Genomic DNA, 72089 nt, shown 5'->3' on the forward strand with positions numbered 1-72089 from the left:
AATTCGTTGGTTATGGTATGGATTGTTGGTACTCTTACTCAAGACATTGCCAATGAAGTCCTGCATAAGGAAAGTGCAAAGGATATGTGGGATTCCCTTGCAGCCACCTATTCACAAGCAAGGAATGAAACAAGAATTATGCAGCTTCATCATGATATTCATCAGATGCGCCAAGATGGTCGCCCTCTCCATACTTATTATTCTAGTCTCAAGTCCATGTTTGAGAGACTAAACAGCTACTTTCCTGCATGTAAGTGTGAACAACAGAAGGCATACAGAGATATGCTTATGGTCGGAGTATTTCTGTCTGGATTAGACTCTGTTTATGAATCAGCAAAGAATCAGATGCTCACGAGTCCCTCGATTCCTCCTATTGATGAAGCTCATAGTAGGCTAAGCAGAATTCCAATCCCTTCATCGACTGTTCTTGATACCACTTCTGCTATGCTTGCTACTCGTGGCAGAGGTGGGTCCCTCTTTGCCAGAGGACGAGGATACCGTGGCCGTGGCAATACCCCTTCGCGCCCAGTATGTCAGTTTTGTCATCGCATTGGTCACACTGTGGATAAGTGTTGGCAGAAACATGGTCGTCCAGCTGTTGCCAATCAGACTGTTTTTACTGATTCACCAGAGCAGCCTAAGACTCAGCATCATGTTTCCTCCAGTGAGTTACGTGCAGATGATATTATCTCTCAGTTGAGACACTTGATTGGAGATAGACCTCAACAAGCTCCTGATCCGACCACCTCTACTATCACTACTGCTGCCAGTGCATCTTCATCTGGTATGTATTCTGACACTACAGATTGGCTCATTGATTCGGGTGCATCGACACATCTCTGTGGAGACAAGGCACAGTTTACTTCTTATGTCCCTACTCCACCTGGTCGCTCGGTTATTCTAGCAGATGGCAAATATTCTCCCGTTGTTGGACTTGGAGAGGTCCAACTTACTTCATCATTACCATTGCAACATGTTCTTCATGCACCAGAATTCCCACATAGCCTACTATCTATCAGTCAGATTACCAGAGATTTAAATTGTCGTGCGATATTTGACTCCTCTTCTCTTGTGTTTCAGGATATACTGACGGGCAGGGTGATTGGCAGTGGCCGTGAACAGGGAGGTCTTTACAGGCTAGTGCATCCCTTTCCCTTTGCTGGGTCTACCTCTGCAGGGTCGTCCTCATCCTCGGCTTATACTTGGCATTTACGTTTTGGACATCTACCGTTTCAGAAACTGCTGCATGTTCTTCCTCAGCTGTCTCCTAAGTCTTCTTTTCAATGCGAGTCTTGTCAGTTGGGCAAACACCATCGGTCCTCCTTTCCTCCGCGGCCCAGTCGAAGTAGCCATTCTGTGTTTGAGTTACTTCATTTTGATGTTTGGGGTCCGAGTCGTACACCTGCTCTTCAAGGTCATCGATATTATCTTGTTGCTGTCGATGACTATAGTCGTGTTAGTTGGGTTTTTCTTATGAAGCATAAATCTGAAGTGGGTCATGTAATCAAAAATTTTATCAATGAAATTCTGACTCAGTTTGATACTTGTGTCAAAATTGTGCGCTCTGACAATGCTCTTGAGTTCTGTGCTTCCTCTTTGGAACAATTTTTCAGGGATAAGGGTATCATCCACCAAACTTCTTGTGCCTATACCTCCCAACAAAATGGGGTTGCTGAACGGAAACACCGTCATATTCTTGATGTTGCCAGAACCATTATCATACATAGCCATGTTCCCCATTCTTACTGGGGCGATGCTGTTCTCACAGCATGCTATCTTATTAATCGTATGCCGTCATCTGTGTTGGGAGACCTTATTCCTATCTCTGTCCTCTTTCCTGACAGAGACTTGTTTTCTGTTCCACCTCGTGTTTTTGGATGTGTTGCCTTTGTTCAGTTGCTTGGTCCTGGGCGAGATAAGTTGTCTCCTCGGGCCATCAAAACGATCTTTGTTGGTTATTCCCGCACTCAAAAGGGATATCGATGTTATGATCCTTCTACTCGTCGGTATTATGTGAGTGCTGATGTTACATTTTTTGAATCAACCTCTTTCTTCTCCCCAAATGGAACTCAATTAAGGGCGCCTGAATTAAATGATGAAGTCCAATTTCCTCTACCTCTCATGAGTTGTCCACACCCAGTTGATCCACGTTTTGGGGCTGTCTACCAACGTCGTACTAAGCCTGCTGCGCCTGTTCAATGTGCACCTGTGCCTTCACCCAGCACGCCCAAGGTAATTCCTGACACAAACTCAACTGACAATGTTTTATGTAATGATGACATAGGAGTATGTCACGAGCATGTTCCTGCTCCTCATGAACTTGATATGCCCATTGCTCAAAGGAAAGGCAAACGCAGTTGCACTTTGCATCCTATCTCTGGTCATTTATCCATGGATAGACTCACCCCTATGTACCGACAGTTTGTCAAGGGGCTGTCGGCTATTGCTCTTCCACAGAATCCCATGGATGCTCTCTCTGATCCCAAATGGGCAGCAGCTATGCAAGAAGAGATGGATGCTCTTCAGTCTAGAGGCACCTGGACACTTGTTACTCCTTCAGCTGATGCAGCCATTGTTGGTTGCAGATGGGTCTTTACTATCAAATACCGAGCAGATGGCAGTCTTGACAGATATAAGGCTCGTCTGGTTGCAAAAGGCTATACCCAAACTTATGGGGTTGATTATTATGATACCTTCTCTCCTGTGGCACGACATGCTTCCTTACGGATTCTCCTTGCTGTGGCTGTCAGCAAGAATTGGTCCCTCTCACAGCTTGATGTCAAAAATGCCTTTCTCTATGGTGACTTACATGAAGAAGTGTATATGCAGCAACCACCAGGGTTTGTTGCTGAGGGGGAGTGTCAGAAAGTGTGCAGATTGAGAAAGGCGATTTATGGTCTAAAACAGAGTCCTCGAGCTTGGTTTCAGAAATTGTCAGAGAATATTGAGAATGAGGGCTTCAGACGTTCTTCGGCCGACCATTCCCTCTTTGTCAAGAAGACTTCTACAGGTACGGTGATAGTTCTTGTCTATGTTGATGACATCATTGTTACAGGGGATGATGATCAGGGGATTTCCAACATCAAGGATGTCCTTGGACAACATTTTGTCACCAAGGACCTTGGTGAACTACGTTATTTCCTTGGTATTGAGTTTGCCAGAAATCAAAAGGGACTTATCATGTGCCAGAGGAAATACGTTACTGATGTTTTGCAAGAGACAGGGATGCTGGGGTGTCGGCCTGCATCCACGCCTATGGATATCAATACCCGCTTGTATGATGATGATACTGAAGATGTTGATGCGAGACAATATAGAGGGATTGTTGGGAAGCTCCTATACATCACTGTTACTCGACCTGACATTGCCTATGCTGTTAGCAGAGTGAGTCAATTTATGGATAAGCCCAAGAAAGTTCATTGGGATGCTGCTATGATGATTCTTAGGTATCTAAAGAATTCACCAGGAACGGGACTCTTCTTTCAGAATGGTACCTCACTCACTATATCTGTGTATGTTGATGCCGACTATGCAGGATGCCCCTCAGACAGAAAATCCACTACTGGATTTTGTGTGTTTATTGGATCCAACTTGGTTACATGGAAGAGTAAGAAGCAAACTGTGGTTGCCAGATCAAGTGCAGAATCTGAGTATAGAGCTATGGCTCAGGGTACTGCTGAAGTTATGTGGGTTAGATCCCTGATGTTGGATCTTACTGTCGAAGTGCCTCTTCCTATGCAACTGTTATGTGATAACAAAGCTGCACTGTTTATTGCTAATAATCCGGCTTTTCATGAAAGAACCAAGCATGTTGAAGTAGATTGTCACTATACTAGAGACATGATTCAAAAGGGGTTTGTAAGTACCTCACACATTTCAACTACAGGGCAAACGGCTGATATCTTTACTAAGGCTCTTGCAAGGGGACCATTCCAAAGCTGCTGTTCCAAGTTGAGCCTATTTGACATATACGCTCCAACTTGAGGGGGAGTGTTAAGATGTATTTATATTCAGTTTTAGGTTTAAGAGGGTACTTTTGTAATAACTTTTCCTTTATATGTTTCTCTTGTAACTTCTCTCTCTCCTCTAGTCTATATAAAGAGGAGTTAGGGCAAATTTCGATGTTAATCAAAGATTATTCTTTCTAATCTTATCAAACTACATTGAACCATATGTCCTCTACATGAAGACATGGGATGATCTAGAGATAACTATAATATCCAACAGAGCTTTAAAAAAAATACAAAATTGGTTCTACTTGACTACAGTGATGCTCACGTTCTTTGCAGAGATAGAAGGCCTCCTGGATGTTTATACCCTTCAGCTCTTTAGGAAAAGAGGAACTACACAAACTTCAGGTTTTTCCCTATCCATGGCAACATTAGCTTTCTCGTACCAAGGTTGTTCTAAACTCCATAGCATTGTAAGAGTAGCTTTTAAGGCATGTAGCAACACGATCTTGACACTTCAAGGTCCCATTAGGGGATGTCTTCCCAAATTTTATCTACCACTACTGCTAGTTGATTAATGAATTACTAGAGGAGGTAGCTGTTTGGGATTTTGTCAACCGACACAACAATCCACCCCACTATATCTATCGCCAGAACAAAAAATACAAGTTTCTAAGGTCATTCTTCTCAGTCAATTACAAACCAAAGAGATGCATCCATCAGTTTTCTCAAAAGCAAATAAAGAGCTATTTGTTGACCGACGGGGAGTTATTCCAGGGTTTTAATTGGAGACACCACACTGGTCAGGATCATACCACAACATTCATGAAAATTGGCAGCCGTTTGTGTACTTGTACCTTTCTTCAAGAGCAGCCATAGGCCTGACTGTGTTGAGTGGTGGAGAGTCAGTCTCGTCCTCCTTCCCTTTATCATGAAGTGATATATTTTCCCTGTCTTATCATTCGTGTTCAAATTCTGATGTCAACACTTCTATGGATGTTTCAATAAAATAAAGTTTTCTTTTATAAAATGGGTTCCTTGTTTGTAACTCCATCTTTGTCGGCAACCTAACCTAGATAACAATGTGTGTCTTATCTTCGACTCTACCAATCTGTGCAAGTTGTGTGCCATTCTGGTGGCAACCTGTCCCTTGTAACTAGGTGATCATAATTGTCAACACACATTAATCATGTCTATCTCCCACATTGCAACTCTTAGGGTTATATTGTGTGTCACTCAATTGTCTTTTATCTGCATGTGATAGCTATCCACTTTTTGAAAATGTTATCCAAGACGCATTCACAAACAAAGAAGGGAGAAAATCCTAAAATCCAGTAAATGTTGAGACTACTAAGGTTCCACAAACTACAGAAACTAAGGGCAGTATCATGGTGGATCCTCCAATCATGTTCATGTTTCAACAAATGTCCCAATAGTTCACAATAGACTTCGACTTGATCAAGCAAGATCGTAAGCCTTCCTCCAGCAAGAAAAGAAGATGAGGAACATGCAGGAGTGAACATGAGTCTAGTGAAACTGAAATTAAGGAAGGATGAACATATAAGGGTCTAAGTGGAAGAAAAAGCATCTAGAAACCGAAGAAGCCTCAGGATCAAAAGATGAGGAAACCAATGCGAAGTTGAAAGGAAAGAAAAGGCAACATGAAAACAACAGTGAGTTTGAGGCATAACCCTATTAGAAGGGACCCTATGGCAAGAGAAAAGGCCAAACGAAAACAACTCAAATTCAGAAACTGAGCTAGAAGAGAAATCTCACAACTCCAAGAAAGCCAAAAAAAAAAAGAAGTCTAAAACAGACAACTCAAATTTCAAACATGAATTCAGTCAAAAGTCTATCAAATCTAAGAATAAGAAAAGAAGTAAATCTAGTAAGGCTGGCCATGATAAGGACATGCTTATTCCTATCCTATGGCTGCTTTTGAGCCCCAACCACAATATTTCTGGTGTCATTTTTATCATTTACCACAAATGTTCCACTACGTTTGCATCTGTATAGTCTTTTCTTTTACTTATTAGAACTATTTGCTTATGCTTGTTCACCTGCAAGGGAATACCCTCCCACCGGTCTAAGTGTCACGCTTAAGGATTGCTTGTTTTGGATGTTCAGCATGAGGATCCTTCTATGAGCTCTCTGGTTGTAAGTAAAGTTGAGTCAATCTCCTTGCTTACCCTCTCTTATAATGTATTGTCTTTCCAAGTGAATGAAACAGCGCATTGCAAGTTTTTCTCCTCCTTGTCTTTATTTATGCACTCTTTGCTTTCAAGTTTTATGTCCACTTGCTTACCCTCTTTAGGCTTGTGGCGGTTGGAAGGGTCACCATGCAATATGGTTCCACAAGAACAGTCGCCCTGCGACAACTGGTATCAGAGCCATGTTCAGCTCAAGCTGGAGAAGCAGTTAAAGAGTCGGTGCAGAACAACATGTTGGCAAGTGGTGATCAAGGAGGATGTCCCGGCAACTCAATACAATTTGCAAAGTGCCAAAGGCAAGGGAGTGGCTTAGTCTAATGAGATGGGCACATCCCATGCCTAGGAAAACCTGGCCGAAGTTGTGAGTAAGCTGGTTGTGGACGTAGCCACTCATGAGGAAGCGTTGGGTAATGCATTCGAGTCCTTCGAGGAGTTGAGGGACGAAGTAAAGACCATGCGAGAACAGATTGTCGAACTTATGGCCATGAATAGGTCACTTGCTGATACAATGACCACACTGCAAGTTGAAGTTAAGAAACTTTAGGCAAAGAACCACACGCTATAGCAGTATGTTTCTGTAGGTAGCAGTGACGATCGACCATCAAAAGTCGACATTCAAAGACTAGCCAAATACAATGGGAATCAGGATAGTCGGGTTATCGACAACTTTTTGTTCCAAATGGAGTACTACCTAGATCATTAGGGAACTATGGAAGATGACATCTATGTCAAAACTGCATCCATGTTACTTGAAGGTGATGTTGTTGCCTGGTGGAAAAGAAAACGACTTGACATTCAAAAAATATCTGCAAAATAGATGTTTTTGATGATTTTCGACAAGAGTTGAAGAACTACTTCATGCCCTCGAATGCAAGACGATATGCTTATCGGATGATGGGTGAATTGAAGCACACAGGATCCTTGCAAGACTATGTAAGGACCTATCAAAAGCTTATGTTGGATGTACCTGATATGCCGAAACAATATAAACTTGATTGGTTTATTTGGGACTTCAGCTTGGGCACAATCTGAAGTGGAAAGAGGTAATCTAGAGACCTTGGAGGATGTTTATGTGACAGCAGAGCACTTGGCTGATACTTAGTGCAAGAGCTACACTAGCACATTCAAGCCTTTGAAGAAACTTGACCATAGAGGAAAGAAAGATGACCGACAGGACCATAAAGGTGGATCATCGACTCATCACCAAGTTGAGAAGAGACATTTCTTTCATAAAAAAAACAATAACCAAAATAGAATGGTAACTTGTTAGTTCTACGGAGAGAGGCACATAACCAAGCAACGTCCAAACATCTTATAAAAGACAACACATAGGTCAATGTTGTAGTTACCAAAGCCAATGTTCAAGGAGCGGAGTTGTGCATGGGAGCCATTCAGATGCTCAATGCTATCCAGAGTCGGGTAGCATCAAACACGATGGTGAATATAAAATTAATGTACTTTGATATTACTCTGAGGGGTAAGTCTATTATGGTCATGGTAAACTCTGGGGCAATGCATAACTTCGTTGCAAAAGAAGAAGCGGAGAGATTGGGATTGAAGTTTGAGCCTAGAGAAAGAACCTTGAAGATGGTGAACTCTATGGCCAAGCCTATCCTTGGAGAAACAAAGGGTGTAGCCATCCAGATTAGGTTTTGGTCTGGCACTACAAACATCTCACTTGTTTTCCTAGACAACTTCAAAGTAATTATTGGTATGAAGTTCCTTCAAGGCCAAAATGTTATGAGGTTGCTAAAGTTCAATTCATTGACATTGGGGCTAGACTGTACACACAAGTACATTGCTATTCTGCTAGTGAAAAATCTTCTTCCATGTTGTTAGCTATGCAACTAAAGAAAAGCGTGAATCATGGGGAACAGACGTTCCTTGTGTCCATTCGTGCAGTGGGAGAAGCCAAGTCCATTATTGTCCCACCAAACCTAGTTCTTTTGTTGAAAGAGTTTTAGGAAGTAATGCCACCTGAACTACCAAGGTGATTATCGTGAGGCAGGAAGTTGATTATCATATTGAACTAGTTTCTTAAGCTAGATCCCTAGTCATGGTTCCTTATCATATGGGATCAGCTGAATTGAAGGAGCTATGAAGATAGCTCGATAAGATGTTGGAGACAGCCCTTATCAGTCGTCTAAGGCACCATCCGGAGTCCTAGTGTGATTCCAAATGAAGCATGATAGCTCCAAGTGTCTATGTGTGAACTACCATGCATTGAACAAGGTAATAGTCAAGAACAAATACCCGTTGTCAGTCATTGTTAACTTGTTCGATCAATTGCGCAATGCACGAATCTTTTCAAAATTGGACCTTCAATCAAGTTATTGGCAAGTCAGAATAGTAGAAGGAGATGAACCAAAGACCACTTATGTCACTCGTTATGATGCTTATAAATTTCTAGTTATGCTATTTGGGTTGACCAATGCCCCATCGAGCTTCTCAACATTAATGGACAAGATCTTCTAGTTGTACCTTGACAAGTTCGTGGTGGTCTATCTTGATGATATCATGATCTTTAACGGCAGCATTGAGGAGAATGTCAATCATTTGCAGATGGTGTTTCAAGTATTGAAGCAAAATTATCTTTATATGAAAACAGAGAAGTGTCTCTTTGGCCAACAAAAGATCAGCTTTCTAGGTCATGTTGTTAGCCATGGCCAGTTGTAAATGGATCTAGGGAATGTGAGAGCCATCCAGGAATGGAAGCCACCAACTATAATGCCTAAATTGTTGTCCTTCCTTGGATTGGCAAATTACCATAGACGGTTCATCGAGGGGTATTTTTTGATTATTGCTCCCCTCACCGACTTGCTCAAGAAGAACCAGACCTGGGTTTGGATGCAATCTACCTAAGATGATTTTGAATGATTGAAGAGAACTCTTGTGAAAGAGTCTGTGCTTAAGTTGTCTAACTACTTGAAGCCTTTTGAGGTCCATATTGATGCTTCTGACTTTACTATTGGTAGAGTATTGATGCAAGATGGTCATTTGATTAGTTATGAAAGCCAAAAGTTGAAGGAAGCAGAAAAGCGCTATACAATGCATGAACGAGAAATAACTGCAATTGTGCATTGCCTAGCATATGGAGACATTATCTATTGGGAACTGAGTTCATCATAAAGACTGACAACGTAACCACAAGTTATTTCTAGACACAAAAGAAGCTATCTCCAAAACAAGTTCTTTGGCAAGAATTCTTGGCAGAGTTTGACTTTGCATTGGAGTATAATGCGGAAAAGACCAACGTCCTTGCTCACGCGTTGAGTCAAAAGGCTGAACTTGCATCAACTCGAGCAGAGTCTTTCGAAGTACAACTAGAGGGTGCTCTCCTCGAGTGTGTCCGTGAAGGGATGTGACAGGACACAACACAACACTTGGTGGCTTTGGCTGAAGCAGGGAAGACTCGAAGGTTCTGGCTAGGAGACGGATTCCTCCTCACCAAAGACGGACGTGTATTCATGCCAAGATGAGGCAACCTTCGACGGGAGCTTTTAAAGGAATGCCATGATGCCATATGGGCTGGTCACCCTAGTCAAGAGCACACCCTAATAATCCTTGAATGCAGCTATATTATTGGCCACAGATGTGGGATGATATTGAGACATATGTGAAGATGTGTCTCATCTGCCAACAAGATAAGGGGTCGAATCAAAAGCCTGCTGGCCTGTTAGAGCCATTGCTTGTTCTAGAGCGTCCATGAGAAAGCCTCTCCATAGACTTCATTGTGAGTCTATCAAAAGTAAATGGCTACAACTCTATCTTTGTTGTCGTGAATAGGTTTTCAAAGTTTGCTGCCTTTATCCCAATTTCAAATAAGTGTTCTGCAGAAGTCAATAGAGTTCTTTGTGAAGAAACATTAGGGTGTGCCGAAGAGTCTTATGAGTGACCCCGATGCTTGCTTCACGAATAAATTTTGGCATAAAGTATGTCATTTTCTCGGCTCAAGCTTGTTGTTTTCCACAAGTTTTCACCCACAGATAGACGGTCAGACAGAGCATCAATGCCATGTTGGAAAAATACTTACAACACTTTGTCAATGCAAACCAAAAAAACTAGGTGAAGCTTCTCGATGTTGCCCAATTCTGCTACAACTTGCAAAATGGTGAGTCTTCTGGGCACAGTCCATTTGAAATAAGTACGGGATAACAACCGCTGATGTTGCACACTCTTGCTGCTCAGGAAAAGGGAAGACCTACATTTGCCTATCAGTTTGTCAAAGACTGGCAGAAACAGATAGAACTCACCAATTCTTGCATAAGGTTGCCAAAAAGATGAAAAAGTGGGCTGACAAAGATCGATGATTGTTGAATTTCGAGTTGGAGGCCAAGTCCTCGTGAAGTTATATCATGATCACACGAGTATCTCTTTCATGGGGGGACACCATGCTTTAATTCAAAAGTATAAAGGGTCATTCACTGTGACCAAGAGAATTATGAAGTTGGCGTTCAAGCTAAGTCTGTCATCAGACTTCAAGGTGCATCAAGTGTTTTACGTATACAATTTGAAGTCATTCTATGCTGATGTTGAGGATCCAGAGCAAAACTAGCTGCAGCAGGAGTGAATCCTAAAAAGAGCCCCTACAAGTAAGCATGCAGCCAATAGACAGTTGGAGCATATTCTTCGACATAAGATCAACTATCTTGGAGAGCCAAAGAAATATTTTGTCAAGTGGGTGGAAGAAGAGCAGCTTACCTGGGAGTATGCATTTCGGTTGAAGCAGCGGTACCCACAAGAAGTCAGTGCATACAACAACACAGTTGGCACGAGGATGGCGCATGATTTGAAGGGGGGAGCATGTTCTCTCATGTCTGTGTTTGTATAGTCTTTTCTTTTGCATACTAGGACCATTTGCTTATGCTTGTTCACTTGTACGGAAGTACCCTCCCACCGATATAAGTGTCATGTTTTGAGATTCTTTGTTTTGGATGTTCGGCATGAGAATCCTTGGTTGAACCCTCTAGCACTCCTGTAACTAAAGTTGAGTCAATCTCCTTGCTTATCCTCTCTTGTGATGTATTGCTTGCCTTTCTAAGTGAATGAAACAACACCATGCAAGTTTTTGTCCTTGTTTCAATTTACGTACTCTTTGCTTTCAAGTCTTCTATGCATTTGCTTACCCCTTTTAGGCTTGCAGTGGTTGGAAGGGTTGTTGCGCCGCATGGTTCAGCAAGAACAGTCACCCCGTGACAAAAACACCCTCCACCTCTATGGTTGGAAACTTAGAAATTGCCAATGGGTTTTCTCCTAAGATGATGGGTACCTCAAATTACTTAGTAGGTGGGATAGTTCTTTCTATAATGTCATCCAACATGCTGCCATTGTACTCATCAATAATGCCTATGTCTTCCAGGTGTTTTTTTTTTTTGTATACTTCTGGGGCCAAATTTGTTCAATTTTACTAATTGAGGGTGCTTAATCATCTCCTTTACACTCCTTGTCAATACAATGGCTAGCAAGCTACCTGCTAAATCAATTCTATGGGTGAGTGGGTGAGCGATGGAAAGAAGAATCTCGCCAAGTTACCACATAAGCATTTTTAAAGTGTTCATCTAAAACTTATTCATTGTATTCACCTACAACCAGGGGCAGGCTGACAGTCCAACCTCTGGATCCGGATAGGATCAAACTGAATTCAAATCTAAAGTGCAAGTGAAAAAAAAAATATTTTTTTTAATGTAATTTTTTTTTCATTGGCCGGGATGGGCCATGGCCCCCTCCGCCCCTGCCTACAACTGAACCTTATAAGGAAACTCAAAGGGTCATCCGAGTCCGACGATTCAAGGGTTGGGGTTAGAATAGTCTTCAATTAAGGAAGAATGGCCCTTGTGGGGATTTGGCAGTAGAGCATCGGGCTTGTTGACTTTGACGCCCCCATCGTAAACTTCGTAGCGAATCCTTCAGAGCCTGGGGTTCGCCTACCTCCCTTGATATTCCCATACTCCCACGGCCCTCTCTCTCTCTCGTGTGATCGTAGGAAGGGGCGGTGGCAATGAAATGTTCATAGAGACAGGAGATCAGACGAGACAAAGATGGAGAGCACGATGGACGCGTTGAACGAGGCATTCCAGGAGTTTATTGGCTCAGCAGCGGCGGTTTTCGAAGCCAACGATCTCTCCGGTGGGCAGAAGTCGACGGCCACAGACAACGCACTCGAGCGCTTCAAGCATCAGTGGGAGATCTTCCGGGTGGCCTGCGACCGTGCCGAAGAGTTCGTCGAGTCGGCGAAGCAGCGGATCGGCTCCGAGTGCCTTGTGGACGAGGCCACAGGACCTGCACCAGCGCAGGATGCCCCTGGCCTCGCCCCCATCAGCGCCGTCCGGCTCGAGCAGATGAGCAAGGCCGTCCGTTGGCTCGTCATTGAGCTCCAGCACGGCTCTGGCAACCCCAACGCCACTGCTGCTGCTGCTGCTGCTGCCGCCTCCGCGGCCCATCCTCATGCATCTACTCCATTTGATGCTCGCTTCTCCGAAGACCCAAATCAATAGGTACCCCTCGTATGTACTGTTTCCTGTTTGGAAAATCTCCCGTCCCTTTTGTTGTATTGATGAAATAATTACTGAATTGGGCGTTCAAATTTCTGGAGAATGCGGACTTTGTACAAAAAGAAGAAAATAAGATAATGTTCTTTGCTTGCCAAAATGGGAAGAGTCTTTCTGTAAATTAGGACCGATTCTTTTTGTAGAATAGTTAGAATTATGCGCCTTTCCTTTGTCCCCTTTTCTTTCTCAGGATGGATCCGCTTAATTGCTAGGAAATTGTAAAATCTTGCGGATTTCTCTATTGATCTTTATATGGGATCGTGTTAAAATTTTGTTTTTGATGAAAAAAAAGTTCATGTTACAATTTTGTTCCTTTGAATCCTCATATGAAATGAATGCGGAGTTTTAATGGCTGCTGATGAAAGATACAGGAGATTGGTTGTAGAGAATAATGTAGCAGTGTATGTTTGAGCTGGCTTTTGCTTAAAAACGGGAAATTCAAATGTCCTTGTTCATTTTAATGGATACCACTAAATGACCAAATTTGAATTCATTGCTTCCATAGGCTTGCTCATTTTCCTTTCTTGTTTTCCAAGTACCCTAAGTTCTTCCAATAATCGGCACTGGTGGAAGAACTTTAGGGATAAATTATTCTTCTGAATTTGTGTATTTGATGAATATTGTTAATTTTCTTTTCTCTATACTTCTTTACCAACTCGTACTTTCCAAGTTTCCACATTATGGTTAAGAAGAATATTAAGGGTTTTTTCAGATGTAGCCTTTTGTCTAGTAACTGAATTGAAGTTTCTTTGGTCTATCCACTTTTTTGTAGTACACATTATAGAAGCTCCCTATGTATCTCCTTTCATGGTCAGCTACTTCTAAAATGAGCATCGACACATGATTGCATCATAATAGATGTCCATGGAGCTCTTTGAAGTTCAGTATGCGGCTCTATTATTTAAAACTGCCCTGATATTATGTTCATTTTGAAGCTATTTGATAACATTGAAATGTCCCGCATTTTCAATATTGCCAGAAATAAAAATATCTCAATGCTATCCAAAGATATTTCAAATATTTTTTTGAGTTTTCATAAAGAACTCTTTTTTCCCATTTTTACATGTGATTTTTTAAATTGTTTTTTTATTATTTCAAAAAGCTATTTTTACTTGTTTCTTTTTATTTTTTTGCAGCAAGATATTACCTCAGAAATTTTACTTTTGTTCCTTATATTTTTGAGTTCCTAAAATCCTGAGATTTGCTCAATGTTTTCGAGATAGAATTTGCATTTTGAAGGAGATTTGAAAAAAGGTTTGCTGAGAAACTGCCAAGAATGAGATTGATGATTATGATCAGAAACTCTATAGAGTCTATACACATATCATCGAGCACTTGAAGCAAGGGTAGTGGGTTCTTCATTATTTTTGCATAAGTACCATCCCTCTATTACATTGACAAAATTTTTGCCCATCTTGGCATACTACTTTGACTTGTAGCTCTTGGCAAATAATCCTTGTATCATCATATCGTGCCTTCCCCTTTCCATCCGATACTTTTATCTAATAGCATCTCATTTTCATCCCATGCACCTTCAAACAATTGGAATAGAGTCCATTCTTTACAATTTTGTGCCTTGTCGAAAAAGGCACCCATCCCAAGCAAAACTGATAAAATTTTTATATTAGTAGAGTGGAGGTTAGAGGTGTCTGTACCTATGGATCTATACACATTCCAATCCTGCATTCATCCAATTCCCAACTTTCATAGAAAGTGCCGACTCCAACTTTATTCTTAAATGGCCATTTATAGACTATAGTATTCCTTTAGGTAGTGTTTGATGGCCTGAAAATATGGAATTGGAAATATATTTCTGGAAATGGGTTCAACGGTTATTTTTTCCTTCCCTTGTTTGATAGGAAGGAAATCTTTTTAAAAATTTGAATTATTTTTCCAGTTGAACAGTAATTTCCAATGCGTCAAACGCTACCTTATTGATATAGTTGGCTTCATAAGGACTCTCTAGGCTTAAGAATTCTACCGTCTAACATTGTGAAGTTGAAAGTTTTGAGTTGTACTATTTGCATGAAAAATATTTTAAGTTATGACGTTGAAGGTTGGTTTAAAATTTCCTTTCAAATAGCAGCAGCATGCATTTTGAGCAGTCCATAAAAGACGTGGAAATATATTTCTTTTAGACATTGGTACTAGGTGATTTTTTGTTAAAGAAGGTTAAAAGTTATTGTGAAGCATTTTCTGCATTAGTTGGAAACTTAGACTCAATCATCTACTGGCAAGAACTGCTTTATCGGTAGGAAATCTTTGAAACATGCCTCGTTAACATATTCATTGTCGCAGATTTATGTCCAGGAAAAACCATTAGTCAAGAGAAAGAACTTAACATGGAATGGAGGAAAAAGCATAAGAAACACATAAACAAATAGCTATACTAAATCACATGTCATACTGTTCCTTGTAGAGGAACATATTTTTGAACTTTTCTGTTTGGTTGTCCTAATATATAGGTAATGGTTGACAATTATTCAAATGACAACATAGTAATCAAGGTGATATTCTCTACTCTCTAGGTCTGGGATAGCGGATCGGGTCCAATGGACTGATCCAAGAATGGGTATAAATAAAGTCAGAAAATTATTTGGTGGTTATCACTGAGTTTTAAGTGTAACTGATCCCTCTTGGAGGGAACCCGAATCTGCGATTAGGGTGAGGATCGTGTGAGTGTGTTGGGTTTCTGCTTGTATTGGGGAGAAACAAGGTAGCAGATGCTACCAATTGGGGATTAGGGTGAGCATCGTGTGCATGTGTTGGGTTTCTGCTTGTATTAGGGGGAACAAGGTAGCAGACGCTATCAATTGGTATCAGAGCCGATCGTCCTTCTCACCAAGCCAGACCACACTCTTCACAGTGTCTACTAGCGACGATGTCGCAACTCTTGAATCCTTCTGCAAGCAATCAGATGAAGAGCACCAAATGATGGACAATCATCTGGAGGTGATGGAAAGGAGCTTTGGGAAGATCAAGCAGTCCCTGGAATCCATTGATCGGGGGTTGGAGATGATGATGGCTGGACAAAAGGTTTTCAGAGGCTGTCGGAACAGTTTCTTAACAAGGTAGATGGTAGGAAGGACAAAACCGTGAATACCTCAAAGTTTTTGTACATGGATGGTAACGCAAACGACACAACAACGATAGCACCGGCCCCTCGAGATGAAGAGATGGTTAAGAAGGTCTTCCATAAGCTCAAGCTTCACGGTAGCAACAGCGAGCCCCCTCGTGAGGAGTTCGTTAAGCAAGCGATGACAGGCAGCAAAGAAGAGGACCTACAAGGCAATGGCCAAGAAATTGCTGATGCTGCCAACAGAGGTATGGACCAATTCTTATAGGGTGACAATGGAATCTTCGATTTCTGTCCATGTCAATTCATAGTGGAGATAGCCATAGTCGGTTTTGGTGAGCACCGATTAGGCTATGGAGCATTGTCCTATTGCCAACATTAAAAAGACAAGGTACACACCATTTTTTTTTATGCTTCTATGGAATCTTTGTGTCGAGATGGGCAAGTTGCAGGAGCAACTGCTCCCTCAAGAGAGGAGTTGTCGGCGGAGCGCCAGGGCGCTCTAGTTGCGGCCTTACATAAGGATGAAAGGCAAGTATTGCAACCAGGAAAACCCCTATGGTCGGTTCTGGCACTGTGTCAATGTGTGTAGGCAACCCTGACTGATTGGGAATTCTCTCATGGAAGGGGAGGGAGTCAAAAAATCTTTGTGCAAAGGGTATGGCACATGAGTGTGATGAACAGGGCAGAGAAAACCTGGGGATTTGGAGGGCCATCATAGATGTCTGCACTGAACTCATGAGTAAGAGCCTGGTGGAGGAATACTGCATAGCTCTTACAGTGGTAGCCTTACAAATAAGATCGAACATAAGACCACGGGCGAAACTAGGCAAACCCCCAATACTTCCTCACAAAAGTGGGAAATCAACAAGTAGCGAACAACCAACAGTAGGTGGGGCTTCGAGGGAGTTGGACAGAGGAAGATAGGGAGGATTAGGGGGTTCTGCAAATCCTTGAGATCTCTTCTGCTGGAAATGGAGGGTGTGACGGAGATTGGTAGCTCCAAGTTTGGTGTCGATGTTGGATTCTATCTGAATGCTACACAAGTGAAATGGAAAAACTGATGAATGTATGCTTATGTTGTCAATGAGCTGCCTAAGCTTTTGAGTGATAATTTTCAACAGCCATTATTAGTACAAGATATAGGTGATTTCTGTAAGAATACAACACCCTTGGTGTTTTGGAGAGGGACAAGGATTGCCACCTTGGTTCCATTCAGCTATAGAGATATGGACTTTGGATCTAATGCTCATGAGCGATGGGTTGGTGGCCAAGAGTGTGAGGAAGTGTGCCACTTGGCATTGTTGACGCACAACCAGCTTTGACCATACAACTATATTCTTTTTACACATCTCATGCAGAAAAAAAGATTTCTTTTAGGATTGATGTCATTATGGATTAATGCTCTAGCAAACAAAGTTTCAACCCAGATACAGTTTTTCTTACCCAAGGAAATTTGGTTGTGGTTTGAATTTGAAGTTGACTTTTGGATGGATGACATCTTTGTGAAGTCAAAAAATGTCTTGGTACATGTTGAAGAGTAGGGCACTGTTGGAAATGCTGAAGGAAAATTGGCAGATGTCAAAATCGTCTCCCTGTCCTCTACTTCCCAGGTTATATTGAGTTGTTATCGGAAGGCAGCTATTTTCATGTCTTCAATTCTTAACAAGATTGTTTCAATCGAGCATGAGTTGCTTGAGTATGATGATCAAGGTACTCTTATAACTTTGACTGTAGAAAAAAGCCTTCTACTATCCATTCTACTATAATCAGCATACAAGACTCTCTTGGTATTCATTCCAAGAAACTCGGGTTTGGAGACATCACTAATATATCCAATTCTACAGTTATGGCCAAGTCAGCACACATTCCACTAGAAGAGATGGATGCATTTGGAATATTGTGTATGAGAAAAAACGAGTATCACAGGGCTTGGACTTCATGGCGTTGAAGAGAATGAAAGAAATTGGGGCTAGTGGCTCCTTTCATAATGCTGGTCTTCGGCTGGGAGACTTGGGACCAAAAACAAATGCAACAGAAAATGATTGGAGATATTCATCGTTAACACCAATTATTGTGGTTGGTGATTTGGGGGCAGCTCTTGCTTTCTCGTTTACCTTGTGGCAGAGGTGCTGGAGATGGAAGAATAATCTTTTGGGATCAAACTGAAACTTTCAGGCCTCCAATTGTGGGCACTGAGACTCAAATCTAACAAGCGAACTAACAGTTGCAGAAGGAAGTCGCAAGTGCTTAGGGAATGGCAATTCAAAAACGGTGCTGAACCACAAAAGAGAACCCTTCTCACACCCAGAGGACAAGGTTTCCTTTCTTAAAGGGGGACTAATTGATAGTCTCCGGGTCTGGGATAGGTCGGGTCCAGTGGACTAATCCGGGAATGGTATAAATAAGGTTGGGAGAGTATTTGGGGGTTATCGCTGAGTTTTAGGTGGAACTGATCCCTCTGGGAGGGAACCCTAATCTGGGATTAGGGTGAGCATCGTGTGCGTGTGTCGGGTTTCTGCTTGTAATGGGCAGAAACAAGGTAGTAGACACTACCAATTGGGGATTAGGGAGAGCATCGTGTGTGTATATTGGGTTTCTACTTGTATTGGGGAGAAACAAGGTAGCACCATTGCAGACGCATCAGAAGGAATGAAACTGGCTGATGAAGGCTATGCCCTCTCATTGGGTGTTAGAAAAAGAGAAAAGACATTAATAGTGAAAGGATCTATATTCTTGGACTTTTCTCCAAGGAAAATAGCAGTCAATTCATATGGGAGAGTAGATATAGATGCAAATGTATACTATGTCACATGGGTGCAGGATGCTAGTGCAGGTACTTTTCAACAAAACTTAGGTGCCGGTGTGATGAGTGTATATATATATATATATATATATATATATAATCTATTATATGGTTAATTAACTGTTTAATAGTCTTATTTATCTATAATTATGTTTTAGTCTACGTCACATAGGTATGCCGTATGGGTACGGGTTCTAGTACGGGTATAGTGAAGCAGGTATGGTCGTATGGGTACGGTGATTTTAAATCTGGCTATGGTGGTACAGCAAAATATATATATATATATATATATATATATCCAAAATTCTACAAAAAATAAAAATAAACAAAATCCACTCAGTAAGAAATAAGAACTAAGACAAGGTTTAATAGTTCCTTTAAAAATCTCATAAAACATAACATATGTAGAATAACATTTATGTTTGGTGGTGTTTTGAAATTTTGAATATTTAATAGTTTTCAAAACAGCTCTTTATTAATAATTGTTTTAGTCTTGGACTTATTTTGTAATTTGTTAGTTTCACCCCAATTTTCTTTTAACAAGAGATTAGGGAAGATTAATGGGTATCAAATTGGTTTTTCTCTCTCTCAAAAAACCAGCCGTAACAACATAAACGAAACAGCAAATAAGTAACATAAATATTAAAAAAAACACGGCAAAAATAAATGAAGAAACCAATAAAATAGGTGAATATAAATGACATGGAAACCACTCAAACTAGCAAGCAAAACATGGCAGTTAATATAAATGAAAGCAGATAGCAAATAGGTAATGTATATAATAGAAAAGCATGGCAATATAAAATTATAAATGACACCAGCAAGACAGGTGAATACAATGAAACCAGACAAACACATGGCAGTTCAAATATCATTATATAAATGAAATCAGCAAAAAAGTAACATAAATATAAAAGCAGATGACACGACATGAGGTTGATTTCAAATCACATGGCAAACTCAAATCAGTTGCGGAGCAAGCCAAAAATGAAGAGTCTAAATAACCCTAAAAAGAGAATTAGATAAAAACATAGGAAAGACTGGTAGTCGTCATCTATTGCCGGTTGCTGCCGGCAGACATCCATCGCCGGTTACCGCAGGCGGATGTCCATCACCGGTAACCGCCGGGCGGATGTCCATTGCCGGTCAACATTGGCCGGCGAAGCTCTCCACCGCAATCCATCACCAAAGACTCATCGTTCAAAGGTAAAAAAGAAGTGGAAGAGGCGTCAAGCAAAGACGTTTGGCAGAAAACTTTTATTTAAGGTGGTTTGGATCAGTTCCAACCCGAAACCGAGGTCCAACCCATACCACACCATACCAGCGCACCCCAATCGCCGTACCGGTGTACCGGTACAGATACGTTGGGCAAAATCCATGTACCTATGTGACATAGGTTTTAGTCATTATAAACATTTGTACTATGATCAGTTTAGTAAGGTGTGTATCTAACATGGTCAGTTTTGGCTTAGTTCGGTTGATCACAGCAGATCCATGTCACATAGGTACGGATGCAGGTGCTGGTGCGGGTACGGGTATAGACCATTTTCAAAAAACTTGGATGCAGGGGTGTACGGCCGTGTGTGTGTGTGTGTGTGTGTGTTAATTTTTACTATGTTGTGGTTGGTTAACTTTGTGGGAGAAGGGCTTATGTATCAGTTGGCCAATGCTTTTCTGGCATAGCTTGTTGTGTCACAGCAATTGTAGAGTTAGAGGAATGAGCATTTATTTGTTATCTGTAATTGGGTTGGTAAAGAACACCTAGATTTTATGCGTATTTTCACTGGCCACACCTACATAAATAGTTATGGATGAGTTTGAACCTGGAACTGGTTATTTGGGGAACCTAAAATCTTCCTTTTTATGTCGTCCATCTTTTTTTAATTCATTATTTTGTTTAACTTTGACCTTGAGCATTTGTCAGGGATAACAAAATGTTCCCCAGTAAGGGAAGAGCGAAAAACTGAATCATGGAGTTAGGAAGATCTTTCCAGAAACATAGTTCACTTGTCGTGTCACAACTGTTGCAAGGAGTGCTGAGAGAAAAGATCGAATTGATTCATTAACCCTAATCCTATGAACAAATAGGATAAGGGGACGATAGAAAGATTAGATTATCAGTCCACACATTAACCAAAAATAATAAAGAAGGAACAGAAATAACAATTAACATCCACCAACCGAAACTATTTACTACAAGAGGACTCACTATCTATGAGAACTATAACTAACAACATTTGGAGGGTTAGAGGAATGAGTATTTGGTTGCTATCTGTAATGGTGTTGGCAAAGAACATCCTTGAGTGTTGGTCAAGGAGAACAAAATGTTCTCCAGTAAGACAAGAATGAATCATGGAGTTAGGAAAGATCTTTTCAGAAATATAGCAAGAATCAGTAAAAGGAATGTTCTGATCTTTGTGATCCTTTAAGTTGCAGTAACATGAAAATTTTCAAATGTAAATAGGTGGAAGACATTGGGGGACTAACATGGATAAGCTGTTGAAATAAGGGAGTGGTTGTTAAAGTTCCCAGTTGCATTAGCCTATAGGAAAATGGAGTAAAGCTTATATATATACCTTTGGCCACAAAGAAATATAGAAAATTGTTGCACTATAGTCTGTTCTGTTGTCAACAACATGAGCAGACACAAGCACTAGATGTGCACATCTTTGGAAGATATTTTCATCTTATGATGTGCTAAACATGGAGTTAACTAGCTGTTCGCTTCTCCACTTCCTTGCATACATGTTGTCCATTTGTATATGCTTCATTTACTTGTAAAGGAATACTCTCCCACCGGTCAGTGTCATCTTTTATATGTAAGGATTCCCTTGCTTTGGGTGTTTGGCAAGTGGACTCTTGTATGCGCCTTTGGGCACCCTTATAAGTTGAGTTTGAGTTTCCTCACTTACCTCTTTCGTGATATACTGTGTTCTTAAGTTAATGAAACAATGCATTGCACATTCTTCTACCCCTTTGCTTTATGCACTTCTTTTTATTTTTAAGTGAACTGCATAAACACTCTTATGCCCTAGGGTTGCGGCTGAAAGGAGGACCCTCACACTGAACAGACTGAAAGGAAGGTTGGCTCGTGGCACTGGCATTCTTTTTTATTTTCATGGTATATCTTTTGTTGAAATTCATTTTGATACCATCCTTTAGTTCAGGAATCATAGAAACTCTAAAGGACCATGTTTCCAGGAAACTGATAAGATATTGCTGTTTGTGTTCATTTCAGTTAGAACAACAGGACTATAAAGTAGGAATATACGCCACTGGGTATTTGTCTAATGTAGGCCTATTGTGTGTTATGATGATAGGGAAGCTGCCGCAATTTTCATGAACTTTTTGAAATAAGAGGATGCAATGAGAAATTCAGAACTCTTGGAGCTTTTAATTCAGTACAAGAGTTTCTTAACTTTCTTTAGGAGCATCAGGAGTTTCTTTAAAAGCGTGGGGTGCTTGATCCTGACCAAGGTAGAAGTCAATGATGTTAATGGTGTTTGTGCATAACGTTGTTCTTGTCTTGCAGAATTTGTTGTCCAACCGAGGCAAGGCCATGGAAAAATTTTGTAAATGGTTTCTTGACAGATGTAGACCTTCCAAGAAGGTGACCTCCGACTGTCTAGCATTTCAATATATTTTGGGGAATATTCTAGTACCTCATTAGGGGAAATTGAAATCAACCGGCTACTTTTATGACTAAATGGTTTTTTTTTTGTATTATTAAAAACTATTGCAAAAGGTACGTTACATTACAAGTAACTGGTCATTGCAATGTTTTTTATGATGGTTTTTAACGACATAAAATAAAAATAATATATCCATTTGGCCACAGAGATAGTGGGCTGATTTTCAATTTGCGGCCACCAAGAGCCGTGCACTGTTTTTGGTTCCTTTGTCAATTTTGACATGTTTGATCAGCTTGATATATGAATGTCCAACTGGTTTGCATAGACTTTGAAAACTCTTCCCATCCGTCACACCAAAGGAAAATCCTTAATCATGCTCCAGCATCGAACCTCGTGATCGTCAATGTCTATCTTCTATAGCTATATTATTTTCCTAACAGTTTCAGGGATCGATCCACATGGCATGGTTTGTCCTGGATGTTCCCGTGTTCACAGCAGGGTCTAACGTGCAAGCTCGAATCAGAATGCCATATGCTTAGACCATTCTCGGCACATCTAGGAACTTGTGGTACCCAAATTCTAAAGCAAAGATATTGAAACGCTGCAGATATTACAGCTACTTAGATCACCCTTTTATTTTAGTTATGTTTTTTTAGTAGGCATGCGTTTTTTATTTGGCTTAATACCTTTCTCAGCCTTTTGGCTAAGATCAAGTGTGTACTATTTCGCTTCTTGAACTCGGTTTCTGCCTTGGGCGTCTAACGAGAGAGAAACAAATTGCTAAATTAGACCATAAATAGTTTTGGGTGAACAGGAGGTTAACAATTCACCGTTCAAAAAAGAGGTTTTAAGATTCTTCTATTTTCTCGTACTTTAAGGGTTTTGGGTTATTTTGACACTAACATGACACATGACAGCAGTGCACCTTTCAACTTAGGTATTGTTCTTCATTATTTAAAATATAAAGGTGGAGCACCCATGAAATCAAAGTAGAAACCTGTCCTTTTTAGGCTCTAAACCTCTCACCTACATATGATGTCTATTTCTAAAACTAAAATTTTAGAAATCAAAGAATCATTCTGCAAGAATAACAGTTCCAGCCTTTTTTCTAATTAGTGTTTAATGAAAAGAAAATAAAGTTCGTTAAAAACCTCACATTTGTTTGATGAAGGAGAAAAATAAAGTTTAGGAATAAAAAAAGTTATCGTGAGGATGATCATGTCCAACGTTGGCAACAGCAGCTTGAGTGCAATATATGGGTCCTATTACCATATATTGTGCTGCCCTAGTCCTCACTGTAGCAGTCATTTGGCCTGGCTAACCTCCGAAGACATTACTCCTATCCGCTAGTGTTTGGGACATTAAATCTTACGCAAATTATCAATTTTTAGAGAGGGACAGGGGCGGACAATCAAAAATTTCATCTTAAATCATTTACAATCTATCCAACTTTCAATGCCATCAGGAGAATAGTGCCAGCAAATCGAAAAAAGGATGCGATCTCCTGCCCGACCAGTTAAGAAAGGGAGAGATAGATATGCCCTGCTGCGTGGTTTCATGGTGTTGAGGCGTCATGCACTTAACGCTACATCTTATGAACGGCCTTTCCTTCAAAAAATTGTATCCTAGTTATTTTGCGTCATACTTTAAGGCTTCACCCCATTAATGATGCCCTTTCCTTGAAAGAATTGTAGCCGTAATTATTTCAATTTCTTCAACCAGAAACAATGATGATTTGAAGTAGTTTCGGCTCTCTTTTCATCACGTACCACAAAATATTGGGTGAGAACAAGATTTGGCTTCTCGATTAACTCGACAAAATTAAATGAGAAAAGGAATAATTTTGATGGATTCAAATTTGACCAAGATGTCTGAACATAATGATAGGAAATTCTGCAAATAAAAACATGTATACTTTAGTTGATATTGTTCCCCCATTCCTACAAATGGCAAAAACTTTCCCAAATCCTTAAGCAGAGAATAGTAGAGTGACAAAATATAATGTCGGGAAATTAGTTTACCAACACAAACGTCAGGATGATAAACTTCATAAACCATTTCCTTTTTTTTTTCAGGAGGAAATTGTTTGAAGCCCCAAAACAAGATTGACAAGTTCATGCTACTTCAGAGAACAAACTATAGTCATAACATGATTGGCAGCAACTGAGAAAGTCATGTTAGGAGTTCGCTTTACATATTGGAGCCAAAGTTGTTTAAGTAGGGAGATATTTATGCCTAGCAAAACATTCAAAATAAGCCTGAAATATGCATGATATAGCCAAAAAATTTAAAGGATTCGAGCATAAAATTCAACTTACAACATCAAAGACCTAGCAATCATAACTAGACTAGACTGTAGCCAGAGAATAACTCCACTGGAGGTTCTCGTGCACCATTTTGGCTGTATCAGCTGCTATATGGAAAGCATCATCATCTATATCATCCTAATCATATAGGTGAACAATTAACTTAGAGGAAAATGCATATACATGATGGGAACTGTAAACAAAATCCTCAAGCGTAATAGAAAACCAAGACCAGATAACATACGATCACATGCCACGTAACAACATGCTACACACACCTAAACTTGCAGATGCTATAGATGAACTTGTACAATCCTTGTTTGTTAGGCTTCTTATTGATGCTGAGGGGTCATCTGTGGCCTAGGACAAAACATGCTGCAATAGAACAACTAGTGTGATGGACCTCAATTGTGCCCCATGTGACATGATTAGCAATCCAACAAGTGCATGATGTTGCATTATATAGACATACATATACATCTACACATAAAAGGTAGAGAGAGAGAGAGAGAGAGAGAGCTTGCCAGTTGCCAACATTCTCAACCACAAAATCTTTTTAAAATGAACCAGTTGTACAGTCAAGGAGCTTTTTTCTGAACAAGCGCCCCACATTCAGACTGTCCTAGAAAAGGCTGAGATCAGAGTCGATCTTCCAGCCTTGACGGATAGTGCAGAGGATACTCTGGTATGGCAGGATAATCTGCAGATACCTTGTTTCCAGGTAAAGCATCTGGAACAAAATCCGCAAGAATGCATTAGTGGATCCGTGCAAAGAACTCATCTGAAGGACAGCCGCTATTCCAAGGGCTTGCTGGACCGTTTACGTAGCTCTGGAAAATAAACTGCTCACAGATTCTACGTTTCAAGAGTAGAGAATGTGAAAATGAGACTCACCTGTTTCTCAAGTGTCACAAAACTGAGCTGATTTGGAGAGAAGCCGTCCGTCATTTTGGATGCAACCGATGGAGGGAAACAACTATCTTAGACGCCTTCAAATGGTGGCAAAACAGAAGATTCAAAAACCGAACCATAGAGAAGTGCTGGAAATCTTGCTTCCATGTCGCTCTGTGGTTCATTTGCAAAATGAAGAATTCGATAAAGCATGACAAGGAAAAACGGCCTTCATGAAACACACATGATATGTGGTAGATCTGTAAGGAAGAACTGGAAACAACATGAGGAAGCTCAAATTCGCACCTGGCACGTTGTGAGGGATCTGGCAAGGGAAAATCACTGCAACTATCAGCATTCACATAGCCACCTGCTGGAAGTTCAGGAGTAAAGGAGTAAGTTGTCGAAGCCAGGACCAACGAAGGGCGGTACATGTGAGGAGCAGCTGCCTGGGACAGCAAGGATGAAAGGTAGGTGGTTTCTAGATGCATTGAAGTGCTTTGTGCAAGAGGTTCTGTTGGCCAATGTGGTGATCAAGGCCAATAACAGGGATTGGATGGAGTCGATGAAAAAGGCCAACTCTGATGATCCATCAACCACAGAAGCTCATTTTGGTGGTATTGCTGATATGAACAATACATGGTTCGTTCCTGGTAGGCCAGCTTATGAGGTTGGCCAACTTTTGTATCTAAAGCTAACTGAAGGCGTCAAATTTTGGACCCTGTCATCGGATGGCTGGAAGGTTTTTTCTGGAGAATGTATATCCATGGGGTAGGATATCCCATTTTTGCTGCATATATTACCATAAGGTTTGGTGGCCTAAGCCCCTAGCAGCCGTTCTCCGGAAGAAGCTAAAATCAAATAACAGTTCTATGAGGAATGTGAACCAAATGTCAAGGAGAAATAAGGGTCAAACCACAAAATACCATCAAGCATAGATTACTCCGTTGAAACAACACATATTAAGTATAGATCCAACAGCATAAGAAGAATTCGCACACAAGCAAATGATCACAAAATGATAGACGCCCTTTTGACTATGTTTCTTCCCTTGAACGATCTTCAAATACTCCTTCAGATGGTTGTTTGATGCTTCAAGAACGGAAAATTACTTGTAGATTGCACTTTTGTCTCAACACATGAGTGGATAATCATAAATGTGATATCTTTGCTTTCAAAGGCTACATAGTGCTTTCAGCAGGGCTTCATCTTTGATGTCCTATTAATGGTGAGTTGACATCAAACATATGCATGCAATATTGAATCACAGTACCTGCAAACATTTCATAAGCCATAACATGATGTCAAACGTATGCATGCAAGTATCATGAATATTTCCAAGAAATAACCATCTTTTCTCCACTATAAAGTTATGATACTCGACAACCACACAAAAATCATGCATTACATAGCCAACAGCTCCTAAATCTATAGTCTACAAAGAACGAGGTTCTATTATAAGAGTACAACTAGAAGCAAAAGGATAAGCATTTTGTGTCTTAAAGATGTGCACCTTCTTTCTTTTGCTACATTCTGGTGCAAAATAACTTAACTTACTACAACTGAAGCATTTGGTTTTGCTCTTTTACCTTCGTCCACAATGCTTTCCATAGCATTTCTGCTTCCCATCCTGCTTTTTTATCCTACTCATTTGCACGTTTATTCTTTAATTACCTAGACCATCACACTCTTTTCCTTTTAAAACTAGGGCCCTTCCTAGAATTTCCAGCTACAAAAGTTTAACTTCTAGCTAGACTCAGCGGCTTCCAAGTGCCCATATTCTCTAGGTCAAGGTGATATGATAGGGTATCAAACATTTTGATGCCTTCATTGCATTATGTTTAGTTTTATGTTGTCTCAACTATTTGACAATGACCTTATCATTGTCTAGATTTGTTGTCCATCAAGACGCTAAGTCTAGAGTTGACTTACTAGGCACAGACATCCCAAGTCAAATAAAAAAAAACTGTATATTAAATGTGTCGCTCATGCATGTCATCAAAGTTCACAACATACCTACACTTAGTCAAGGTGACAACTAAAAGCACAATTTTTCATCAATCCTTACCAAAAAATAGCTTGCCCATAAAAATTTTAAAAAAAATTGAACAAATAAATGAAAACAATCATTATTTATTAACAAAAAATCAGTCTACTATAATCATGTCCATAGACTGATGTAAAGCTCCACACACTTGCAAACTATGTCAAGGTATGTTGACCTATAGTTGAACACACGCTCAGGTTATAGAAGACTCTGGAGTTCACTTCTTTGTCTTGCCAACGGTAGTGACCCTTCATTCCTTGAATGTTGACACCACACCTTGATTCTAGAGAATGGAGAGATCCAAGTGGTTCACGCGGGTATGGGTTTGCTAAAACTCCCGTTTGATTTGGCGCTTTCCCTCAAACTCAATGTCGACCATGCTTTGAAAATGTTAGATTATCACTGTGCCTCAATACATATTTTTTGCTTCAGTGTCCCCCATTCTTTGGTCAAGAAGGGAGCAGAACATCACGCTACCTGTTTCTACAGTGCCCACATAGACTCTCTATTTGTATACTATGATATAAAGTCTGTCATGCACACGTCAGGTATGATCGTTGATCGTATAAACTCATTCTTCATGTGTGTCTAACGGTTGCAACTCTCAGCCTTAGCATACTCCTTTAGATTGATCATTGGCCGTATAGATCCCAACGGAGTCGGGTCACATACCAAACTGCCATCACTAATGACCACCACTGACTGCTCCTTATCTCCTGAGCAGGACATGGTCACTAGTATGCATCAGTCATAGAACTAAAGTGTTACACTTGAACCGTTCATATCCAAATCCAAACAAGAGAGCGAAAGAGATCCTTGTTCTAATATCAAAATCCAATTCAAATACATTATTCATAATCAAATATTGATTGAATCTTCATTTATGCATGATGGATCTCAATGTATAGAAGAATGTGTTTCGTTACTATGGATCCAAAACATGATGTGAAATACATGTCTAAAATATAATAGAAGCAGGAATCCTATCACGGGTAGATATTATATACAATTAGATCTGAGCCAAATATATATGTTGAGATAGACAACCCAAAATTATATCTGCTCGAGCTCTCTGCATCTCTATTAACAACAGGGCAAATTTAAACCAGTAGAGCGTACGTGGGAGCAATGGCCTCCCTTTGGGTAATCCTGCAGTGGCCAATAAGAGGAGAAAACTCTCCTTGCTCTAACCACCCTCTGTTTCCCTTTTCTCTATTCCATGTAAGAGAGTTGTCAGACAGCGCCGCTGTTCATTAGAAAACCCAGAATTGGGGTTGTTTCCCACAGATGAGTCACCTGCATTGCATCCAGAAGGAGGTGATCAGACACATAAAGCCATTGTCTCCACTACACTACATTGCCACCATGGATTACCAGAAAACAAGACCACATGCCATTTAGTTTTCAACCAGCAAACGGCGAGTTGTTTTCCTTGAACCCCCTTTTATGTGTACCAGTGGCTACCCTATTATATCGTCGATAGCCCAAGGTAAAACAATGGCTGATCTCACCAGCCATTGCCGGAGGCCTACGAGCCACCAAGGCCGAGCTAGCAACCTGTTGTACTAAGACCAATGTTGATTTCACGTCCCCAATTATAAAATGCATCTCATGCTCGTGGCAAAATATCATGATGAAAATTACATACTTTAGTGTTAAAGCAGAACAGAAGAATCCTTCAAATAGCAGGAGAACCATGTTGCAGATACATCTGACAATCAGCGGCGTTGAATTTCATGCGTATGGAGACTTGACGCTACAAAAGAATTTGGCGTTCTTTTGTCTTCACCAAGAAATGTCATGCCTTAAAAAGTAAAGTTTTCAATTAATTCAACCATCCGAACTCTTCTTGTATTCATAGATTCGGGCTCATATGAGTAGGCACGCGACTATTCGGATGTGCATTGCATTTTGACACGGCTCCTATATACATCCCACTACGATGGAACAAAATGTGCATTGGGTAGTTGCTCCTGCAACTATCAACCTTATTTGTCTATCACTTGGATCCTCCCATCATGGGCTGATCCTTATTCAAATCCAACATATATATATATATATATATATATATATATATATATATATATATATATATACCAACTTATAATTTCAAATCCAAATTATGTTTATATAATTTCATGGTCGTTAAATACAACCTACCTTAAAAGCTCATAACCGAGTCCAGTTCGAGGTCAGCATGGTTAAATGAAAGTAGAGCAATTAACGGGAGAAGCCGAAAAAAGCCATGTCTCATTTCCAAATGACTCGGGCTCACCACAGCATGATCGAGTCAAGTTTGTACTACTCCAATAATACTCTAATATAGTAGGTGTTGACCCTGCATTTTTCAGCTCATTACTGGTATTGAGCACCACAATTAAAGAACAGATGCAGAAAAATTTTGGTAGAGCCATAAACCAATGAAGCTCAGAATTGTCTGAAGACGACGTGGGAAAGAGGGAAAAAAATGACCAAGAGCTCCCTTTCTGGGGCAACGGGGAGCCAAGCGAAGTGGAGAACACCCCATCACCGATAAGAGATTGGCAGGTTATTACTGGCTGTTATAATATCTTGCCATTCCCATTTTTACGGTGCAGGACAGTGAGGTTTCAAGCATGCAGGAGTAAAAGTAAAACCAAGTCAAAAGAGACCTTTCTGATGGGCAGAAGAGGACAATTTCGAGTTTACACCAAAGAACGACCACAAAACATGGCAAATTTTCCTCCTTAAAACAACCGCAAATTTTTACCTGCCCTTATTGCCGAACTGACCCAAAGTAGTTTTGCAGGACATGGTTCAGGTTCAGTTGGCCTACGCCCACCCTGAACCTGAACGATAACAGCCTACAGAAAGGACGAAACCAACACGACCATCTACTTCCAAGACACCCTCCATGTTAAACTATTTTATATGCATACTGTTTCAATCTTGTCCCAGCCGTTGCAAAATAAAAACCAAACCAGTATTATTGAAAGTGCAGCTGCAGAAGCGAAGCATACAATGATAAAGATGAATAAGCAAATATTACAAACTATTCATCATCAGGGCAGTTCAGACAAAGTATCCTTCACGACAGCAAATTCCATTGCATCACTGTCAAGCACACTAATCATCGTCTTCAAGGACATTCCGACGCCTCTGAATCTGTATGAAAACAGGAAACGTGGCTGATTAACACAAAGAGAGATCAAACAAGCAGTCTTCAGATAAACCATTTTTCCTGGTGCCAACAGCAGCAATCTGTGCCGGGCAGCAACCCATGTTGTCAAAGGCACAGCTAGAGTTGCACATACATTCCTCTAGGCACAACTTTGATTTTTCTTTTTTCTTCTCTTCCTTCTTTTGCCCTCTAAGGTAAACCTTTTCTAATCCTTCAGCTATGTAAAGTAGTTGTTTTCTTTTTCTTCTTTCATCGTTATGCATATATTTTTTTTCCCATTCTTTTATGTTGCACGTGATTTTGCATTTTGTGTCTGTGCATCTGTGCTAGCACTTATAAATATAGTTACAACCATAATTTCAATAGTATTGTCCTTTGATCAAGTGTATATTGTTTCAAGTTTAACTGCATTGCACATATAACATATATATAAACATATATACACAAAATATGTGAATTAAGTATAAGAACTATGTAGCCTGATTACAAGTTGTCTGTAAACTTAATTGATGGTTCACAATGTATCGTGTGTAATCTTACTTTTCCCAGAGAAAAAAAAAAGAAAAAAACCTTCTAGCCATATTGTCTTATAAACCATCAAGCACATTGGTCTTGAGTGAACAGTTTGTAATCAGTCTAAATAGTCGTCATATTCTACAAGTCCAATTTAATTCATAATTATGATGCTTCAACATGTTCAAGCTGTCAACTATGTAAGAATCATGTCCATCCCTTTAATTCAAAAAATAATCAAGGACACTTGGGCCCTAGCCCATAATGTTCAAATTCTGGAAGTCATTATTATGTTATTTCATCAACAGTTATTCCTGATACACTTAGATATTTCCAAGTAGCCTTTTTTTCCATGCTTCAGTGCAAATTCAATTCTCTACTAACATTATACATTTCCAATTTGACGATAGTGGTCAATAATCTTGAAGATTATTTAAAGTATCTTGTCATATACACCCGGACAAAATTGTATCCCTGAAAGAAAGCAAAGTCATATTGTTGAGAGTTCTTTGAGCAAGTTGCATTGCAGCTGCATTCCTTTTAGCATATGACAGAAGCTTTCTATTTGGCAATGTATGTGACAAATCATCACTGATTGTACTTTTAGGTGATCAATCACCGTATTTTACTTGTTTGTTGTTCATCCTTACTACAATGTCTAGGAGTTTTTCGTTGTGTCTGTACATTGACAGTTCACTACACAACAAGATTCTTAGTTCTCAGTGCAGATATGTAAGGTAGGTGATGATCATAACGGACATGGTTGTTGTAAGCCGGTCCATAAATGTATTAAAATTTCTGAACATGTCATTGATGAGTAAAATTTTGAGAGAAACCTACCGGTTCTGCCCAGTCAATTCCTTCTAGTGAAATATATGATCTACAGATCTATGCAGACCTATTTAGCAGCATAAATAGAGATTGGTCCTCCAATTGATGAGTAGAAACAATCTAGAGATGACCTAAATGTACCCATGAGTCAAAGACGGCAATACTACAACCTTTCAAACATGCAAATTCAAAGGTCATGCATACACAAGAAAGGACACACCACCTGCCAAGACAATGTGTTAGCCTCTGACCCTGAATAGTCTTATTAGAAATAGTACAGGGCGCAGGAATAAAGGTGTGGGTCGGGTCTTAGGAGCAGGCGACCCATTTTCCCTCTTCTATAAAGGGACTGATACTGTATTAGGAATTTAGGATGTTATGATGTTAATGAAATGGATCCTCTGACGTGCTGAGAGAGTTTTTGGCCCTAATTCAGAGATGAATTAGGTTAATTGCGTTTGTGTGTGAGTTTCATTGCAGTTCTGTTAGCCAGCGGCTAACATCTGGTATCGAACCTAATGATCACCAAGGAACCGCTGGCCGTAGTGGAAGCTCTGTGCAGGCAGGCAGAGGCCGATCGTCACACGATCGCTGGGAGACTTGAAGGCATTGAAAAGAGCAGTGATGAACTGGGACAACGACTTAGCGACATAGAGAGGGAGATGCGATCAGTGCAGCAAGAGATGATGACGCTCTTGCAGGAAGTCATTAGCAGGACAGCAAGCAGACAGGAGGATCACGCCACGGACAAGCAGAATCATCCACGCCTCAACATGAACCACTGGAAACAGGTACACAACCTCTCAACGGGGCGTCTATAGGCTCGCCGACAGGTAATGGAGAGACGATGGGGTATACAAAGGTTCCTAGGATGGAATTCCCCAAAGTTTAATGGAGAGGATCTCATCAGGTGGGTAGTTGGAGCGGACCAATATTTTGATTGCCAAAAAATTGCACCAGACCAGTGGATCTCGCACGCTACTGTTCACTTGGAGGGATCAGCAATACGCTGGTACAAGTGGATCATCACGCAGCAAAGCAAGCTGCCATGGAGGGTTCTTGTGGACACACTCAAGGTGAGATTCGGACCCTCAGATTACTTAGATTATAACACCGAATTGCCTAAAACCAAACAGAAAGGGAAGGTGATGAAGTATCAAGCATAATTTGAGGACGTAAGAAATATGATGCGTGGGTGGCCTGTCGAGGCCTTGATTGGCTTCGTAGGAGGATTGAAGGAGGAGTACCGCACTGAGATGCAACAGGCCAAATCCCAAAGCCTCTGAGAAGCCTTCGAGTTGGCAAGAATTGTAGAGGAAAAATCGAGCAGACTCCTCAACAGTTTGAGGGAAAGTAGAACTAGTAGAAATTTGCCTGAACAGAAACTCCACAGTCACAACAAACCTGCATGAGGTCCAGCCAGCATCCTGTGAGGCTCAGCCAGCATCCAGGAAGGCACAGGGAACAAACAAGTGTCGGTCAAGTGACTAAGTCAAGAGCAGATCAGGGAACGACATAGGAAGGGACAGTGTTTTCAATACGACGAGAAATGGGGCCCATGACATGCTTGTAGAAAGCTACATATGTACTTAGTAGACGAGTCAGATGATAGCTAAGAAGAGGGCATAAAACAAGGGACTGATGACAGTATAGAAGAATTAACTCTAGAAATATCTCTTCATGTGCGACCCAACGTCCTCCAAATGATGAAAGTTGAAGGACAATTGCAGGGGAGGACTGTTAGCATATTGGCTGACATGGGGTCGACACATAATTTCATTGGGGAGAAGACTGCCAAGGTATGTGGCTGTAAAATACTTCAGCAATCAGAATTTCAAGTGGTCGGCAACGGCAACTCACTGTGGTGTAAAGAACAATGCCCAAAAGAAGAAATCGAGATCCAGGGACAGCAGTTTGTGGTGGAATTATTTCCCCTAGCTATGGGAGGAGCTGATTGGTTTTAGGCATTCAATGGTTGAAGCAACCCAGAAAGGTTTGGTGGGATTTTACCACTATGAGAATGACCTTTAAAGCGGCAGATGGAGAAAAATGCATACAGAACCAGCCAACAGCAATTTTTAGTGGACAGGGAGACACACATTAATAAGATCAAATCTGGAGAGGCTGCATCTTTTCTTAATGTCTGCTGAATCTAGCAGTCCACAGAAACAGACCATCCAAGTTAGAAGCCCCAGCCTTCTTCTGTGCTGTTCTAGCTGAATATGCTGGTATCTTTGAGACTCCAAAAGGGCTGCCCCCAAGTCGTGAGTTCGACCATCCTATCAAATTAGAAACTGGGTCTAGACCAGTCAATTTGAAACATTACAGACACAGCCACATTCAGAAAGGGGAGATAGAAAAACTCATAAAAAGTATGTTGTCGGAAGGAGTGGTCCAGCCCAGCCGAAGCCCTTACTCTTCTCCAGCATTGTTGGTCCGAAAAAAGGATGGAACATGGAGGTTTTGTGTGGATTACAGGGTACTTAATGCAGTCACCATCAAGAACCGGTATTCTATACCAGCTATAGATGAATTGTTGGATGAATTGCAAGGGGCGAAAGTATATTCTAAGCTACATCTTCGGGGTGGGTATCATCAAATCAGGATGACCAAGTTGGACATTCCCAAAGCAGCTTTCCAAACCCATGAAGGCCACTACGAATTTAAGGTAATTTCTTTTGGGTTAACAAATGCGCCGGCCACCTTTCAAGCCCTAATGAACCACATTTTCCATCCTTTCCTATGGAGATTCGTTTTGGTATTTTTCGATGATATACTGATTCACAGCAATAGTAAGGAGGAACATCAAGAGCATTTGAAATTGGTGCTGAAAATATTTGAAGGAGCATTGACTACATGCTAAAGCTTTAAAATGCGTGTTTGGTTGTGACCAGGTGACCTATTTGGGTCACACCATTTCCAAACAAGGAGTAAAGATGGAAGAAGAAAAAGCATCAGCCATTCGTACATGGGCATTACATGCGGGTATTAAGGGGTTGAGGGCTTTCTTAGGCCTGGCAGGGTATTACCGCAGGTTTGTTAAAACTTTTAGACTGCACGCTACCCCTAACCAGCATGTTGAAGAAGGATCAGTTCAGGTGGAGCACTCAAAGTGAAGCTGTTTTTGAAAAGTCAAAGCAAACTATCATCAGCTCACTCACTTTAGCAATGCCCGACTTCACCAAGACTTTTAAGGTGGAGACAGACACATCCGAGAATAGGGTAGGGGCTGTGCTCAGCCAAGGCAAACATCTTGCAGCTTTTTTCAGTAAGGCTATGGGAGTTTGATTCAAAAGTAAATCCGCTTATGAACAGGAGATTATAGCCATGGTTCAAGCCATCCAAAAGTAGCATCACTAACCCAATAGGACGAAAATTTAGGGTTTTCACGGGCCACAGCAATTTGAGGCACTGCATGCAGCAGAAATCAATTAATGCTACCCAATGTTGTAAAAGGCGAGAAAGTGACGCGAGGCGTTGAGCTTCTCATGAGGCGAGGCGAGGCGAGGCGAGGCGTTAATTGAAGAGTAAGCTTCATGGACAAATTTGTAGGCACAAAATGCATCATGAAACCAAGAGTATACAAGCAGGACCTCACCAATCATAGTCATTCTTTTCATCCTCCACCTCCAGAAGATCACTTCCATCGCCTAATAAATTTATAAAAAGCATGCTGAAAAATGAAAGCGCCATTGGAAAGAAAATTGGCTCCCAAATTAAAACTGATCATGAGCTTGCTGCAGCCATTTGCTGGTCTACGTATGAAGCAGCCAAGACCTTCCTTCAAGACTTCAATCAGAACAACAGAAGTTTGCTTTGAAGTATATTGCAAGCCATCGTTTTTTTAATCTTCACATTAATGAGTTCCCTTATTTACCACATCTCAACAACTGTGCCATAGCACATGAAATATAGTAAACAAAGACAAAAAACCCATTGGCATATGGAAGAAATGAACTGATGTTGATGGGGCCAAGGCATACGTTGCTGTCAATATCTATAAACTATTATATACTAACAGGATGGGGCCAAGGCATACGTGGCTTTCAATATCACTAAACTATTGTATTATATGCTAACAGGAAGAAGGAAGACAGTAAACTCACATGTGAGTTGGAGAGTGCCTTGCAGCCGGGCTTGTAGTGGAGAGTGTCTTGAAGCAGACGTGCCACCTTCTCACCCATGGAGAAGAAAGCTCCTTCTTGGAGAAAAGTGTGGGGGCGGGTGATTTGGGATTGATATTTGAGAAAAGGGCAGTTAGGGATAGAACGAGAATTTAATTAGGGCTACATTAAAAGCCACTAAATAGACTAACTTTTGTAATAATTTTTATTTATTTTTTAATTCTTTACATTAAAAGCCACTAAATGAATCTGTCCTTGAGGCGTGCGCCTCAAGAAGAAGCGTGCCAATGTGTGAGGCATACGCTTCAGGTACACGTGCGCCTCAGACTACTGCCTCAAGGCGTTTTTCCTTAAAAACGCCTTGACTCGCAATTTTTTTGTGAGAAACGTACGCTTCTCACAACATTGATGCTACCCAAATAAAATGGGTCATGAGGCTTGCTGAATATGAATTTGATTTGCATAAACATGAAGAAGAAAACTGAGCTGAATTATATAATTTCTGTCCACCTTTGCTATGTAAGCCTGTTGCAGACATATGGGAGAAATTGAGAGAAGCACACCACAATTCAACTGAAGTGCAAAAGAAGAAGGAACAACTCGAGCAAGATTCAGTCCACGTATATGGGTACAGATGGAAAGAACCTTACCTACACTATCAAAACTGTTGCAGCCGTGGGACTTGGAGATGGTAGGTCGTGAGACGTGGAGAGAGAGAAAGAGTAGCAGCCCTAAGACTTGGAAAAAGAAAACTTGATTATTCACTAACCCTAATCTCCATTATAAAGAGATTAGGGTAGAAAAGAGATTTACATATTACATCAACCAAAAATAAAGAAAATATCAAAGAGGTATTGTAACTCTTTAATATTACAAAGAGCCACCTAGAAACATAAACTCTTCTAATCAACACTCCCCTTCAAGCTGGAGAATACATATTAAACATGTTGAGCATGTCACAACATCTAGAGAAATCACCAACAAGGAGAGCTTTCATGAAGATATCTGCAACTTGATCTTCTGAAGGAACATGAATAGTGGCAATGGTTCCTCATTGAATGAGATCCCGAATGTAATGGCAGTCCACTTCAATATGCTTAGTTCTCTCATTGAAAATTGGATTGTTTGCAATGTATGTGGCTCTGCTCGATTGTCACAATACATTTTCATGAAAAGTCGAGTCGACATACTTAGGCTAGATAGCATGGATCCAGCCCAAGTCATTTCTGCTACAAATTAAGCCATAGCTCTGTATTCGGATTTTGCACTAGATCTTGACACCACACCTTTTTTTTTATTCTCCACGATATAAGGTTACCTCCCACAAATACACAAAATCCTGTGGTAGATTTCATGTCTTCGACTGAACCAGCATAGTCAGCATCACTATAGGCTTCCACTTCTAAGGTCTTGCCTTTTGTGAACAAAAGGCCTTTTTCAGGAGACGATTTCAGATATTTGACCACCATCAAAGCAACATCCCAATGAACTTTCCTGGGTTTTTCCATAAATTGGCTTAGCTTCCCCACTGCAAAGATAATGTTTCGTCTTGTCACAGTAACATAAAAGAGTTTTCCAATAAGGGATCTATATAATCGAGAATCCACTAATTTTGTTTGGTCATCATGAAGATATATGCATGAATTCATAGATAGATTAGCTGGTTTAACTCCTAGCATCCCGGTGTTCTGCAATAAATCAAGAACATACTTCTGTTGAGAGAGAACAACACCATCTCTATTGCGAGCAACCTTTATTCCCAAGAAATATTGTAGTGGATCAAGATCTTTCGTCACAAAGTGTTTTTGAAGAAACAGCTTTGCATCAGAAATTTCTTGATTGGAGTCACCTGTCAGGATAATATCATCAACATAAACCACTAGAACAGTGATACCCCTGTAAGTCTTTTTAATAAACAGAGAATGATCAAGAGGAGACCTCGCAAAGCCACACTTTGAGACTACCTCAAAGAACTTGTGAAACCATGCACAAGGACTCTGTTTGAGTCCATAAATAGCTTTCTTCAGTTTGCACACTTTTCCACACTTCCTCTGTCGTTCAAACCCTGGTGGTAGTTGCATATAGACAGTCTCATCGAGATCACTGTACAAAAAGGCGTTTTTGACATCAAGCTGGTACGTGTGCCAATAATGGTGTACAGCCATAGAAATAATAAGACGAATGGTTCCCAACCGAGCAACTAGAGAGAAGGTCTCAAAAAAATCCACTCCGTAGGTCTGCGTGTAGCCCTTAACAACCAACCGAGCTTTGTATCGTTCCACAGAACCATAAGAATTATATCTCATTGTGAATACCCACTTAGAGCCAACAATGTCACAATCAGGAAGAGGATCAACAAGTTCCCAGGTGCCTCGCTGAAGTAATGCATCCATCTCATCTTGCATAGCCTGTCTCCATTGGGTATCAAATAATGCTTGCTGGTGACACGTAGGAACTGTATGAGCAGTCAGAGCTTGAATAAACTGTTGCATACTTTTACCAACAACGTCAGTAGACACAAAATGAGATACAGGATGCAAAGTACATTGTCACTTGCCTTTGCGAAGAGCAATAGGTAGGTCTTGACAGGGATCAGACAGACTAAGGCTACTCGCTTCAGATGAACTTACCTCCTGAGAAGCAGTTGGCGAAGGATCATGAGAGGGGTCTTGTCAACGCGTGTAGATCAGCGGAGGATCACGAAACTTGGACACTACAGTCGGAGATTCTTTTATAGCACCGTCACACCCTTTTACAGCCACATAGAGAAGTTGCATGGTATGCCACGGTCGGTAGTAAGCGACCCTGACCCCTTGTTTTTGAGTAACTTCTAGAAAAATTACTTCGAATTGCAGGGAACCGGGCTGCAAATGAGCACTGCATATCATGCACGATCGGATGGTCAAACAGAGGTTACTTCTAGAACCACATAGAAAAGTTGCATGGTATGCCACGGTCGGTAGTAAGCGACCCTGACCCCTTGTTTTTGAGTAACTTCTAGAAAAATTACTTCGAATTGCAGGGAACCGGGCTGCAAATGAGCACTGCATATCATGCACGATCGGATGGTCAAACAGAGGTTCTAACTCGAGTATTAGAAACATATAGGTGCTACACAGAGTACCAACCTCACAACTGGATGGAGCATATCTCTTGGGCTGAGTACTCCTATAACACAGCCATACATTCTGCCCTAGAAAAATCTCCTTTTGAAGTGGTGTATGGGCAGCCACCACCTGACCTGCATCGCTTCCATCCTCAAGAAGTACAGCTGGACGAAGTAGATACTCAGCTTATAGCAAGGGACCACGTATTGGAGATTACTAAAAGTAAGCTGGCAGCTGCTCAAAACAGAATGACAAGGCAGTATAATAGAAAGCATTGTTCCCAAGAATATGAGGTAGGCCAGTGGGTCCACTTGAAGAACTTCCCTGCAGGAAAGGTCCAGCATCGATCAGCTGAAACCCATAAATTGTGTGCAAGGTATTCAGACCCCTTTAAGGTGATAGAAAGAATTGGAAAATTGGCCTACAAGTTACAGCTTCCTGAGAGTTCATCAATCCATCATGTGTTCCACGTCTCCCATTTGAAGGCCTGCTATTCTAGAGCTGAGCCAGAGGTTGCAGTCAGCCCATTGCCAAGTATTTCTCCGGGAGAACTGTTTCCATTTAAAGTGCTTCAGCAGAAAATTTTTCAGAAACAGCCTGGCTGGTGGAGCGGCAAGAACCAGAAGCTCCTAGCCCATCGTGGGATGACGCCACATCTATACAGCAATAATTTCCCGAGTTCACACCTTGAGGACAAGGTGCTGGTTAAGGGAGGGGCAATGTTAGCCTCTGACCCCGCATAGCCTTATTAGAAATAGTATTGGCCTATTGGGGCAGGAATGAAGGTGTGGGTCGGGTCTTAGGAGCAGGCAACCCATAAAGGGATTGATACTGTATTAGGATGTTATGATGATAATGAAATGAATTCTCTGTCGTGCTGAGGGAGTTTTTTGCCCTAATTCAGAGGTGAATTAGGTTAATTGCGTTTGTGTGTGAGTTTTATCACAGCTTTGTTAGCCGGCGGCTAACACAATGCCCAACAAATGATTCTCTTCTTGGTCTGGTAGGGTAGCTATGAACTAGATGGTCTGAGAAACTGCAACATTTGACCAAGTAGATTAGGTATAAAAATTTATTCATGGACGTTCAGTAATTATTTATTTCAAAATTCAAAAAAGGGATGAACCTGCATCGTTTTACCAAACAGCTCAGTCGAACAAATGGACTGAGGCTATGAAAGAGGAAAGTAAAACATTACATAAATGTGGAACATGGGTAGTTGTACCTGTACCTCAACCTTGAAACAAGAATGTTGCCAGCTTGAAATGGGTATACAAATCCAAGACATACAAACAGCAAATAACATAAAAAAAGACTTGTAGCAAAATGATCAAGTCAGGAATTAGGAATATAGGCAGGAGTATGATGAGACATTTAGTCCAATTCTTAGGATGGGAACAATGTATTATACTTCTCTTGTCACTAATCGTAATTGGTTCTTAGGTCATCTAGGTTTCAAGAATGTACTTTTAAGATGGATATTTCAAAGGATGAAACGAGGCCCAAGACAATGTGTTTAAAAATGCAACGAATTAGCTATGACTTAAAGCAAGTGTCATGCTCCTGGTTTGAAAGCTTCTCTTAGAGATTCAAAAGAATGGGTTCGTAGTTTACGCAACTAGTTCATTCTATGTTCATTTTCAAGGTTGCTAGTACAAAAACATTAGCATTGATCTATGTGGATGACATTGTTGTCAATGGCAACTCAAATGACATTTATTAAGTCAACATTTAACAATGAAAAGTCTTGGGAGGTTGAGATATTTCTTGAGGTTGAAGTTAGCAGAAATGATGGGACACTAATTTCACTTCATAGACACACGATAGATCTGTTAAGCAAAATGATGATCCCACAAAATATCAAAGCATAGTAGGTACGTTATACTACCTTCTTTTACTAAGCCTGATATTGTTCATACCATTGTCACATAGATCGTGTACGGGTATTATACAGCGAGTTTACGGCAAAATTATATATCTTGGGAAAGTCACAGAAATTTTTTTAAGAAATTAAAAAATCAAAAAATTAGGTAAAAATAAAGTAAATAAAAAAATTAATAATAAGACAATGAAAAATGATTAGATAAAATCATAAACATGATAGGATGTGGGTGAAAAATAGTACATTAAAAGCAAATAGGAGCCATATGTAGGATTTACGAAATAATGAATTTGGTTGGTCTCCATGCTGGACCCAATTTACTCAGCCGCATGCTATGAAGGCTGATTTAATGAAGGAGTTAGTGCTATGGGTTAGGGTTTCGTAGGAGCAGCTGGGCTCTCTCTCCTTCCCTTCTTTATTGCATCTAATTTTCCATAAACCATCTCTCTCTCCTCTTTATTACATAATTAATCTTGATTACTACATGCACCTTTCAGCACTCTTACTGCTTTATTATGTTTAATTTTCTGGTTAATCACCACTCTCTCTTATTCAATACATGTAAAAGATAGAAACTCACGGTTTGGCTGAACACTTTTAAAGAAAAAAAAAAAAAGAAAAATCCAACATCAAGCAAAAAAAACGCAAAAAAGACACAAAAGAATGTGTCTTTTTCGCGGTTTTTATTTTCTGGCTGCCTGGCATCTTTTTCAAAAGACGTGTTTATTGACGTTTTATACAGCTGAGTTATATTTAATGTATTTATCGCGTTACTTATGAATAAAACGTGATACTTCATACTTTATCTTATGAACCAAGTTTGCAGTTTATGCATGATTTGAAACTGGACAGTGGACATATGGATTTGTGAAAAGAGCAGTACGCTAAATAGAAGGAAAGGAACTAGTAGAGAGAGAGGCTTTTATATAAACCACGTGCAACAGGACAAGGAGGACACAATTTTGTTGCTTATTCAAATACAAGTTGGGCAGGTAGTTCTGATGAGAGCAGGTGAGTCTCAAGATATTGCATTTTGTTGGAGAAAATATGGTAGCTTAAAGCAGCAAGAAGCAAAAGGCTGTTGCTAAGTCCAAAACTGAAAAGATCTGACATGGTTTAGCCATTTGTTAGCAGCACTTCGTGAAATTATTTTGACATCCTTACTATTGCTTGACAATAAGTGTCATACAAATATCATTTTAATCCCATTGTGCATAGCCACACAAAGCACACTGAAACTGACGCACAGTTGTAATAAAGTTGATATATTCTACCTTAATATGTGTAAACTGAAAATCAAGTAGCCAATTTAATTTACCAAAGGGCAGACAAGAATATATTTTAGTTTCTGAAAAACAAGTTGTCCAGGGTTCAAAACCATGCACAACTTGAGGACAGCTATTAAGTATTAAGAGCCATTGGATCTGGATTTGGATTGAATTAGTACAACACGTCCAATGCTATTAGTCAATGATGTATACATGTATTTTATGTGTATAAGTAGGAGGCACTGTTGTCCATAATTTGTTTTAGAATCAGTAAGACTAGGTCACAAGAGTAGGAGACGTGAGTACAAAACATCTTCCTTTTCTTCTTATTTCCTCTAATGCAGGTAAAGTCTGGTCAAAACTTAAGAACCCAACTATATGTATGTATGTAGATATATAGTGTCAGCTGCATCAACTAACCCAACATCATGGGATAGGGAAAAAACAAGATGCAAATGTATCAACTGTGTCAACTAACCCTAAGCCATCAGCTAAAGAGAGATTACAATGTCCCTAGCAAAAATAACAATCAATGTATTAGATGCTGTCGAAGGCAAGTTCTAGAAGGCAGAGAGAATTCCTTTTTTTTGTTAAGGACATTACCTTTCTACTACTTTCTCTCATTCATTAAATTTATAACGGAAAGTAGTAGCAAACATTATTAAAATAGAAATTTTTATTGTAGATTAGTGTTTAGGTTTACGATGTTACAATTAGAGATTTATAACATTGAAATCATTGGTATTAAATTGTAAACTTGTTTCGCTTTATGTTATATAACCTTTAAGTTTCAAACTTCAATTGTTCAACTCATCAAATTTGATCAGTAAAACTTTTAACTCTATTTATTATCATGTTATAAAATGTCTAAAATATTAATGTTAAGGTGCATTTGCTTTGTTATCATAGGTTGATAGTCAAAGGTCTTCCATTCAAAATATTCCAGTTTTTTTCATTAATTTTAACAATTAAAACTGCATCTCATGGTTTTTTCTTAATGTATCTAGTCCCATAATCTTGCTTAGGCTCCAAGCTCAATTCACTGCCTAAGTGGAGCCCCACACTTTTAATAAGCAATATTGTTCTGCTAGCTAGGCAACTAGACTAAGAGAGTTAACCGGATAAATTAATTGGCCAATTACACTATATGCTGTTACTGCGTAGGCTCATGGATCCCAAATTGTCACGACGCATGCATACCATGCACAAATAAAGTTGAACATAAAACATGTGGAACCCCAACTTTAAGACATTCTTACTGGAAAAGAAGCAACAGCCAATACTTACAGTAACTTTGGTCTGCCTGGTGGTCTGATTGTTAATCTGCTCGAGGAGTGAAATTAGCCGCTCTTCAGATACCTGTGAGAGAGAAAGAGGGAATGGGGATGAGATATCGACAAATGAATAGTTTAATAATGCTGGCAAAATGCGTAGCCTGTCCATTTCCATATGTATATAATACTCTTTCACGGTTTCACCTTTCCACCTACTGCATGAAAACCTAGATAAACCAAGACCTCAGATACGTGAAAGACTAATATTAGATACGAGTAAGTCAACCAAATTTTGTAAACCACTCATAAGCATTAAATACCATCCTATTCCTGCATTTTGAGCAGCATGATTGACCGAACTTTGTAGATCTGAAAGTTTCTACTGATCATACAAATAACATGATCATATGTTGTCTTTGGATGTGGCATCTCATATACAAACACCGGATTTGCATGGTTTTATATACATAGTTTGGGACTTTGGGCACAGTTGGGGCAAAATGCTTGGGTGCGGATCCCAGTAATATATGTATGTACGGGTATGCATATGCATGCATTTGTGTGTTTGTGTGTGTGTGCATGAAAGAACCTTATAGGTAAATGCATATAGAAATTAGATGTAATTAAGTTAACACAATACACTCTACAGAATATACATGTATAAACAGTTGTACCCCTACACACAGTTGCAAATATCCGACCACTCAGCCAACTAATCAGTTAAGTTGGACACCGCTGAGCTGTGTTTCAAACCACCAAGTAGTTGGCCAAGTCGAACTAGTCAATTAGTCAGCTAGTCGTTGGTCAACCAACTTAAAATATATATGTCCATATTTCCATTTACTTTCATATGTACATATACATCCATATAGATATGTATATTTTCTATTTACTTTCATATGTATATATGTAATTATTTATTTATAATCAATCATTTTGAACCGAATTGGACTGATTAGTTCTAACTAGTCCAGATTAATTCTTTTAGGGTCTCAAATGACTTTAATTTTGAGAAATTATCTCATCCCTGCAACTGAGTAGACTTGAGTACAATAGCTTGTTCATTGTACCTATGAAACATATCTCATAAACTTATACATATATAAACTGAAGCAAATTATGAAACGGGCTGAAATTCACCAGACCAGGAGCTCTAGTTAGTTCTAAGTCAAGTTGTTACAATTGATATCAGAGCCAAAACAACATTCAGATTTAAAGGTATGATACATGAAAACACGTGTTCCTTAAATGGGGTGGATAGTGACATTTTTCCTACGGGGACTATCCAAGTTCAAAGTTTAAAAAATATTGAGGATCATATATGTTTGAGTTTCATATACCAAGAAAGTGCCTTGGTTCAAAACCTTTCTCGAATACGAAATGATGTCAGCTAAAGTTGGGATCCATCATTAGCTTGGATCATATCTTTAAATGGAATAGTAAAATTAGGTCAGACCAGGATTTTGCATTTAGCAACATCTACGTACAATAGTTAATTGACATATAAGTGTACACTACAAAAACCATAGTCACAAAAAACGCGTTTTTTCAAAAAAAAAAACATTAAAAAAAACATGATATATTAAATGGTCGTTTAAAACTTAAAAAAACGTGTTAAAAAAAACGTGAAAACCGAAAAAAATGTGTTTGAATTTGTTTTCACTTTTTTTCATTTTTTTATTTTTTTAATGCCAAAAACAGTTTTTTTTCATTTTTTATTTTTTATTTGTTGCAAATCTATTTATCTTTTGATGTTTGTGTTAATAGTCTCTCACTTATTTTATTTTTCCCCCATTTTTAGTTTTTTAAAATTTCTAAAAATTTACCGCATTTTTCCCCTTTATTCCTCTTTTTTTCAAGCTCGCCGTATTATACCCGAGAAAAACCTTGCCGTTTAAAACTCCGAAACATTATTTATGACTATGCTCTACACAGAGTTATCCCAATGTATGCTTGTTCATACATGTTCTAGTATTTACTAGCCAAGTTGGAGAGAAGATGAAGTCAAATCCACAAGCAACCTCATAAAGTCAAACTCATAGCGCTCATTCACCTTTTCATGACAATTTGCAAGTTATTTAATTGCATTGGTTGGATGACTCACAATAGTCTCACAGGTCTGATGTTTCATTGTTCCACATTGTACAAGATTGGATTGTTATTATGGGTGCCTGCTCAAAAAGAAAAACAGTTTAATGACCACCAGCTAAAAAGTGTAACTATTACTTACATTTTCCAAGGAAACTACTTCAGCCCACTTGTAGGACATCCAATCTTAGTGATTGGACAACTTAAGGCTGTATTTTCCAACTCATGCAGAGCTCCTAGAGTGCACTAAGCAAATAATGAAGACTATGAGCATTAGATATAGGCTATGTGACACACGGATACGGCAATCTGGGTCACGTACCGGTGTCGACACTCCGACACGCGGATCCCAACACTTGGACATGGCAGGATACGTTTTGGATCGGGTCTGGGTTAGACCTGATCTGAACCACTTTCATAACCCGATTTTATGTTTTAACCCTAGATTTCGTTTTACGCTTTACCCTCGACGATCGACCTTTACCCTCGACTCCTTGGGGCGACAGCAGAGCTCGGCAATGGCGGGCGACGGCGACGAGCTCCGGCGATCGACTGCGACATCTGGTGGCATCCGGCGGCAGCAGGCGACAGACAGGTAAGTGTTTTTTTTTTTCTTTTCGACATTAGAAGTTAGGGTTTCATGCTTCATTTGGGTTTTTTTCGTTTGAGTTTTTCTTGCCGATTTGGGGATGTTTTCGTTTGAAGATTGAATGGTTAATCTATCGATCTTGATCCTATTCTTCAATGCTATGTGCGATATTTTCTTTTTTTATTTGATTTGGGGATTTGGGGATTTTGCCTTAGTGCTTGTAAGGTAGCCGTTGCCCACAGTCACTAGAATGTATCGGATGTTGCCTGTTCTCATTGAGGACTGGTTTACATTATCCAGAAATAAATCTGCATGTTTATACTTTGTTGTATTGTTTTATTTCATGTTATGTTTGTTTGAGACCTTCTTTCTTATGACTTATGAGATTATAAGAGTGAATTATTAATTTAATGTTTCTTTTATTTTATTATCATTTTTAATTTTTTAGAATATAATATTCGCGTGTATCCTAAAATTTTGAAAATTGCCGTGTCTGCGTACCCGTACCCGTGTGACATAGGATATAGGTCATCTAATCAACTTGACCAAATACCTCACAAGTTAACAAGCAAATTACTTTTCTAAGTCAAAATATAAGTTGCCATTTACTTTTTGAGAAGTCAGTTTTAATGTTGTATGTACCTTACAAGTTACAATGTAAAGGTGTATCCTACCATATATATCATAAGTATGGGGGAAAACAACAAAATACACCCCATTTCTAGAAGCGGGATGATGCAGTGGTACTCAAGACCCTTTTTCTATTGGGTTTCAAAAAGCCCTTTCCCGCCACTTCCAGACATTCCTAGGATTTTGGTCAAGAGTAGCTCTTGTTGGTTCGAGAGGGGAAACACTGATTTGAAGAAAGATTCGAGTATAGAAGACCGATTTGTAGTTGAAGAATGAGGAGTTTCTGAATTATTTTACAAAAAGTTATAAAATCTCTTCCCTTTGTTGTACATTTCTATTGTTTTGTGAAGATTTCCATAAATTTCTTTTGCTTTGTGAAGACATGCCTTCAAACAATCCTGCATGAGAATGGCACACAAGAGTAAGGAAAATGATTGGTTGAAAATCATTTGCAAGTATTGTAATTAGATGATAAAAGCCGACTAGATTATATTTGACTGTTTTTGTTGCTATTTGCATTGAACAATTTCGTCTTATCATGTCCAAATCTTTAAACCTATTTCAGCTATTATTTATGACATTAAGATTATCTTATGTTAAATTGATGAATGTGCAATGTCATAAATAACTCTACATTTATACGTGATATGTTTCCATGAAGAACATGTTGTTGATTTTTTCTGATTTTTCTTTATTTTATTATTCGTTTTGATTTTTTTAACTTTAAAAAAACAAGTTTATGATACGATGGCCAGACCAACATGGATTATGGTACACACTTTACAATACTGACTTTCACGCGTTTCAACTTATAAATCATTTAATTGTATTGACTGAACAGTTGATTGTGGCGGCCCTGATCCTGATATTTCCTGGTTTTTTTTACATCTGTGGATCCTTAGAAACATGATGGCTAGAAATATGATATTTAATGTGTCATCTACTATTTTTAGGCCTTTTTTTTTATAAATCTAACTACAGAAATGAGCTCAAGCTGTCGAAAAATGTAACAGCCAAAGGAAATCATGATTTTTCAATGTCTAGAGAAGGTTTCAACTTTTATGAGCTGACAGACATAAGACTATTGACTTTCAGACCCTTATAAAGTTTGATGTACAAATTGGATTGTGATGATCTTGTTTATTTGATCTAATGGTTTTGGACATAAAATCTGTCAATATGGTTGAATTCATCAAAACATTTTGAATTATTGGAAAAGCCAAATGGCACTTAAATCTCACTTATATGTGTTATAATATATAAGGTCCTTAGATTGTTGCAACTAAATAAAACAACCATTAACCAGTAGATAATATAGACGTGTGGTCCTTACATTGTGCCAACTGTGTCAATCAATCCTCAACATTAAATAAGAGAGATGTGTGGTTGAAATGTCCACAAAAAGAGGATGATCGTCACATCTCTTCCCATCCAATGGCTTAAGGTTGAAGGACAGCATTGACACCATTAAACAGTTGATACTAATTGTCACAAATATTGTTTTCAGATTTTCACCAGCAAGGTTTTTCTCGAGCATTTTTTAGCGATTTTTTTTCTGAGAAAATCTCAGGAAAATTTAACAAAATCTAAAGATTAGACAAAAATAAAACTAATAAAAAACTAATGAAATTAAAAAAACTAAACAAAATGGTAAAATGATGGTTTCATGATGATAAAAATGATCATACATAACTTCATTCAAATTCAAATTTGAAATTGTGATCATATTGAAGTAAAAAAACGAGGAAAAAAAACATGATAAAATGCGACAAATATATTTTTACCCAAAAAACACATTTTTCTCAGATTTTTTCAGTTTGCCTCATTAATATCGCAATATATTTGAAACTATCAAGATGTATGTGATATATATAGAGATATAGATATATATATAATCAATCCTCAACATTAAATAAGAGAGATGTGTGGTTGAAATGTCCACAAAAAGAGGGACGTCCAATGGCTTAAGGTTGATGGACAGCATTGACACCATTAAATAGTTGATACTAATTGTCACAAATATTGTTTTCAGATTTTTAACAGCAAGGTTTTTCTCGAGCATTTTTTAGCGATTTTTTTCTGAGAAAATCTCGGGAAATTTTAACAAAATCTAAAGATTAGACAAAAATAAAACTAAACAAAATGGTAAAATGATGGTTTCATGATGATAAAATGATCATACATAACTTCATTCAAATTCAAATTTGAAATTGTGATCATATTGATGTAAAAAACGAGAAAAAAAAAGCACGGTAAAATGCGACAAATATATTTTTACCCAAACAACACATTTTTCTCAGATTTTTTCAGTTTGCCTCATTAATATCGCAATATATTTGAAACTATCAAGATGTATGTGATAATGATATATATATATATAATCAATCCTCAACATTAAATAAGAGAGATGTGTGGTTGAAATGTCCACAAGAAAGAGGATAATCGTCACGTCTCTTCCCATCCAATGGCTTAAGGTTGCTGGACAGCATTGACACCATTAAATGGTTGATACTAATTGTCATAAATATTGTTTTCAGATTTTTAACAGCAAGGTTTTTCTAGAGCATTTTTTAGCGATTTTTTTCTGACAAAATCTCTGGAAAATTTAATAAAATCTAAAGATTAGACAAAAATAAAACTAATAAAAAACTAATGAAATTAAAAAAACTAAACAAAATGGTAAAATGATGGTTTCATGATGCTAAAAATGATGATACATAACTTCATTCAAATTTGAATTTGAATTTGTGATCATATTGATGTAAAAAACGAGAAAAAAAAACATGATAAAATGCGACAAATATATTTTCACCCAAAAAACACATTTTTCTCAGATTTTTTCAGTTTGCCATAATGATATATATATATATAAAGCACACATAGAAGACAGGGTAAACATGGTTCAGATTCAGGGTCATTTGTTCCACTAAGGTAAAACTTAAAGCTAATATTTTATTTTTCAAAATCTTAGGAGGGGTCATGGCCCCTGGAAGCCCCCCTTAGTGCTGCCCCGGCCGATGGTATCTGATCTAGATAGCAGAAGATACATATTATATTGATTATAGGTTTTTTAACATGTACTCAATGCTTTACAGATGGTTTTAAAAAAAAATCAGAAAAAATCTTAAATTCTCACTCATAGACACGTGCATGTGGACACACGAGAGAGAGAGAGAGAGAGAGAGAGAGAGAGAGAGAGAGAGAAGATTGTCAGGATGGGAGAGAGAGCATAATATCAAGATGATTGACATAACTATTAAGCTTTAGATTAAAACTTCACCTTCTCTGCAATCTGCCCCATTTGCGCTGCACGGAGCAAGACATCTTCCACTCCTCTTGCTTTCTCTGGCTTTACCAATGCAATTCTAGCCACTGACGCATACCAATCAACACATTAAACTCTAAATAAATTATATAAATAGAACAGATATTCTTAGAAGTTTAGTCTTCCAAGTATCCGAAAAGGAAACAGATAGCCCAGTAAAATAAATTTATAAGGGCTACGTTGAAATATATCTGTTGAGTTCAATTCATCCGAATATGCCACTAAGCCACTAAGATATGCAACCAACAAAACAACACAATGAACTTCTACTAAATTATATAGAAGCAAGCAGACTTCTAAAAATTTTATTCTTCTAAGCATCCCAACAAGGAGGGCTGTTCCCTGTGAATAGCATTTTTGAAGCAGTAGGATTCTGGATGACAAAAGGCAGAAAATAAGGACCCTAACAACATATGGGGTTCAGGAAATTAAGCCAGTTATAGGCAACCAAAACTATGTTAACATGGTAGAAAATGAAAAACAACTCAAAAAAAAGAGCCCTGAGAAGGTTGTGGTAATGAATTCAAAGATCCATACCCATCTAGAAGCTCAGGATCCCAAGGAGTCATGGGAATTAAACTCAAATATCTATCCTCATTCCTTAGCTCATAAACTGAACCTAGAGAAGGTACTTAAGTTTTTATTTGAACTTACTAAATTCATAACCTTGCTCTGTAGCTTTCAATATGCCCTTCAGGCCATGAATGATTCCCTAGACAACCTTTATTTTGCATGTCAAGGTTATCTTATCATACACGAGGCAATCAAACACATTGTGAGGAAGTCTAAAACTCCCTTTGCTACCAACAAGGTTTAATCCTAAAATTTGAATGAAGAAATTCAGAAGGCAGAGTTCTAACTTTCCTGATGCAACCACTGGGTGAAAGTAAACCTGGTGAATATACAGTCAAGCCAAACAGTCAGCAATTAAAAAATTGCTCATGGCCTTGTAGCTTTTTCTTAAGACCCAATTTCTGTTGAGGCTCTTAACACTTCCTGTTCAATTTACTAATCTTTTAAATGTAAGCACTGAGATATGTTTGCTTATGCCAGATTGCTTTAAGCAACAAGAAATATGATAACCAAACTCATGAAGCACATGAAGATTCTATTTTAAGTTTTTAACTTGACAGCACCACTTGTCCACACACTTCAACTGATAAAAATGTCCACAGAGAGCATTTTATAAGGCTGCCAAACAGGCTGCCAAACAATGTTATCCCATGTTGTCTCAACCAAAATATTTCTAAAATCATTCACTTTGCAATTCCATGCATTTTTCTACATATGAGCAAAGTAATCCCTCCCATGAAGAGAACAAGGAAAATTTTCTTGGAAGGTCAATATCCAGAGCACTTATAAGTGCAGTCCAAAGATTTGGTAGGTGATCCAACAGTAAAGGCTGTCAATGTAAGAGATGATCATACAACTCTTTCTTAAGTTGCACCAATATGAAGTTCAAAATTTTAAGTATACCAAATTTACCACCAAGCATATCCTTTTTATAGTTTATTCAAATAACGCAAAAAGGTTGCATTAATCCTCGGCTGCAGACATTATTTATGAAACAATCTATCTAATATAGGAGGCATTAACATACATGTTAACTCTTTAAAGTCTTCATCAGAAGTAAACAATCTATCTAATATAGGAGGCATTAACATACTTGTTAACTCTTTAAAGTCTTCATCAGAAGTAAACAATCTATCTAATATAGGAGGCATTAACATACTTGTTAACTCTTTAAAGTCTTCATCAGAAGTAAACTTCCCTCAACAAATTCAATTTTACATACTTTCTATTCTTTCCGGTAGAAACCAAATTTTCACCTAAACATTCAATAAAACTAAAAGTTGAATGGAGTTCAACCACTTTTCTAAATTTCTAATAATTGGCTTCCCATCTATTGGGAGCCCAATTACATATAAAATGTCCTCCAGTCTAACTAATAAGATTCTAAATTAAAAGTATTGCATACACTTAGATTTATAGTAGCATGTCACTGTTGCTTCTTCACAGAAAGCGCAATCCTCCATAAGGACCATAACATACTCGACTGAAATGGTTCAAAAATTTTGACTTGTAGATGCCAAATATACAAGGCATATGGAAACAGCTCTGACGTTTTTTGGTGCCCAGCCAAAGGATGACGGTTGTGTTATGGTAGGAGAACTGCAAGCAAGACTACAATGGCCACACTGCAAAAACAAAGCTAGAATGCTAAGATGTGAGAGATGAGGAGTGAACAGGTCAGAGAAGATCACAAAAGTCACTAAAAAGTATAGCAACAACCAAGACAAGCAAAGAGAATGCACCTAGGTTTGTGGTATATGAATGAGCAAACGAGTGAGTAAGAGGGGGAGAGAGCAACAAAGAGAGTCTAGCGGAGATGGAGAGTCAGAGACAGGTTGATTGAGATATGTTGATGTTGTATCAATGCTGGAAGTACTAAAGTTAGAGCTGCTGTCAACTCTGACATATTGTTTTGGAGTGACCTGCTGGTGATGTATCAGCATTATTAGAAGCGGTGATCGAGATTGAAGTTGCTGTCAACTATGACATACTGCTGTGGATCATTTATAGCAGAATATATTGACTGTCTTGAATCTGGTACGCTTTCTTTTTCTCTTCAAAAGGCAGGCCAGTTTGCTTTTCTAATGGATGAGAAGGAATATATCTCACTCCAGCCCCTTTTTAAACTCACTGCAACCAACTATGTTATATAGGCTTCAACCATAAAGCACCATATAGGAGGGAAAGGTCTTCAGGGTGACATTGAAGGGACAGAAATTGAGCATACAACAAGCTTTACTGAAACCATAGATGGAAAAATTGAAGAGTTTAAGGGAAATGAGAGAGATAAGGCAATCAACGAGTTTGAAAAAAAAATGGAAAGAATGGAAAACCAATCATCACAAGGTGATGTCTTGGTTACAAAACAGCATGGATCCAATCGCTAGAACCCAGTTAGCTAAATTTGATTTAGCCCACGAAGCATGGGAGTACTTGAAAGAGACACGTGCCATGAAAAATGCGGCACATAAATGGAATTTTCAAGCAAAAAATCTCTAAATTACAGCAATAAAACAAATCCGTAAAAGAATATTATGGAGAGTTCTCTCAATTGTGGGATGAATTGTCTAACTTTGAACCAAAATGGAAGGATCTCGAAGATATCTTACTTAGAGAAAAACAGATTCAAGAGGATAAGTTCTATACTTTTCTTATGGGAATAAGGTCTGAGTTTGATATTGCAAGAACTTCTTTACTACACAAGCCAATTGTCCCTACCATGAATGAGGCCTTGACTGACCTTATCATGGAAGAGAATCGGCTGATACACTACAAAAAAAATCAATGACAATGTTTTAACAGTTTCAAATCCAGGAAATCACGTAAGGGATTATAGACCCCCTCATTTTGGGAAAAATAATGAGGATACCAGCAAGAAAATTATTTGCTTTGATTGTCATGAACCCGGGCATCCTAAACCTAAATACTCAACATTGAGGAGATTTGATAAAAGACCAGTTGTCACTGAAAATAAAGCTGCTACAACTGAAAGTTCTGATCAAAGGACTGTTCAAGGATTCTCTCTTGTGGAACTTGCTGAAGCATTGCAGCCCTATTTCAAAGGAGGTACTTCTACTATTGCCGCTGTTACCACTGCAACTCAAGATAATATTGCTTAGCTTTTGGACTCCAGAGCTTCATTTCATATGACACCTCACAAAAATAATTTTTCAAATATAAGAACAAACTCATTTCCTTACTTTGTTTCAACTGCAGATGGGACTTCTTTGAAAATAGAAAGTATTGGAGATATTGAAAAATACGATAAAAACTCAAAAACTTTCAGAATAGCCAATGTTAGACATATACCCAAATTGAACTTGAACTTGCTGCTATATGCCAAATTACTGATCATGGTTGCCCAGTTGTTTTTTCACAAGATAAATCTTGGATACATGATCAAGTCTCAGGGAGGACGATTGGGAGAGGGGTTAAAAGAGATCTTTATTACATGGAATTTCGGATTTAGTACTCTTTTTGTGATACTGCAAAGAGAAATGACATTCTCACATGGCATCAAAGACTAGGGCACACTAGTCATGAAAAGATGAAATGTATTCCTTTTTTGAAGAATGCATGTAATGATAATCACCTATGTAGTGAATGCATATTTGGAAAAATGAAGTCCCTGCCATTTCCGCTGCAAGGCCTGCTGAGGTTGATCCCCAAAAATTTTTATTAATAAAAAATTGACTATATACAATGGACAAAAACGTAAGAGGAAACCACCCAGATTAAGTGGGGATAGCATCCCAAATAAGTTTGGACCCTACAAGCAATGGCTTCAGTAAAAGGGCAACCACTTGACAAGAAGGATTGCCGTTAATGGCATCTCCCCTGCCAGGAATAGCTTTACCAAGACTTAGGAAAGAAGTTGAGAGGGACAAAAATCAGTATGCGGGCAAAATCTACCCTTAACATCATTCTGGTAAAGGGATCTACCTCCATTAGCATGCCCCCCTTGAAGCAGCAATCCTCTTGAACACCCGTTGATTCCATTGGTGGGTCTTATGGTAACAGAGGGATTCTGACCAAATCCTCAACACTGAGTGACATGTCTGCTATGTCACATAGGTACGGGTACGGGTACGGACCATTTTCAAAAAATTTGGGCGCGGGGGTACGGCCATACATACATGGACATATATATATATATGTCAAAAAATTTCAAAATGAATAACATATTCACAAAACACAGTATGGAAGTAATTAACATACAAATATATCAGCTTTCTTGATTCTCCGTCGCATCATCAAGATTAGAAGGAGCAACAGGTCACGCTTTTAAGATATATTGACATCGCTATGGTTATGGCTCACACTATTATCGAAGAGTCAAGTTATAGAGAAGGAATGGATTTTCGAAACATTGTATGGAAGATTTTAAATGAAAAGTTGAGAGGAACTACGTACAAGAAAGGTTTAGAGTGAAAAAGGAAACAAGAAAAGAGGGGGATTTTTAATTTTCAACTCAAAAACTGGACAACTTTGGACTTGGTCAAAGTTGACCAAGTCCGAAAATAGACAAAAATGATCCCGGGTACGTTGATCGTACCCGGTACTGCGTTGACCGCACCAGGGCCATACCCGTACCATACGGGTACTCCTCCCTAAGAGGAGTACCCATGTGATAGAGCATGCCTGGTGCCCAGTGACTGGCAACCAGGGTTTTTCCTCCAATCTCAAGCGCTTGTGCGAAGAATCACCACAAGATCCTGTTGATTATCGACCCTAACCATGAAAGCACCTTTGCTCAAAAATGAGAAGCGATGATTACTAATCTCAGCCCAAAAACGTCGTAGGCCATTCGTAATGTAGGAGTATTCCAATGAAGCAACATATTGCGCACCAGCAGAAAAGACGCTTCATCCGCTCCAACCCCTCCTCCAGGATGAAAACCTTCAGACAGACCTCATCGCACTCCACTTCCAATGGCTCTCCGTACTCCTACTCATCCTCGTCCATAGTGTCCTGAACTATACGTTCTGCCCATGATTTCAGAGATGGGCTTCATCGCAAAGCCAGAACAAGCTGTCCAAAGGCCGCAGGGGCCTCTCTCAATGGTCGTCAGTTCTCGCATGGTTATGAGGGAACCAAGGAGTAGCAGTCCGCTCCAATGGCCTCGCTGTAAGAGGTCTATCGCTCCCTCAGGGGACCTCCTTGGCCGCCGAGTGGCCGGCAGCCATGGCTGGAGGCGAAAGATTTGAAGTCCCCAAAACAGCAGGGGAACCCTAGCAGACGTTCTCTCTCCAACCAACAAAGAAGAATGGCTCTACATACATGTGCTCGCAAGTCCCTTCTATTTGGCGAAAGAACTTTTATAAGTAAATCACCTTTTCAACTTGTTCACTCAAGCATGTGGGGTCCAGCTCCGATTATGTCCAAAGGTGGCTACTCTTACTGTCCTATTTGTTGATGATTATATTAGATATGCACGGATATTTTTCCTAAGCATAAATCTGATGTGTTTGTAGATTTCAAGAACTTTCATCAACTGATCAAAAACCAACTCCAAACTGATATAAAAATTTTTAGATCTGACTCTGGTGAAGAATACACTTCGAAGTTCGAATGTTTTTGAAAACTATTTGAAGGAAAATTACATTGAACACCAGAAATCTTGTCCAAGAACCCCACAACAAAATGGAATTTCAGAAAGGAAACATCATCATATCATAGAAATGGACTGTACTCTTCTTCTAGCAATGGAAGTTCTGAAAAATCTTTGAGCAGAACCAATGCTTACTGTTGTCTACCTCATAAATAAAACGCCTTCAAAAATTTTGGACAAAATCTCTTGAACCTGACTACAACAGACTAGTTTTTGGATATAAATGTTTTATTCTTAATGATCAAGGGACAAACTTTCACCAAAAGCTTTGCAATGTGTATTCATTGGTTATTCTAAGAGTCAAAAAGGATATAGATGTTACAATGTTGAAAATGATAAGCTTTACGTTTCAAGAAATGTGGTTTTTCATGAACATGAAAAGGGGTTTGAGAAAAAGAATCCAAACATGATATTGGTTATGCTTTCCTGAACGATTTGATGCCCATTTATGCATTTGATGATGAATGTGACATGCTTGATAGCTCAGGCAATGAAGATGCCTTAAAAAAGAGTGTTGAGCATAGTATTCCCTTTCATAGAGAAGAATCTCCAAGAGAAATCATTAACCATATAAGAACAAAGGTAATCATTTTTCATATGATTCTAAAGCACATGAACCAACATATATATAACAAACAGACAAAACCACAACTATTACATCTTTCTCTTGCTTGGGAGGACAAAATCTGACTAAGCATCAACTGCCTTCGCTCGTCTGCTTCCCTAGTACATACACCAAAGAGTTAGTAACTTGGGCTGGAAGACAAAACTCCCTAGATCCATAGACCAAAGTATTAACAACTAGGGCAGGAGAATCAATTCGAGCATATCATTTAGTCGATCTAATCTCACCAACCTTTTAGCATCTTCTTGTGCTTTTTGTTGATCTGGGTTTTGCTGATTCCCCTAAATTAGAAACAGCAAGTTGAGTGACTGTATTAACGGAAGACCAAATCAATGATACAGAAGACTCTCTCTACTTTTCTGGATATATAAAAAAATTGCTCACAAGATCATGTTGTGCCATCAACTGCTGCATTCTTCTTTGCCTGATTGCAGCTAATTCCGGATCATCCTTAAGGAGCAAAAGTCAAGTTAGAAAACAAAGAAAAAAGATTCACCAACAATGTAGAAATGGCAAAAATCATAAAAACTATCGACCAATATTGGTTAAAGCAAACGAATTGTTCATTAGCAACTGTAAACGGTAGTATCTGCAAACAAAGTTTGCGAAGCATCAACAAACATAGAATTTAGTCAAAATCATAGTGCCAAATCAACTCGGATCGTCCACATAATGGGTCACACTCCAGGGCTCAACACATATATTACCAAGTTTTGGAAGAGTTGACATTGGATCGCTTGATTGCTACGATAATTATACACGTTCACGATCATCATCAACTCATTCACAAGAGAAATAATTTTTCTGTTGGACATGGGCCAAGATAATCATATAGCAACTTGTTATTCAACATATTAACGACAGCAGGGCTTGTGGAAAACAACGAACTTGAACTTCTCAAATTTGTAAGCTCGGTAATTAGCCTCTTAGACAAGAAACTGTCAATATGGGGCCAATTGCTTGTTTTTCCTTCTCAGTCAAGAATTGATTCCATGAGCTGACTCATTTTCCATTTGCTTTTATCAAACTAACAAGACTAGTACATGATCAGGACCAGCGCACAACACTGTTGAACACCTTTACCAATGTATGTCACCGAAAATCCGACGAAATGGGCTATAGATGCATTGTTCAAACTAACAGTAATAACATACAAAAAAGAAATTTTGGGATTTTATTTCATTCACTTACCATTTAATTTAGGAAATGGATCGGACGATATATGAGGGATTATGGTTTATCAATAAGTATTATCACTAATTACTATCCCTCATAAGTGGTAAGTCGATTCACCTACATGTATCTACTTTCACGAAAAAAGGGACAACAAAATTTCACGTGGTCAGGAGGAAAAGATGGATATGTAGAAAAACCAGCAGCAACGACAACAACAACGACAGTGAAGAGAAAGAATTAGAAAGAAAGGGAAATCCTCTGAATATCTCTAAGTTAAAATCCTCGTGGGAAAGAGATTCAAAGAAAAAACGACGAGAAACCCACTCTACAAGAGAAATCCAGAACAATGGAAAATTAATGGCGGCAGGAAACTATTGATGTATACCTCGCTATTCATCTTCACTCCTACTTTCCTCTTGCCTCTTTGTCGCGTTCTGCTCCCTCCTGTCGGAGCCCAGGCCTGGAGAGCTTTTTGAGGAGAGAGCGGTTGGACAAAAGCAGGGGAAGAAACCCTCCCGGCACGATGACCAAGGTGCAAAATGGAAAAAATATTCACCCCTGCAGGACCGGAGCGAGGGCGAAATGTAGCTGTGGACGCTCGACCGGACCCTACGTATTGACGTCAGAAATAACTTTCCAATTTTCGTAAAAGCCTTTTTTTTCCCATTTCATAAGTTATTTTTTTATTCAAAGCACTTTCGATGTCTTGACATATTACCTGTCACACCTCTCATACGCTTTAATTTGCTAGCCTCTTTTCCATAGTACAGCACGTAGCCTCCTTTTACAATAGAGCACAGGGAATTGACATTTTAGATATTCACTGAGCACCTACCATGGAAAACAAATGCCACATCAAGTACTCAATGAAGTAAGAAAGATGCGGCCGAGTGGCCCCAGCCTGAAGGGTCGAACATTGAGTTTGATGCTCCAACATCCTATTCCTGACCCTCACCGAACATTGTGTTTGATGCTCGAACACCCTACTTGGTGGGTCTCACAGCGAGAACTTGACCTTCACGATTAACTCTTTGTTTGGATTGAAGGAAATGAAAAGAAAGGGAGGGATGAAAATGAAAGGGAGGGAAAGTGAATAGGAATGAAATGGAATTGAAAGGTAAAAAATGAAAAGAAATTGATGATTATAAAGCTTGTTTGGATAAAAGAGAAAAAAAATGATAGAATTTCTAATACTTTACAATAATGTCCCTAACATTCAAATAAAAATATTTTTAATTTGATCTCCTTATTCAATGAGGAACCACACTTACACTCGACATTTCATTATATAGTAATAAATATGATAAAAATTTATATCATTCAAACAAATTTCCAGGTGCACTAAATTTGATGACATAAAATGACAAAAATTTGATTTTGGTAAAAAGGGCTTTGTGAACACCGGCATCCTATTTATCTTTTATTATCAGTGGTATATGTAATTTTTTCACTCTCTTTCTCTGTCTCTTTGTGTTGTGGTTCGTTTCTTGAGTAAAGGTTTTGTCAAAGTTGGTATCTTTTGCGATTTTCGTCCATCTTCTTCCTCTAAGGTTTGGGTTGTCATCTTTTACTATTTTGAAGAAAAGGTTCTATTAAGGTGCTTTGGTGTTGCTGATGAGAGTATCAGCTGAGGTTTCATGGAGCAAATGAGGTTCTGTTTCATCCTCCGGTATTTTTTTGGTTCCTATTATTCCATATGATGAGAGGTATCTGCCATTCCTGGGTTGACAAGGACTCTATGCATATGCATTCTCAGAAGGTGCTTAATCTTCACATTCTTTTTGTTATGTTGTCACAAAAAGTGTTATAGTTCCATTGTTCCTTGAGGTTATGTCTTATTTAGAATAGTGTTTTGGATGCACTTATCATGTTGGAAAGTGTTGGCTGGCCCTTTTTAAGCATATGGTTGATTTGCAAAGGCTTGTTGTGATGAATAGTGAAGAACTTAAATTGTGTGAGTGTTGATGTTTGACATTGTTACTTGAGTTTCTTCTTAAGTCAGTCAGGCATTTCAATCTTGGTAATTTTATTTTACTTTTGTGGGTCTTGTTGATGGAATTGCACATATATTGTTTTTGCCTCGTTGTCCCATATGATAAATACTCATACTTATTTGTACTGGTTTGGACAGTAACACTTAATGATGCAGTGGGCCCTTGCAAGAACAAACATAAATAGTATGAAAAATGCTGGTGGAGGAGCCTTTATGACATCTAACAAGCCTATTGCACTAAATAGTTGCAATACCGGTTCAAACTTCAAAGGTTATGCATTTTAATTCGACTTTTTCTTTTCTCTGGAGCCAGCAAGGTCTAATTTCAAAGTTCTCAGGATCTAACTTAATCATAACTTCATAAGTTATTCAGGATCAGAAAGTTGCAGCCATAATGCTGAACGGTTCACATAGGTAAGGCTGCAATCCTTTTTTCCCAGAGGTGGAGCTTATTTTTTGAAGTCATTCTTCATTGTTTGATTTTTTTGGTGACCTATTTCCTGTTTTCCTTTTTCATGTTCGAATGGCGTGCAAAGTTCTTTTAGCTCTATATTTACTGGTTTCACTTTCTTGCTTGTGTTCTCATCTAAAGGAATATATGCAGACTATTATTGTTTTGTAATTTATTTTAATGAAATGAGTGGAATGCTTTACTTCTTGTTGTTTATTATTTTCTTGTACCATTTTAGTAGCAGAGCATATCCCGACCTATGCCAAATAAGCGCAGAATGTCCTTGTGGATACTGCATTTTTTCAGAAAATTATGGATGCCGATGCTGTAGGGCTATATATGTGTGTGTGTGTGTGTGTGTGTGTGTGTGAGAGAGAGAGAGAGAGAGAGAGAGAGAGAGAGAGAGAGAGTTATGTGATTCTCCACTAATTACAAAATTAACAATTAATAAGCTATGGTTCTATCAATGATTCAACAAAGAAGAAAGTAAATTGTCAGTTGCCGCACCCCTATCATGTCAACTCGGGTGCAAAGAATTAGCTAGATTTGCAGTTGTGCCTATGTTCAATGTATTCATTGCCTTTGTCCACCATTGTTTTGGTGGCTTATTTAGTGAGATAAGAGTGCCCTTTGTTTAATAGTATCTCTACTTGTCGTGCCTCTTTGTTTGACATTTGTTCCATCAAGGATGGACTTTTGGAAACAGGTTCAGTCGTTCCACTACTGGTTGTAACGCCCCAAATGTTTAGTCATGTATTGAAGATTGTGAGGAATCTTTAAGGGTTTATAAAGAGGGTTATTACCATAAATGATTGTCCTGGTTCCTAGCCTTTTTGAGAATGGAGCCAAAATACTAGGAGGCGGGTTGGGATCCACCGAACCAGGGGCCCGAGCGCAGGAGTTGGCTGGGTTGTTATAGTGGTATCAGAGCCGGTTCAACACTCGAACCTAGGGGTTCCACACGCTTGGACGCTTGTGCCTTAAGGGGAGGGGGGATTGTAACACCCCAAATGTTTAGTCCCGTATTAAATATTGTAAGGAATCTTCAAGGGTTTATAAAGGGGGTCATTACCATAAATGATTGTCTTGGTTCCTAGCCTTTTTGAGGCTGGAGCCGAAACTGCTAGGGGGCGGGTTGGGATTCACAAACCAGGGGCCCGAGCCCGAGAGTGGGTCGGGTTGTTATACTGGTTGCCTTTAAAACTGGCGTTTTCAGTCCAAGAAGGGTGTATTTCAATATAATGGAAGGGTATTTGTTGAAATTCCTTTTCTTTGTTCTCTTTCTGTTAATGTGGAAGTCTTGAGCCTCTTCTCCAATTCCTTCAATTTCATGAGTACAATGGCACGATGGGATATGCACTTGCAAACTTCAGCAAGGATACAGAGTAGAAGGGCAGCAAGGACTGATTCAAACTGCCACAGCTGGAGTCTCAAATGTACCATATTCATTGAGGAGAGCTATTAGTTCTCATTTAGCTTACATTAATGGATAAAGAGAACCATCATCTTAGGTGAACTATTTTAAATTCCAAAACAAAAAATTTTGTCAGCATAGTTGTCTGCAAAGGTTTTTCTGATTATGTAATTGTACTATAGATTCCAAATGTTTGGGAAGATGAATTAGGCTTTTCTTCCTCTATCAAAGGATGAGAGTCAACTGGTCAAATGAATTGTTGCTTCTCATTAGATCAACTGGATGCTGCCCAAAACCTGGGTCATGCATACCTTGCTGAAGAAGATGTTCAAGTATATGGGACTACTGATGGTGTTGAAGATGTTGCTGCTGTAGATGCATTTGGTGTTCGTTGAGTTGTTGCTGCTGCAAGTGGCACTGCTATTGTTGGTGCTGCAATTGATGCTGCTGTTGTTGAAGCTCCAATTGATTATGTTGTTGGAGCTCAGTTGAAGCTGAAGTTTAGCTAAATGATGCTTAATATCGTAAAAGGAGTGATTAATGTTGTTCAGATGAATTTTGGAGATGTCAGATGTGTGGCAGTAAGTCAAGTGGGCCAACATTTCCTCAAGACCTTGAAGGTCATACTAGATTAAAAAAGGAGATTTAACATTTCCAAGCTAATATTTACCCATGCTACCCATTGTAATATGGCTAAAGAAACTGTAAACTGAGCATAAGATAATTTTCAATGTGAACCAAAAAACGAGCTAAACTAGGTAAATGCCTAAACGAGCTAAACTAGTTAAATGCCTAAACAAGCTAAATGAGTTAACGAGCTAAACAAGTTAAATGGGTTAGGTCGAGTAGATGCTAAACAAGTTAACAAGTTAATTGAGTGAAACGAGTCGAGCTTGAGCTCGAGCTCAACTCAGCTTGTGTGCAGCCCTATCCCACTTTGCCCACACACTCTCTCTCCTTGAGCTCTCTTCCCGTCTCTATTGTTTCCTCCACTCTCTCTCCCGCATGCTCTCCCCTCCGCCCAACCTCTCTCGTCTCCTACCTCGCATGCCCTCTCTCCTGCATTTTTTCCTCTGCCACTCTCTTGTCTCTCCCCTTTGTCTGAACCATCTCTCTATCAGCGCCCTCTCTCTGTCCACGTTCTCTCTGCCCGCACTCTCCCTCTCTGCACGCTATCTTTCTCTCGCACCTACCCTTTTCTCTCTCGCCCGAACCCTCGGTTCCCCCTCTCTCACTGCTTCCCTCACGTGCGCTGCCCCTCTCTCACTCCCATCCACTCATGTCCTCTCTCTTACTCATTTTTAGCCTCCCTCATAGCTACCGTGGGCCTCTTCTAATGACAGACCCCTCTCTTAATCCTTTTTCGTTGATTTTCACTCTTTTGTGGATGTGGGATTGGATTGCAGCTTGGAGACGCGTTTTTTTCCCTTGTAACAGTGAATTGAAGGCGGCGACTGCAGCGAACAATCATTTGTGTTGGCGCATAGTCGAACACTAGAGGTGGTTGTCGGGAACACTACGACAATTTGGACTCTAAGATTGGAGTGAGTGAGGCCTAATCGAGTTTAAATTGTTTGATATTTTATGTTAGCGCATGTATAATTATTGATTGAGCATGCTAGACTTAAGATTGGAAGATTTAGAATGCATATTAGCGACATTGCTATTTTGGGAAAAGTTTATGACTATTTTAGAGGAGCGATGATCCATGTCTACAACGATCTTTTTAGCATAGTGGGTTGATTTTCGAAAGCGATTAGGAAGCATGGTAGATATTTTGATATTGTGGATAAGGTATATGACCGTAGTTGCGAACACGTGGTGCACGCTATTGTTGATGTGCGTATTGCATTGTTGGTTGAGAAAGAGCATGTAAATTGTGTGTAATTGTTGGAAAGACGCCTCAATTAAGGAAAACAAGTGAGAAATGTATTAGTGATAGATTGATTGAAGCTTTGAGTTTAGACGTTTGGTCACTACCTCAAAGAGTTGGGAAAGGGCCTAATGGATGTTTTGTGGGCCGATACTACCCGTCGGCACCCTCTTAAGGCGATGGCCTATGTCTCAATGATTATATTTCATACTTGTATATATTGTAAAGTGAAACGAGTAGAGAACTTATTACTTGCTTATGTTTGCAAGTACACCGGGCACGTCAAGTAGACCTTGAGAAACAAGACTTACAGCTCGAGGCGTTTTGGGTGTTTTGTTGACACGCGACATGTATGGCGGCATTCTAGGCACATCCCTGCCTGGGGCTAACTTTTGAATGTGTGTTTTCAGGATTGTTGAATCATATGATTGTGATGTGATTTATTGATTGTGATGTGATTGAATGAATGTATGCATGAGAATTGAATGCTTATGAAATTAGTTTTGTTTTTTAAATTGTTACGCAATTGCATTTGTATGCTAGCAATGATAACTGCTTAAAACCGATGATATTGTGCTAGTTATGTACTAGTTATGTGCATTAGAAATCATCATAGAATGCTAATTGCCTAGGATAGATACGAGCCAATCACAGATAGAGACTACTCTCCATGGTTTGGCTAAGGTTTGAAAGATAATATTGATGTGTGTGAGTAATGTGAATGTTGTGATATGTTGCACATGCATTGTCATGAGCATTAATGCAAATGAATAAAGTTGAAGGATAGTTGTACCCGTAATGTTATGATGACAAGTTAAGAATGTTATCTATATATATAGCCATCGTGTGGAGGCAATTGGAGGTGTGAATGCACTCGCGAAGTGAACCAAGCTCATGAGCTAGCCGGTCATTATGTGAATGTGCTTTCATAATGATAAGTAAGAAAGAATAAGAGATGAGAGGCCAGTGGGTTGTGGCAATGTGTTTGTTGATGTTTCGACTTCGCCACTGGTCTCGTCTGCTTGGAGCGCAGGCGATGCAAGGCCCCAGGGTATCGTTGTGTGATGTGCTTGGAGCGTTGGGCTCTCGCCTTCTCAAACTGGGTGTTGTCATACTGCGAAGGCTAAACCTTCAATTGTTTTTCTTTTTCAAGTTTTGGCAGGCTCGGGGCAGCAAGTTGATTAGATGGCTCTATTCACATCCTACTAGAGAGGTTTTGGGTCAATTGTAGTACCAACATGTTATGTTTTGGTCTTATTGATGTCTTGTTTTTGTTAGACATCAATGTTGTGATTTGGAGCACTTTTGTCATGCGTGCTATTGAGAAATATAAAGTGAATTTTGTATGAACTGAATTTATTATATAATGGAAAGTTGTCCCATTGTCTTTGATTGCATAGCTCATTTCCTTTTGAATCGTTGTATCGTCACACCTCAACGTTTTATGTTTTAACAAAAAAAAAGTCATTTGAAGGTCAATGATTTGGGGTGTGACAATGCATGAGCAGAAAATTTCATTATCATCAACTAGCAAACTGGTCACTGAGTCTTGGAAAATGCTTTGTCTGCTACTCACCAATAACAAAATGATGGCAGTGAATAGCATGAAGTTATTGAAATACTAATTTCTAATTGGTTTTGGAATTAATATCCAAAATCTAGTTCCGAAAGTGAAAGGGCATGAAAAATGAAAAGATGCTTTAAAAGGGAACCGTGTTTGGTGAAATATTATAACTCTATGCCTTTTTAAATTTACTAAGAGTTGTGATGCTTTAATTGAAAAGGTGAAACCTTTTGTAAAAGGTTGTATGGTTCCTTTTGGGACTCTACATAAAGCCCTTTATCTTACAAGAATGTCATTATCTTGAGTGCACTTGTGCAAGGGGTAAGGAACTTCTTTACCCATTTTCTTTTAAATCTTATTTTTGTAGCTATTGTTATTATTTCCCACATAAATGATATATTCATAAATTCTAACAGCTTTTTCATCAAATGCTAAATTAACTTCACTTTTGTTATGCACCATGACTACGGTTTTGCATTCACCGTTATGGTCATGGTTTTCCAAATCCATAAAAAGGGTATGTGTCTCCTATGCTTTAGAAGCCCCATACCAAATTTGGTATTCTTCCAATTTGTCAACAATTCCTGTCCGCTTGTTTTATCTATATCTATTTTCTACAATTTCTACAATTTTATAACTTGTCACAAGAAATAAGTTGCCTTTTCTATAATTTTAGAATAGGTTTTGACTTCCATAAGTTTGAGTTGTTTCTAGGGCATCCAGAAGTTTCCTTCCAATTTTGGCCCAACTCTAAGGTGTCTATGTCTCCCTTTGATTCACTTTGTTAGAACCTGCCTTCAGGGGTTTGAGTCGAATTTGATCTCAACTTAGAAGAGTGAGTTAAGACTGAGTTATGATTATGTTTATCATGTATAAATCAAGCTTCTTTTAGTTTGGTTTGAATCCATTCATTTTGGTTTGAGTTCAATTCAGTTTCGAGTGCTTTCTCTCCGTTGTTTTCAAGGATTGAGCTGAATTTTAGCTCAACCCGATAGAGTGAGCAAAACTGAGTTGGGACAATGTTTATTATGAATAAGCCAATACTCCCTTAGTTTGGTTTGAATTTATTCATTCCTGTTTGTGTTCAATTCAATTCTAAAGGTCGTGAAGCTCATTTTTGGTATTTGCTGCAATTTATAAATAGCTGGCAAGCTCAATTTTTACAAAATTAAAGTGAATTTCTCCAATCCTTCAAAACATCCTTACATGTAAGTAGCTTTCCAAATGCCCTCACCTCCACTTATGAAAATTTCAATAAAAATCAGATTCTTATGGTCTTTCGCAGTTCCCTTTTATGAATGTGCTATACAGGACTTGCTAAAAAATTCTTTTTGATTTTTAGAGACTCTGAGAAGAATTTTTCAGCATGATTTTGATGAGAGCCTACTTTAGAACATGAACATAAGCTGGTTTAGTCAAACTAAGAAAATTTATCTGGAACTCTCAAAATACACATTGGGGTAAAATGGTCATTTTGTTGAGCTATATTCTTCTGGATAAACATAAGGTATATGTCACATATATCCATATTTATTATTTTTTGAGATTCTAGGTTCAAGCCAATCCTCTTATTTGAACTCATTTCGGGCCAAAATCACGTAAGGATACTATGGTCATTTATCATAATACAAGTATTTTTCATAAAACCTAACTTAGGAGCCACATGAACCTAATTAGTTTTTTGTATACATTTCATGGATCTGGCAGGCCTGAGCCTAGGCTTAGCCTAGTCCAATTTTCATTAAAACTGATTTTTTCTGAAGATAGCACCTAAGTTGAGCCTGCGCCCAACCTAGGTCTGAACCTAGTTTTTCAAAACTGGACCAAACCCAAGTCTAGTCCATGTCATATAGCTTGAACCCATTAGCCCAGCCCAAGTCAGGTTTAGGTCCATGGTATTTTCAAATCTCAAATTCATATTTCTGATCTAGATTAGATATCCAAGTCTTATTTCTTTGTTTGGATCTCATATCCATGTCCCATGTATGATCTATCTTTATAGATCCAGATCCATTGTTCCCATTTCAAATATTGGATATTGAATCATGATCCAAATTTCAATAACGTATCTGGATTAATCTTCTGGATTTTTTTATATCTGAACATGGATTTGAGTCTCAGCATCAAACCCATATCTAGGATCCACGTGTGAGCTTAATTCACATTATATCTCAAAAATATATCACAATTTTCTCACTTCATGCTAAGTATTCATTCACACGTAAGCATTTGAAACATGTGAAATTCTTTGTTGAGTCATCTAGCACAAATAGAATCGAAATTTGTATCTGAATGTGGTTGGGATGAACATTTTTCTTATTTATATCAAGTTTTAGAATAAGGTTTAAAGTGTGCTTTCTCTTTTTCGTGTTTTCACATAGTTTGTCCTCCATGCTCAAAGTCAACTGGAATACTTTATCAAGAATCGATTAGCATTTCTCTATGCACACAATCAAATTCAGAGTCTGAACGAGATTGCAACGAGCCAAATACAATTGAAAGTATACTTTTAAACTATGGTTTGGAATGTTGAAGAGGAGAGATAGTGCCAAAAGTTTAGTCCTAGATAAAAAATCTCAAGGGGGTTTGCCTCTTCTCTCACCTATAACTAGGCCTGCTCTCTCTCCTTTTGCACTATAAACTTTGAGTTATTACTTGAGAAGCCCAAAATGTTGGTAAAATTCCAACCGAGTCTTCAAGAAAGGGGTTTAGCTCAAAACAAGTTAAATTTTTAAGGGACTTGGTAATTCTTGATTCGTTGCTTAGCACTCAACCTAGGCTCAACCATGCTTGGTGCGGGAGGGCGTGGGAATGGGCTCAGCCAGGGTGCCAGCTTAAAGTAATGTTGTTTTCCTTCTTTTTTTCTTTTTTATTTTGTAATTTAGTTCCTTTTTCTTGATAAATGTTTAGTTTAGTTTTGCTTTTAAAGTGTTTGGTTTAGTTTTCTTTTTGCTTTTAGCATGTTTAGTTTAGTTTTCTTTTTGCTTTTAGCATGTTTACTTTAGTTTATTTCTTTCTTACTTTGACATGGTTACTTTCTAGATTAGATTTATTTTAATGTCTTTAGGATGGACATATGAGTAAGGTATGCCCTTCACTTTTATGCCCTTCACTCTCTTGTCTCTTTCTTTTAATTTCAATGTTTTTGTTTATGTAGTTTTACTTAAACTATGCATGTTGAATGTAGTCCTCTTTCATGTTTTGTTTAATCATGCAATTTACCTCTATTTTGACATGTATTTGAACCACCTTGCAGCCACATTCATTGTAACACTCGACTTTTTGGGTGGGCCGGGTCGGGTCCAGACCCAGATCCGAACCCGCTTGCATGACGAGCCTGTCGGTTGAGATGCTCTTCTCTCGCGTCTTCTCCCTTGACTTTCCTCGTCCCTCTGGGTTGCACATAGCACAGAGAAGAAGAAGGCGGAGGATTGAACAATGGCGACAAAGGTTAACGGTGACGACTGCGGCGACGCGTAGGTAAGCCTGTCAGTCTCTCTCTCTCTTCTTTTTCTTCTTTTCCCTTTCATTGCTTTTCGTCGTTTTCCCCCCTTGCCCCGATCGTTCCCTGTCGAATCCCCCTCTTTCTCTCACTCTCTTCACTCACAGCTCTCTCCCCATCCCTTCTCTCTCTTTCTCTTTCTCCCTCTCTCTCTCCTGTGCTATCCCCCTTCCTCCGCCACTCTCTTGTCTCTCCCCCTTTGTCTGAACTCTCTCTCAGTCTCTCCTCTCTATCAGCACCCTCTCTCGCTCGTTTCAGCCACCCTCACTGCTACCGTGGGGCTCTTCTTGCGTCATACCCTTCTCTTAAACTTCATTTTCGTTGGTTTCTACTCTTTTGTGGCTGTTGAATGGATTGCAGTTTGGAGACGCTTTCTCTCCCTTTTAACAGTGATTTGCATGCATTGGTGGTGGCGGTATTGAGAGATTTTAGCCGTTTGAGGATCTATCGAATGCATGAGGTGGTTGCCGGGAGGACTGCAGCAGCTAAGACTCTAAATTTGGGGTGAGCAAGGCCTAATCGAGCTTAGATTGTTGAATGTTATCTATTAGAGCATGTATAATTATTATTTGAGCATGTTATAGTCATGATTTGATGATTTGGATTGCATGCTAGCAATGTTACTATTTTGGGAAAAGTTTAGGATTATTTTGAGAAGGACGAGAATCCACGTGTATATCTACCTCTTCAGCACGATGAGTTGATTTTTGAAGCGATTAGGAAACATGGTAGAGATTTGATGTGGTTGAGAAGATTTAAAATCATTTTTGGGATCATGTGGTGCATACTATTGTGAATATGTGAATTGTGACGTTTGTTGGGAAAGAGTACATGAGTTGGGTGTAACTATTGGAAAGTCGCCTCAACTATGGAAGCAAATGAAAAGTATATTAGTGATTGGTTGAATCGAAGGCTTAGGACATAGATCATTTGGTGACAACCTCTAGGGTTGGGAAGAGACCTTTTGGAGGGCTTTGTGGGTCGACACTCTCTGGAGGCGATGACATGCCTCAATGATTGTATTGTCAGATTTGTATTAATTGGAAAGCGATCCGAATAGAAAACTTATCGTTTGGCTGTGTTTGCAGGTACACCAGGCAAGTCAAGTAGACCTTGAGCAATGCGGTTTGTAGCTCGAGGTGTTTTGTGGACGCGCGACAGGTATGGCGGCATTCTAGGCAATTCCCTGTCTAGGGCCAACTTTTGGATGTGTGTTCAGGATCGTTGGATCCTATGTTTGTGATGTGACTAAATGAATGCAATATGATTGAATGTTTGTGATGTACTCGAATGAAAATATATATACATGGAAACTGAATGCTTATGCAATAAGTTTTGTTTAAAAAAAAATTACTACGCAATTGCATGTGCATGTTATAACTGATAACTGCTTAGGACAGATGAGGTGGGGTATCGAGTCGAGTATCTCCTCGACCCCAATCGTGCATTAGAAAGCATCATAGAATGATAATTGCCTAGGACAGCTACGAGCCAATCATGGATCAAGACTCTCCATGGTTTGGCTAAGTTTTGAAAGATGTGACTGATGTGTGTGATTGTGAATGTTGTGATTTGTTGCATATGCATTGCCATGGACAATAATACAATTGAATGAATTAAATGGTAGTTGTACCCGTATTGTTGTGACGGCTAACTAAGACTGTTAATGTTATGTGTAGCCCTCGTGTGGAGACGATTGGAGGTGTGGGCGCACTTATGAAGTGAACCAACCTCATGAGCTAGCCAGTCATTTTGTGAATGATTTGTCATGTGACAAGTTTTGTTTTGGAAAACTATTATAAGCTTGTTTTGAAAATTGTTACGCATTTGCATGTGCATGATAGAATTGATAACTACTTAGGACATATGAAGTGGGGTATCGAGTCAAGTGTCTCCTCAACCCCTATTGTGCATTAGAGAGCATCATAGAATGATAATTGCATAAGATAGCTACGAGCCATCGCGAATCGAGACTACTCTCTGGGATTTGGTTATGTTTTGAAAGATGTGATTGATGTGCTTGATAAGATGTGAATTTTTATGAATGTGAATGTGGTGATTTGTTGCATATGTATTGTCGTGGACAATGATGCAATTGAATGAGATTAGAGGATATACCCATATTGTTATGACGGCTAGCTAAGACTATTAATGTTATGTGTGACCCTCGTGTGAAGGCAATTGGAGGTGTAGGTGCACTCGTGAAGTGAACCAACCTCATGAGCTAGCCAGTCTTTTTGTTAATGTGCAATTATAATGACAATAATGAAAAAAATAGAAATGAGAAGCCAGTGAGATGTGGCTATGTATTTGGGAGTTGTCCCGCCTTCGCCACTGGTCTCGCCTGTTCGGAGCGCAGACGGTGTAAGGTCTCAGGGTACTATTGTGTGATGTGCTTAGAGCATTGGGCTCCCGCCTTCCCAACCTGGGTGTTCTAGGGAAGACTGAGTATCTCTCATTGGAATTCACACACCCATGGATGAGTGCTCTACCGCTACAGTAGGAATGGATCAATACTGTTATGAGCCACCATGGGGGTTGTCTCTCTGCTGTAGGCCGCCCGCGGTGTGCACGTGCCTATGTTTGCACCTACATGAACTGTCAATTCACTAAAATTAATGTAAATGAAAGAATGTGAAAGAAGTGATATGAATGATGCAATCTGCCTGATTTGCATGTGACTATTGAATATGATATTGTGGCCTTTGTGTGACCTTTGCAAAGTTATGTGACTTTGTGCCCTACTACAACATGATAGTAAATTGTTTCGTAGTTAAAGTAAATGAAAATAATGTAATTGTGAATATGAATGATGAGTATGTGAATGTAGTGAATATGCATGAAGTTAATGCCATTATGAATTATGTTGAGTTTGGCCATTAAGTGGCCTTTACATATTGTGGTGTGAATGAAGTAAATGAGAATAACATGTTTATACATGAGTTGCATGTAATTTGTGAATGTGCTATAGTGGACATCAAGTGACCTTTACATGTCGTGGTATATGTGAAAAGCTTTCATATCAAGTCATGGAAAAGTATACCCCATCA

The 72089-nt window shown here is 39.1% G+C and overlaps 2 protein-coding genes across 6 annotated transcripts; one reads left to right on the forward strand and one right to left on the reverse strand.

The window, feature by feature from the left end:
- Nucleotides 1–12061: 12061 nt before the first annotated feature.
- Nucleotides 12062–22377, forward strand: LOC116254489 (mediator of RNA polymerase II transcription subunit 32). 5 transcript variants are annotated; one of them, XM_031629907.2, is made up of 3 exons: nt 12063–12654; nt 21626–21673; nt 21911–22377. In XM_031629907.2, the coding sequence occupies exon 1, from the start codon at nt 12199–12201 to the stop codon at nt 12652–12654; it is 456 nt and encodes a 151-aa protein (XP_031485767.1). In that variant the 5' UTR covers nt 12063–12198; the 3' UTR covers nt 21626–21673; nt 21911–22377. The 5 variants fall into 5 exon arrangements, 4 of the variants coding, with proteins under 4 accessions (XP_049933928.1, XP_031485766.1, XP_031485768.1 ...); XR_004172695.2 differs by having other exon boundaries at nt 12064–12654; nt 21626–21711; XM_050077971.1 differs by lacking the exon at nt 21626–21673 and having other exon boundaries at nt 12062–12654.
- Nucleotides 22378–30340: 7963 nt separating this feature from the next.
- On the reverse strand, nt 30341–59045 carry LOC116254809 (uncharacterized). The gene is made up of 8 exons (XM_031630392.2): nt 58961–59045; nt 58628–58851; nt 57451–57516; nt 57298–57347; nt 57100–57164; nt 50213–50304; nt 43639–43710; nt 30341–30610 (listed from the first exon to the last, which is right to left on the reverse strand). The coding sequence occupies exons 1-8, from the start codon at nt 58974–58976 to the stop codon at nt 30572–30574; spliced, it is 624 nt and encodes a 207-aa protein (XP_031486252.2). The 5' UTR covers nt 58977–59045; the 3' UTR covers nt 30341–30571.
- Nucleotides 59046–72089: the final 13044 nt, after the last annotated feature.

The sequence above is a fragment of the Nymphaea colorata genome, chromosome 5 (assembly GCF_008831285.2).
Source record: "Nymphaea colorata isolate Beijing-Zhang1983 chromosome 5, ASM883128v2, whole genome shotgun sequence".
Taxonomy (NCBI): Eukaryota; Viridiplantae; Streptophyta; class Magnoliopsida; order Nymphaeales; family Nymphaeaceae; genus Nymphaea; species Nymphaea colorata.

What these genes read in the sequence shown, in the direction of transcription:
- LOC116254489 (XM_050077971.1), top strand. Translation starts at nt 12,199, where the DNA reads ATGGAGAGCACGATGGACGCGTTGAACGAGGCATTCCAGGAGTTTATT.
- LOC116254809 (XM_031630392.2), bottom strand. An exon ending in CTCCCAAGCAAGAGAAAGAT is followed by an intron (nt 50,305 to 57,099) that starts GTAATAGTTGTG and finishes GGTATGCGTCAG; the next exon opens with TGGCTAGAATTGCATTGGTA. An exon ending in CCAGGCAGACCAAAGTTACT is followed by an intron (nt 30,611 to 43,638) that starts GTAAGTATTGGC and finishes GTTTTCATACAG; the next exon opens with ATTCAGAGGCGTCGGAATGT.